Raw genomic sequence first — 72,089 nt, forward strand, 5'->3', positions numbered from 1 at the left:
TAGGGAACTAAGCAATAGGCTGGGTCTTGGGAAGAGTTATGTAAATGTCAAAATACTTTGATGGGTACATATCTGTCTGGAGGAGTAGACTGTATTTTCATGCAGACTGCCCTAGATAATGGTCACATGTGATGCTGATCCTCCATGATTAAAAGATCATAAATCCAATGAATGAAAGGGGTGGGCCAGGAACAGTCAGGCTGGGGAGGATATGATACTAATAATGACGGACGTCCCCCAGTCAGGAGACAAGTTGGGGTCTGTCTGGCTTGTTGCTTCTTCTAATGCACATTGAAAAAAATGAGAGTAGGAAATGTCTATCCAGTAGAATTTCTTCAGTACAGGAGAGCTGGCTGCTGGTAAGGTTGGCATTGACTTTGAATGAAGCATAATACAATCTCAAACATTTTAATAAAATCTGTTGCTCCAAGATTGAGATTTTTAAGTGGACATAAAAAAATAACCAGCTAAAAAAAATATATTTTTAATCCAAGTTAAATTATTGTTTTGCTTTTTACAGGTCAAACCATGGCATTGAAGGTCATGAATAAAAAGAGAACCAGTCAGCTGTCTTTTCTCCAGGAGTTCAGCATTTCATACTTACTTTCTCCTCATCCCAATATCATCGGATGTCATGGCATCGCCTTCACCACCATCAAATACTTTGTCTTTGCCCAGGAACTGGGCCCTGCTGGTGATCTGTTCTCCATGAATTTACCACATGTAAGTACATTAAGGTTTCGGTATGCCATTTTTTTCTAGTTTTGATAAAGAAGTGTTAAAACTAATATTTAAAATGTTCCATTACTTTGTCTTAATGATGGTGAAAAGTTATGGCCAAACATATACTTTAACTGATTCTGAATTTCTCTTTATATTCTACCAAACTGTATTTTTAACATCTATTTTGTATTTTGATCTTTTTTTTTTAGGTGGGAATTCCAGAAGACGTAATCAAGAGGTGTTCTGTACAGATCTCCAATGCTCTTGAATTCATGTCCGAGAAAGGACTTGTTCATATGGATTTGAAGCCAGAAAACATTTTGGTGTTTGACCAGGACTGCCAAATCATCAAGATCACAGACTTTGGCCTTTCTAAGGTCAAAGGGACAGTGATAACCTCCGGGTGTGGCAGCAAATCTTACATGGCCCCAGAATTGTGTGACATAAACATCTCAGATGGACTGGTTGTAGATGGCAGCCTGGATGTGTGGTCGTTTGGTGTCAACATCTACTCCTTTATTACAGGGGAGTTTCCATGGCAGGTGGCCACCCTTGATGATGAAGGATATAAATGTTTTGTTGACTGGCAGAACAATTTTCATATAGACAATCCTCCTGAAGCATGGAGAAAGATTCCCACTGGGATACGAAGGATGTTTATCGATCTTTTGGCCATTGACTCTATGAAAAGAAGTAAAGCTACAGAAATTCTGAAATATGTGAGTGAAAGATGGAAGGAAGATTCTCCAGATGCAGCCACAGGACGAGAAGATGAGGATCCCATGAAAAGCAGTTCTGTGCAATATGAGGAATCCATGACTTCCGACCTGAACACCTCACAGGGTAGTGTTTCCATCACATCCTTGTATTACATTTTAAACACAGACTCTTCTGGATCTCAGTCTGAGATGACACCAGAACCACAGAAGGACATCATGGAAGAGCCACTTATCATATTTGATGATGAATTTTCATTACATGTTGGTGCAGAGGTAGACATTGAATGAACACAAATTGGTGAGTTTTGGTGCATCAGAAAGAAGATCACATATGACCAACTTTCTCAGGTATGTGGCTTTCTCAATGTTTTATGGTCATGTCACACTAGAAGTTTATTACTTTTTGTAACGAGGTATGCCAATGATGGAACGTCTGTTAGCAACTTTCAGAGTGGTGGGAATAAGCCTCGTAGTTAGGAAAATGAAATAGAAACATGAATCAAAGAGGCTGATAGAAAGGGTCTTCTAGCTAACAATGGTAATAGCAGGACTCTTGTTGGATATGATATTAGCAGTTTGCTGTTACAGTAAAATTGTAAAATTCCATTGGCATTGCCAAGTCCAATTATAACATGTTTAGAGCAATAACAGGAACCTGAGTAATTCAGTTTTTATCAATATAGAGCAGTCAAACCAGTGAAGGACGGTTGCTTATTGGTTGGTGTAGGTCTCTATCTATATGTATTTTCTCTTATTAACTGGATTTGTCTATTCTGGGGTTATTTTGTAATTTGTACAACCACAACCTGTGATATAACCTCTTGACGGAACACTTTAAACCCTTTTGTAACCTTTTTAATGAAACCACAACCTGTGACCTTATATATTTTTTTTTTCAATTAACAGTTTTTATTGATTTTTTTACATGACAACAAAAATATCCGGCGGGGGACAACGTATAATGTCCAAAATCAATTATTGACAAAGACACTTAGCTTAAAGATTTGCATAAGTCACAGTGACCAAATCAACTACATAAAACAGTGGTTTAACCCCTTCAATACCAGGCTTCTATACACACCTCAATACCGGGCCTATTCTGGCACTTCTCTCCTACATGTACAAATCATCATTCTTTTGCTAGAAAATTATGCCGAACCCCCAAACATTATATATGTTTATTTTAGCAGACACCCTAGGGAATAAAACGACGGTCATTGCAACATTTTATCTTGCACGGTATTTGAGCAATAATTTTTCAAACGGCTTTTTTTTGGAAAAAAATTGTTTCATGAAATAAAAAATAAAAAAACAGTAAAGTTAGCCCAATTTTTTTGTAAAATATGAAAGCTTATGTTACATCGAGTAAATAGATACCTAACATGTCACGCTTTAAAATTGCGCACACTCATGGAATTGCGACAAACTTTGGTACTTAAAAATCTCCATAGGCAACGCTTTGAAATTTTTTACAGGTTACCAGTTTAGATTTACAGAGGAGATCTAGTGCTAGAATTCTTTCTGGCACTTTAACGCATGCGGCAATACCTCACATATGTGGTTTAAACGGCGTTTACATATGTCGGCGGGACTTACGTGTGCGTTCGCTACCGGGGACAGGGGCATTTAAATATTTTTTTTTTTTTATTGTTTTTTTTTTTTTTACTTATTTATTTATGTTTTAACACTTTTTGTTATCACTCTTATTCCTATTACAAGGTTTGTAAACATCCCTTGTAATAGGAAATGTGTGTAACAGGTCCTCTTTATGGAGAGATGCGGGGTCAATAAGACCCTGCATCTCTCCTCCAGGCTGGAAAGCATGAGATCGGTGAAAAAAATTCACTGATCTCATGATCAGTGTTGCTCACTAGCCGCAGTCGCGGCTTTGTTTACTTACGGGTACCCCTGCATGAAGTCATCACATCGCGCCCGGGTCCTCCGACAGTCATAGAGATGACTGGTGACCATCTGGTCACCAGTCATCTCTATGCTTCCTGCCTGCGCCACACGATTCCTTCTCCGGGCCCCCGATGGCACGGGAGAGCCCGGAGAAGCACTGGATGGCGGCGGGAGGGGGAGATGTCCTCTCCAGCCGCTTATAAGAACGATCAAGCAGCGGAACCGCCGCTATGATCATTCTTATGGTGCGCAGGATCGTCAGGTGAATACATGGATATCTGAATGATGCCTCTAGCTGCAGGCATCATTCAGATATCCCCCGGCAAAGCCCAGGACGTCATATGACGTCCACCCAGGATGGGAGATCCCATCTGTGGACGTCATATGACGATAGGCCAGTATTGAAGTGGTTAAAAAAAAAGTATATCACCCGGTCTAGTTGTGTAAATGCACGCAATTGGTCACTGTTCCCAACCGGGCCGATTAAAATTCAGCCGGGCGCAGGGACAGCATCTAAGGCACCATATGATGACCTTATGATTTATTACCATTTCATATATAAATATATCATTTATTACTGCAGGATTCTCGGTTATTCTAAAGAAAAATAGACCTTCAGAACTGACCACATGCAGTTTATTATTATAAATTCAATTTTTTTATGATTTAATTTATGATAATCATTTCTCTATTTTGTTGTAACAATATTTCTTTACATTTATTAGATGACAAGTCTGGACTATCCCCGGTGGATGAACAAGACCCCTGCCTGGTACATGGGGGATGTAACTTGTACATATATGAGTAGTTACTCCTCCTGTGCACTGGGTGGGGCTCTTGAATTTTCTTCATATGGAAAAATACCCGCTGACCCTGCCAGATATCCAGTGAGCTCCTAAATTACTTTTTGAACTGACAACACTGCCTGTGCTGCACCGAAATCCCATGCAGTGTTGTCAGCCAGGTTTAGAAGTATTCGTATTGAAGGAGGTATATACAGTACATCAGGCATGTCCAAAGTCAGGCCCGGGGGCCAAATGCGGCCCACCTGTTGATTTTATATGGCCCCCCTGGGGATTTGGATATATATATTGTTTGTGGCCCCCAGGGCCACAAAAGATATATACTGTATTTACTGTTATATACTGTTCTGTCTATCATAGGAGGCAGGACTTTGTATTAAAGAGGCCACAGGGTAAACAAGACATTCTCCTGTTTGTAATCTGTTGGCACTCATCCCACACAATCCCTCTGCCCTCCGAGGCTGCAGATGGGCATTGTTCAGGCTGCACTGATGGCAATGGTAAGGCTGCATTTATGGCACATGTGAGGCTGCATTTATGGCACATGTGACTCTGCATTGGTTGTAATGGTGAGGTTGCAATGGTAAGGCTGCATTGGTTGCAATGGTAAGGCTGCATTCATGGCAATTGTAAGGGTGCATTCATGGCAATGGTGAGGCTGCATTCAAGGCAATGGTAAGCCTGTGCGTGTTATACGCCGATAAATACGGTATATCCAAATAACACGCCCAAGCTCATCCTTAGTCCTAAGCAGCGCTCTGGGATTCGTTGGGGCCACAAATAAAATATATACAGTATATCCAAATAACACGCCCAAGCTCATCTCTTCACCACACACAGCCACAAAGGCAAGAGAATTCTTGTTGGGCCGTGTATTAGTGCTCAGACTAACACACTTAGGCAGAATTTTAATGGTTCAAAGAATGTCAGGCAAAATATTCGGCCCTCACGCATGTTCACTTAATCAAATCTGGCCCTCTTTGAAAAAAGTTTGGACACCCCTGCAGTACATGTATTTCTACACCTTTGTCAAATTAATTGGGCTCATCGTTGAGGGAAATTGCAACTTCCAGGCAACTCCTGCTTGGAGCAAACCCACCAGAGTTGTATAGCATAGCCAGATACAGAGCATCTTCAGGTTTTCTTTAAATTGAACGTTTTCCATTCATTATATGAATTTCTCTGAGAGTTTGTCACCCACAGAGCAGGAAAATAATACTTGATAATACCGCATTTCTATGCTGATTTTTTTTGTTGTAATTCTTTTATTTAAAATGTCCTAAAATATATATAAAATCAAATTTACGTAACACAAATTCCAAAAAGTAACAAATACATTTTAATGCAGTATCATCAACACAAAATATATATGTAATATTAAAAGCAATACTACTACTAATAATAATCACACAGCACCACTATCCCTACCCCACAAAACTTTTTTCCCTAGATATATACAACTGCACTCTCCCTCCACCAATGTCCCTCCACTGTTGCAATACACTCACCCTAGAATGAAAAGAAAAAACTAATTAGTGACACACAGCAAAATTAAATACTATATTTATATGCTAATTAAAGCAATACCCATAATGCACTCCTCCTATACCCCCTTATCCCTTTAAAAAAAAAAAAGGATGTCCATCCTACTTCCAGAAAACGTAATATTTTATCGTAGAAAACCCACCACTACCAATCCTCAACCATAAAAATGTTGACTTATTTCATGCCTTCCTCATTTCCCCAAACACACATTTCAAAAAGACACAAACCACACACTCCTAAACCAAAGTCATAACACAGAGAATCCTGTCTCCTAGTGCTGCTGGACCTCAGTGCAGCCTTCGACACGGTAGACCACAACATATTGCTCACACGACTCCAAGAAGTAGCAGGAGTCTCTGACGCGGCCCTACCGTGGTTCGCATCTTTCCTAGAAAATCGCACTCAGACCGTGAAACTTGGAGGTTTTACATGAGAAACACGGACCATTACATGCGGAGTCCCGCAAGGATCGCCCCTCTTACCTGTACTCTTCAACATCTACATCCACTCGCTCCTCAAAATCATCAGCAAACAGGACCTGCGCTATCACTCCTATGCGGACGACACGCAGCTTTACCGTCGAATCACCAACAAAAAAGACCAATTTCATGAACTTGAAAAGTGCCTTACACTGATCGACAATTGGATGACTGAAAGCTCCCTCAAACTCAACGGATCCAAAACAGAACTACTCACCCTTCACGCAAATAGGAAATCCATTTCTAGGACCACAGGGACACCACCCACCATCCTCGGACAAACTATCGCGCCAAGCAATAAAGCCAAAAGTCTCTGAGTCACCTTTGACTCTGACATGACGCTGGATGCACAAATAGGATCAGTCGTCAGCGGTTCTCATCATCTGCTCCGCATGCTACGTAGACTCATCCCCTTCATCCCGGAAGAGGACACGGCAGTAGTGGTGGGAACGATCATCAACTCACGACTCGACTACGCAAATTCCCTCTATTTAGGACTACCAAAATACCAGATGTCACGGCTACAAGTCATCCAGAACACGGCAGCCAGACTGGTAACAGGTAAAAAGCCGTGGGAATCAGTCTCCCCGGTCTTGAGGTCCCTCCACTGGCTGCCCGTACAGGATCGGGTGACATTCAAGACACTCTGCCTCACCCACAAATGTATACAGGGGAACGCTCCCCAATACTTAAGCGAGAAAAACCCTACGTCACCAAGCGCTTTCTCCGGTCAACCAACCAAAACCTTCTCCAAATTCCGCTACAAATCGAAGGGAGAATGTAGATTTTCGGTCCAAGGACCACGGATCTGGAATGCTCTACCCACTACCATCCGCTTGGAGGAAAACCATCAGGCCTTTAGGAAAAAAAATAAAGACCCACCTCTTCTGAAGGACCGGTACGACTCTGGAGAAAAAGCGCCTTGAGGCGATTAAGTTCGCATTTGTTGCGCTATACAAGTTACTCACTCACGATCGGTTTTGACCGATTAAAATGGTCCATCAGACCGTTGTCCTCTGGTTAACCTATCGTGTGTACGAGGCCTTACTCTTACCTGAGGTCCCTCTCTGTCCAGTGATGTCCACAATTGTCTCAGCCAACCAAGAGTCTCCTGCCTGATTGGCAGGGACACAGTAGCGACACCATTGGTTACCATTGCTGTCAATGAAAGTCAGCTAGCCAATCAGGGGAGAGAGTGAGAACAGGGCTGGGTCAGGGCTCCGTGTCTGAATGGACACAGGGAGCTGTTACTCTGTTAGCTCGGGTGCTCAAATAGCAAACTGCTTGCTGTGTGGGCACTGAACAGGAGGGAGGGGCTGGGAGCACAGAAGAGGGACCCAAGAAGAGGAGGATCTGGGATGCTCTGTGCAAATTCACTGCAGCAGACCAGGTAAGTATAACATGTTTGTTATTTTTTTATCAACAAAAACAATTAGCCTTTACAATCACTTTAATCCCATAGAAATATGTCTAGGGAGCTGAAGGTTCGAGTTACCAAACCTCAGCCTTGAAACCTTAATGACTTGGAGAATATCTGCAAAGAGGAGCGGGACAAAATCCCTCCTGAGATGTGTGCAAGGCTGGGGGCCAACTACAAGAAAAGTCTGACCTCAGGGATTGCCAACAAGGGTTTTGCCACCAAGTACCAACTCATGTTTTGGGAAGGGGATCAAATATTATATTATATTATTTCACTCATTAAAATGCAAATCAATTTATAACTTTTTTAAAATGTGCTTTTCTAAATATTTTTGTTGTTGTTCTGTCTCTTACTGGTAAAATAAACCGACCATTAAAATTATTTTGTATAGGATTTTGTATCTTCAATTGCATATTGTGTATTTTTGTATCCACGACCATGTGTAATTTTCTATGTATTTTTTCCTAATAAATTAAAATGATATGCTTCTACTTTATTGTCTTTTTGGTAGTGCCTTTAAAAATCCCACCCCTAGGGGCTCTATCTCCATTAAAATTATAGGCTGATCATTTCTTTGTCAGCGACAAATGTAGAAAATCAGCAGGGGGTCAAATACTGTTCCCTAACTGTACCTCCCCCAAGGACAAATGTTCCAAACTCTCCACCCTCCTACACCCCTCCCTTGGATATACCACACCCCCAGAACAAATGTTCCAAACTCTCCACCCTCCTACACCCTTTCCTTGGATATACCACACCTCCAGAACAAATGTTCCAAACTCTCCACCCTCCTACACCCCTCCCTTGGATATACCACACCTCCAGAACAAATGTTCCAAACTCTCCACCCTCCTACACCCCTCCCTTGGATATACCACACCCCCATAACAAATGTTCCAAACTCTCCACCCTCCTACACCCCTCCCTTGGATATACCACACCCCCATAACAAATGTTCCAAACTCTCCACCCTCCTACACCCCTCCCTTGGATATACCACACCTCCAGAACAAATGTTCCAAACTCTCCACCCTCCTACACCACTCCCTTGGATATACCACACCTCCAGAACAAATGTTCCAAACTCTCCACCCTCCCACACCCTTCCCTTGGATATACCACACCCCCAGAACAAATGTTCCAAACTCTCAACCCTCCTACACCCCTCCCTTGGATATACCACACCTCCAGAACAAATGTTCCAAACTCTCCACCCTCCTACACCCCTCCCTTGGATATACCACACCCCCAGAACAAATGTTCCAAACTCTCCACCCTCCTACACCCCTCCCTTGGATATACCACACCCCCAGAACAAATGTTCCAAACTCTCCACCCTCCTACACCCCTCCCTTGGATATACCACACCTCCAGAACAAATGTTCCAAATCTCCACCCTTCTACACCCTTCCCTTGGATATACCACACCTCCAGAACAAATGTTCCAAACTCTCCACCCTCCTACACCCCTCCCTTGGATATACCACACCTCCAGAACAAAAGTTCTAAACTCTCCACCCTCCTACACCCCTCCCTTGGATATACCACACCTCCAGAACAAGAGTTCTAAACTCTCCACCCTCCTACACCCCTCCATTGGATATACTACACCTCCAGAACAAATGTTCCAAACTCCCCACCCTCCTACACCCTTCCCTTGGATATACCACACCTCCAGAACAAATGTTCCAAACTTTCCACCCTCCTACACCCCTCCCTTGTATTTACCACACCTCCAGAACAAATGTTCCAAATCTCTACCCTCCTACACCTGTGGGGACGCTCATTGTTTAGTGTTAGGACCACAGATTACAGGGTGCCTTGGCGCGGCTCTGTGGCTCACGCATGCGTTTGCAAATGCGTGCGGACCGAACCCCTGTTTTTAACGCATACTGTAGACAGGTTAATTGGTTTTCTGAAAGCTGGTCGGTAAGTAGGCTTGGTTTTTCCCTGGGCATTCCCCAGGTTTTTGTTGTTGTCTCCTACACCCCTCCCTTGGATATACCACACCTCCAGAACAAATGTTCCAAATCTCCACCCTCCTACACCCCTCCCTTGGATATACCACACCTCCAGAACAAATGTTCCAAACTCTCCACCCTCCTGCACCCCTCCCTTGGATATACCACACCTCCAGAACAAATGTTCCAAACTCTCCACCCTCCTACACCCTTCCCTTGGATATACCACACCTCCAGAACAAATGTTCCAAACTCTCCACCCTCCTGCACCCCTCCCTTGGATATACCACACCTCCAGAACAAATGTTCCAAACTCTCCACCCTCACCAAATCTTACTGCCAATTCAAAATGTCTTTATTGTATACATCCCTCCATACTTTCTTACTCTTCACCTCGTATCAACTCCAACCCCTCCCTTCCCTATAACTCCCCCATCACTTTCCAATGTTCACACCACACCTTTAGTTATTTCATACAATTTGTATCTCCTCAAACACCTCTCAATCCTCATACTAACACACAACACACTGAAACATCCTGCAGGAAAGACATTAAATAAATATAATAAAATGGGCCAGGTGACGGTCTTAATAATCCACATCACCCCCAATGTTAAGGTCTTCAATAACAAGAAATGTACCCATGTACCTCCTCATAGCTCTCTTCCACATCTCTCCAATCATTAAAAAAACTTACATCCACTCATTGCCATATTTAATGCAAACCCACCTAGAGAACAAAAAATATTGATTGACAACTTTGCTCTCCTCAAACCATCGATACTCTAAACACCATCATCACATCATCCATATAGCCGGCCATGCTTAGATTCCTCCCACCACCCCCAGGCACTTCTACCCCTCTCACCAAACTATCCTTCACATACATCCACAACGGTAGTTCAGTCACAAGGCCTTTGAGAAAATCCACAAGGACGCAACACGTCAGGTGGGAGGAGGTGGTGACATAATCACATCGGTCAAGCTGGGGGGACATATCAAGTCTGTGGTCTAGTAACTCCTGTGAACTGGAGTGTCCTGCTTACATGCAAAAATACCTTTTTATTTATGTGAGTGCATTTGGAGAAGTTTGATTTTAATGTAATAAATAGTCACTAAGCACTATGGAGTCTCTCTGTGTTTCCTTATGAGCATATGACCTGAACCTTGACTGTGAAGCAGATTGTAGGAGATTGTGATACAATGCTGTTCATGACATCTTTGTAGTACTAAGGTCCAAGGAGGTGAGAGGACATCTGGTTGCGCACCTGTCACATTTCCACGTACCTTATGAATGAGCCCGTTAATGCAGAGGAAGGCCTTCCTTACATATCTGACTTGTGGCCCCTGATAGAGTAGACAGGGGAACTGAGAGTACAGAATGGTATGAGTGCCTGGCAGGTAGTTAGACAGGAGGGTTGCTTTGAAGTTCCTGATGCCACAGGAATGAGGACTGGTGGGATGAGATGTCAGCACAGCAGGCAGTAGAGGAGCTGGGTCAGCACAGCAGGCAGTAGAAGAGCTGGGTCAGCACAGCAGGCAATGCACAACGGATCAGTTATGAGAGATTTGCAGCACAGATTGGCACAGGCACATACAGGTTAGAGAAACCGGACAGGTGCAGCGGTAGAGGCAGATTGGGTACAATCTTGGTTGGCAACAGCTGGACAGCGAGGTAACAAGTAGAGCAGGCAGGATCAAAGTCAGGGACAAGCCGTGTTCATGTACAGGCAGCAGGCAGGAATAGTCAAAGTCAATCCGGATCAGAACACAGGAGCAGGATCTCAAAGCAGGGTACAGGTAGCAGGCGTCACAGGAAGCTACCGATCAGACAGCATTGACTCTGTTTCCAAGCCCAATTTAAATAGGACATCTGGTGCCAAAACCCATGCATGTGCATGCGCACTGGCGCTCGCAGACATGCACCATCAGCAATATTCCTTCTGTAAGGCATTTAATGACAGCACCTGGTTGGAAACAATGCGCATTTGGAAAATTAGAGGGGGAAAGAGTGTAACTAGAAATGGATGAGGAGGAGAGAGAATTGAGATGGAGCAGTATGAGAAAGAATGAGAGGGAAGATAGAGGAGGTGAAGTAGTGATAATGGGGATGAAGTAGAAATAGTGAGAATGAAGATGGTGGAGGAAGAGTGATAATGGAGATGAAGTAGAAAACGTTCGAATGGAGATGGTGGAGGAGGAGTGATAATAGGGATGAAGTAGAAATGGTGAGACTAGAGATGGTGGATGAGGAGTGAGAATGGAGACGTTGGACGGAAAATGGGGATTGATGAGGAGCAAGAATGGAAATGGAGGAGTGGAACTGGAGATTAAGCAGTAGGAGAAGTGAGAATGGAGATGAAAAAGAAGGATTGGGAATAGAGATAGGGGAGGAGGACACGGGGGTGGAGTGGATGAGGACTGTAACAAAATGTCCCACACTCCGCTTGAGTGCTTTCGTCATATACCGTTTTCCCCAGTCTGAATATAGATTTCCAACCGTTAAAAACCACAAAATAAGACAATACTTGTTTGGTTGCTGAACATGGACTCTTTATTAGAACAAGAATACAGTCTTATATACAGTTGAAGAGGAGCCCCCCTCCTGTTCATATTACTCTAACAATACACCTGTAACCAGAAACCAAATTAACATGAGCTAGTTATCTAATCATTTACCCAGACTTGGTGACTCAGAGATATGATCTTTCAGGGTAGACTTGCCATCTCCTCACTCACAACTTACAATACACATAAGTATAAACACATCCCCCAATAGTTTGCTAGGAGACAAAGGTGTGTTAATGAGCACAATAAACTATTGGGTGAAAGACCCAGGCTTTCCAGATCTCATTAATCAGCATTCCACTGTCCACTGAGTCCTAAGCTGGCAGAGACCATCATGGCCTCCTTAATAATGTCCTTTTGCATTACATAGCAGAATATCTTTTTTAAATTCTTGTAGCTCCCTCAAATGCCAGGGCCCATAGTTGGTAGGCAAGAGGCTAGCATTCAGTGCCCTCCAAAAGCCTCTGTCCCAGGTGAGTCTATCACATTTCTTCCCCATCAAACGTTGACTAACAAGGTTGCAGAACTCCACCTGGTCTGGATATGCGTTAGTCTGGCAAAATGAACTCACATAGTCAGTCTGCATGATCTCCATTCTTGTCTGCAAGGAATAATTTTCATCAGTTGGTGTGGGGCACAGGTCATTGACTCTCTGTCCGGCTGCCAGTGCTTCAGCCTGGTGGTTTTTAACATTCCAGGGCTCGGTCTTCTGCTGGGCAGAGGGGCCAATCACCCCAGATTCCAGAAACTGTAGAGACACTGTAGGTGCTAGGCAGAGGCGAGCGGCGCTCTGCCCTGTTACCACTGATACAGCTGGGTGTAGAAGCTTTACTACATCAGCTTGTCGCTGGAGAGAGGGGCCAACTGCCCCAGCTCCCTGGAACTCCACAGTTGCCAGTGCTGGGCAGAGGTTGTTAGCACTCTGCCCTGTTGCAAGGGCACTTCTGATGGGGTCTCCACATCATCCTCCTTGGCTAGCTGTTGGGGCTGGTATTCTCCATTCCCAAACTGTGTAGCTGCCAATGGGGAGGTGAGCCCTCATCTGGCTGCTGGGACGACATGTCTCTGGTACTGTCTCCCAGGTGCATGGATCTTTGCTGGGGAGGAAAGACTGCTTCCTCCACCCTGGCCGACTGTTTGGGAGGGATTAAGAACACCTCCTCTACCTTCTCCCCTGTATCTTGATCTGCTGCTGGGAAATGACTGCCACCTTTTCACACTGAGCCTCCAAAACTGCCCCAGATGTGGGGCAGAGGTCTTGTACCCTCTGTCCGGTGGCCAGTGCTTCAGCTGGGGAAGTTCTTTGTAACTCCACAGATGCTGCTGTTGGTGCTGGGCAGAGCTCCGTGATGTTCTGCCCTGATGCTAGCTCTTTTGCTGAAGGCTCACTTGGTTGTTCTTCCTCAGCAGAAACATCAATTAAATCACAAGTCTCTGGAATTGCTGAAAATCCAGGGCACGGGTTGACTGCACTTGGGGCCAGTGCCAACACTTTGGCAGGTAAATCATAATCTATAACATCCTCTGATGAACGGTCAATTAAATTCATTGGTAAATAAAGGGAACTCCCGCGCTGTCTAGCAACCTAGTCTAGGGGGCACTGCTGCAAAACACCTGTGAATCTAATTCAAACAAAACATGTACTCATAAAGAATAAAGGGGTGGTGTCTACACTGTGGAGGGGCTGGGAAGGTGCAAGGAATGTAACACAACCAGTAAACAAATATGTAAAACCAATGAGTGATAAGTGATCAAGTGCACTAACAGTCACACCTGGGAAGCAGGTGTGAAATAAAATAGTAACCAGTGAATCCAAAATATATGAAACACATATAATAAATAAAAAATGTACCAAACAGTGCACATGGTAAAGCATAAATACACAGTAGTATAAGTCCAATAAACAAATAGTCCAGCAGAAGTGGCGGTAAGATGAATAAAGTTCATATGTGTAAATGACTCCCACCACTAAAAGTAATAATAAACCACACACGGTGCTGCAGGGCTCTTCAGTGATACACCTCTGTGTCTGTGTAAGAGAACTATTAGAGCTGTCCCCGCAAATTCGGGGGAGAGTGCCCGCGCATCCCTTGGTGCCAGCCAGCTTATTTAAAGGGTGCACTGACCCCAGCCTAGTGCTGATGGATCTCAGCGGTTCCAGTCCCTGTATCCTGTGCCTGTTTCTGTGCTCCAGATCCCAGTTACTGAAGCTGGGCTTCCTTGACCTTGCTATTGGACTCGCTTTACCTCTGACTCTCGGTTCCTGATCTCGGCTTCCCATGTGACCCTGTTTTCTGCCTGATGACTTTGTGCCTTGCTGCCCGCTCGTTGCTGAACCCGGCTTTCCATGTAACCACGCTCCTGTCTCCTGTTTGGCTCCGCTCAACTTCCCGGGTACCTGTGACTTTGTCCCTGCAACCTGCTGAGACTTTGTCCCTGCAACCTGCTGCGACTTCCTGCCTTTCAAGATTTGCATCACCTGCTGCGGGCTTCCAGAGTTACATCTGCGGGCACTCGTGTCTCCCCTGGTCCTTGGTTTCTCCTGTCTCCACTCTCAGCAGGACCAGGGCCAGAGATTCAAGAGAGGCTGAGCTTGTCACTTCAGACTTCACCCAGGTACGTGACAGTCTGCAAGCAGCTCAACTCACTGCTGTTAGACAAACAGCAAACACAGACCACAGAGTGTAGATGGAAATGGTGTTTTCCACGGTATGGCAGTCTCCTTTATGTTGCTGTAGTCCTCTCAGTGGCAGATAAGGCCATACATAATGATGTAAAGACAGGGAGAGCAATCATAGCATACCTCAGACGGGGGAACCACATAGGGGCAGACGTCACTCACACGGTATTGCACTCACTTGTTATGAAGGGAGCATGGGCAAAACTCCACGAACACCGAGTTCATAAGCCCTCAGTGTGTATATGGCTCTGTATAAGTCCCCTTCTGTTACCAGGTCATCAGTAGGATGAGTACTCAGTGGGTTATATGAGGGATAAAAAGGGAGGCATACATGGCATAATCCTGTTTAAAAGAGGTTTATTTAAACCAAAAAACAAATAATAACTCACATTTGGCAGAAAAAACTGGTGTACTGAATCCACGAGCGCCGAGCTCGTCTTCCTACTGTCAGGATGTAGGTATACCTAATCCTCCAATCCCGACACGTATCGTCACGTCATGTGATTTCATCAGGGGATGCATTAGGTAAAGTGTATAAGCTTAAATAGTCTGCATAATTGAACGTTCGTCGGCTATTTTGCTGGAGCCCATTTAATACACAAGCCATCCACCATTTTGCCTACGTCCCAGACTATTATCTATGGGATGGGGCATAATGCAGGGCATAGTGTGCTCAACAGGAACGTATATATTCTAGTGGCCGACAACACTAATAATAAGTGCGGGCCTGAGGCAAAAAAAATTGTTGACACCGTTCTACACATCGGCCAGCCGCCATTTTGCCTTGGTCACAGGCTGGTAAGCGAGTGAGACATGTTGCAGTAATAAGTGCAGGCAATATTAGCGGAGAACAACAGTCCTATATTTTTTAGCCACTTCTTTTTTGCTTTATGTCACCTGTATTGTTTTACTCAGTCCCACCATTGTGTAGAACTGTTTTAACTCTGCTTTTATTAATAGTAATTATGTATTTATCATTTTATTAATGTTCTCCAGTTAAGGCAGTACAGCCTGGCTTTTTAATTTAAGTCCACCTAGGCCTAGGCTCTTAGCAATTTTGATCTCCAGCTCCCCTCTTATGCAAGCCGGCTTTATGTTGTTGGCATCTATACCGTTTTTCTCTGCTAATACCATCCCAGCAGGACCTGATCTGATACTGGTCCTCTGTTCTGTATCTGCATCTCTCGCAACCTCCTTTCGCATTCCTCTTCAATGGTAGCTGGTCTCTGCACATCTCCTCCTCTCCTGCTATGCAGACCTTGGATCCAGGTGAAGGTTTGGATGTCCCAGACTGCAGGAAGCATTTCACTGCTTGCCACCAATGTAAAAAACTGTCCCACACTCCGATTGAGTGCTTTCGTCATATACCGCTTCTTCCCAGTCTGAATATAAATATCAGATATTAAAACTGCTAACAACCACAAAACAAGACAATACTCGTTTAGTTGCTGAACATGGACTCTTTATTAGAAAAAGAATACAGTCTTATATACAGATGAGGTTTACCCCCTCCTGCTCATATTACTCTAACAATATATATATATATATATATATATATATATATATATATATATATAAATGACCCTAAGAAAATAAAATAAAGCTAAACATTAAAAAAAATATATTAAAAATATAACGCCCAACTCAAAAACACCAAACCAAAATAAAACATTTTTTTTTTTTTTGGCTTAATGAAAGAGAAAAAGTAACTTGCATACTATTAACAAAATGCTAAAAACACCCAAAAAAATAAAAAGCAGGACTAAAAAGAACTGTGGGGTCTTTTTATATTGCAGTGAATACAACCAGGCTTATACTCTACTCTCCATAGCCAGAGATACTGCAATACACTGTAAACATATCATTCAAAAAGTATATGCAGAATACAATATAGTAATACACATAACACTGAATACTGTTTATAGCACCATACTGAAAGCACACAACATTAAGGGCCCTTTCACATGGAGCGGATCCGTATTGATCCGTCCTGTGTGTGTCCGTCGGCTCAGTGGGGATCCTCCGTAAATCCCCGCTGAGCTGTCGGCGGACAGGGCGGTCCCCGCACACTGTGCAGAGACCGCCCTGTCTTTGCTCTGCACTCCCCTATGGGGAATCGGATGAATATGGACCGTGTGTCCGTATTCATCCGATCCGTTCCGCCAGACGGAAGAAAAATAGGGTTTTCTTCCGTCTGAAAAAGCGGAACTTTGCGGAGGCGGATCGTTACGGACGTTAGCGGATGCATCATTCGCTAACATCTGCAATCCCATAGGGATACATTACAAGTAAACGAAAACGAACTTGTAATAAACGATCCGTTCGTCCGCCCGTGTGAAAGGGCCCTAACTGGTCTTTTCCATTAACAAATGTCAGTTGTCCTTCACCCACACTAAATTTACCAACACTGACAAAAGGGTGCTGTGAAATCAGCCTTTTATAGTGTGTGGGCTGAAACTTTACTGAGACCCAACATTTCGCACCTGACTAGAGGTCAAGTGTTTGAACATTGCCTGAGCCAAGGATAACTCAAGCATTGGGGGGACATTTGGTGGGAGGAGTTCCAACTAAACATCCTTAAAGTTCAGATCTTCTCTAAACAGTCAAACAATGTTTACAGTTTGAACTTATGCTCGGACCTAACGTTTGGCTCTACCATACCTATCATGTAGAGTTTTGTCCACACTATGCTTTTTTGTTCCTGAAGCATATCATTTCCATGGCCATCTTACATTTTTATCATGATTTGATCCATAATTTAAAAAAATTATGTGTATAAACAATCATGTGAACAAAAAAATCCATAGATGTCTAAGATGTCTACGTTCTTACATTCAGCTAGGACACACGTCTTGTACAATTTCCCAGAGTGCATTTGTCAAGTCTGTCTCTTGATTATCAGCTGATCAAAAGGACTTATGCAATTTCCACCTCAGCTCCTATAGTAAGTGTAGTAGCGGCACTTGCGGTAGCTCTGGAATGGACATCATTTCCTTTGTATGACATTTGTATTACAGTACTCCTTGTATGGTTTTCTGAAAGTATTTCTGCTTTCCATGGCACATGAAGATATTTTAGAATGTCCATTGCTGAGCACCTCTCAGAAGCATTGAGGGCCAAAAGATCCCAAAACATTTGCCTGGCTTCAAGAGAGAACTTCTTCCACTTTTCTGATGCTAAAGTCACATCTTTTCTGACTTGCCACCACGCAAAGTCTCTGTACATTGGGTCACGTCTCTCTGCTCCTTTCCAAGGGAATGATCCAGTCAAAGCTGCGTAAATCGTGACACCAAAGGCCCAGATATCAATGCTCGGGCGTAGAAGCAACTGATCTCCTTTTTTCAGGCTACACAGTTCCGGAGCCCTATACGGTGTGAAGCGGGATATAGATGGTACTTCAGTACCCTGGAGCCTTGTCAGTCCAAAATCTGCCACTTTGATAATATTACATTCAAAGTCCATTAGCAGAATATTGTCCGGCTTGATGTCACGGTGGACCATCCCTTTGCTGTGCATGTATTCCAAAGCACTGGCTATCTGAGGAACAAATCGCTTCACTGTATCATCACTTAAACCAACCTACGAACAAAAGAATATAGGACAAAATTAGCCACTAGACACCAACATGGCAAAATATAGACACCAACATTGAAAACATGTAATAAAAAAAGACTATATTATGCATCATACAGGGACATAAAATATTTGCTAAAAACACTTGAAAGGATGCTTAAAGGAAACCTGTTGATATACAAATATGAGAGTCACCATGGATGGTGCTAGATCCAGGACCACCATTCTTCACCTTGCTTCACAGCTGAGAAAGTTACATACCTAAAATCAAACCTAATACTCAAATGATACACAATCCCACCAACTGAATGTAATGAGTGGGGAGTCCTTAAACCTCTACTTTAAACACTTTAAAGAGATTAAAGAAAGGAAATAAATATTTTCTTAATTTAAAGATTATTATTGTTTTCATACAAACTTACATTTGGTTTTATTAGGGAATAAAGAGTTCCAGCTGTCGCCACCTCCTGAACAAACGCGTAGCCTCTACTTGTGTGAAAGGCAACTTCATGGGTCCTAATGATGTTGGGATGGCCGCTGAGGGTGATAGACATCCCATATTCCACCAGAAAGTTGTCCATTTGAACCTTCACCTTGCTAAGCAGCTTCACAGCCACCAACTGACCTGCCAAACAGAGAGAGAGAGAGAAAAGAGAATTAGTAACATAAACAAATGCAGAAGCTTGCTAAAAGCCTATTGAAGTGTACAAAAAACCTGAATAAATCTACAGCAGTGACTCATTGAGATGAAAATCATCTCACCAAAACTGGAAATGAGGGGGGCTTTAAGAACTTACTTTGAAAGGTACTTGGAAGCAAATTAAAAGATTGCTGCTTAAAGCAAGGTTAATGCTTTGTAAATGCTTCCTGTACACAATGCTCAGGATAATATTCACAAGCTTAAGTTAAACAATTTGTGTGTACACGTGGCTTCAAAGTTGTCCTAATGATTGTCTACAAATGAGCAATTCTATTGATTCTTGGACCTCGAAAGTCAGACTCTGCATTTGTTCCAGAACAAATATACAAGTCTCTTCTAACAGAAAAAAACTCTACCTACTGGCAATTTGACATTTTTTATTGTTCCGCTAGTTCCATAGAAATGGTTTTGGTGGCTCTGAAATGATTCAGAAGCACAACTAATACTAAGAAAGTATTTTCCTTACATGAATTAAGTTATAATGTTTACCTGAACCCCGAGGTTTGGCAAGGAGGACCTTTCCATATGAACCCGTCCCAAGTTCTTGGATGGTGTCAAAGTGTTCGGAAAATTCCATCATCTTCAGGTTTTCGGAGGTCTGGGTGATGAGTTGAAGGACATGCCTTGCGGTGTTCTTGGTCACCTCCTGGATATTAGAAGCCATTCTGGAATCATGACAAAAACAAAATTACAGGTTAGTTTCTCTTGACCTTGTAATTATGATAACAAACAGCATTAGACATCCCTCTGAATATTAGACAGCATCTATGGTCAGGATTTTACAAGCATCTGTATCCCAGTTGGGGAGATATCATGTTCTGTGTCATCTCCAGTGATGGATACATATGACAGTTAAAAGCTGACAGAGATTACAAACCAAGAAATGTTGTTTTTTTTTAAGCTGAATCTCTAAAATACAGCACTTGTAGAGAGCGGCTGGTCAAAAAAATCAACATTCTAATTAATAGAGGTGCAAATGTCCCTGGTATTGTAACAATAAGGCATAAGAGAAATTAAATAACACTTCTGTGTAAATTAAAAACAAATTGTAATGGTGGAATTTGGAACCCAAACTACTATTAAAAAATGTACTTAAAAAAAAGTGGATTGTGCTTTCACACCCAACTGTTGGATGGTGGAAAGTAACAAATAACCTAAGACTTCACAGTTTAATTTTACTTTATAGATATATTATGACAGACCATCTCCATGTATGAGGTTGGTTATATTAAAAATAAATTAAGTATTGCAAGACGGATTTCCAATCTGTGTATGGATCTCTACTCTGACCATAAATGGCAAGAGAAATACAATAAAAAAATCGAAATTTAAAGAACATTAAAGAGTTTGTCTATTTAACTCACTGATTAGTTATCTGTTACAGAGAGTAGACAACAGGTCCTAAAAGAAAGATCCTAATCTTTTTTAGGAAACTATAATGTTTTAAATGACTAACCTGAGAAAATGAAGGTGCAGATGGGATCTCACTGGGTCTTCACTAGTGGAATCTTTGTAGACTTCCCAACGTGTTAATTCTTCTTGAAATAGTTGCGGGATGAAGTAGTCAATGGAAATATAAACTCACTTTTGCTTCAAGTAAAATCTAATTTAAGTGTGGACTGGATATACAGTATGTGGGGTATATATGTGGGAAGGGGAGTGGCTTTTGCTAATTGATGGGAGAACGTGATTGGCCAACACACAGGAGCTGCTCATTAACATATGACTGGAGACTTTGGAAAGAGATCTAGAAGGGTGGAGCAGGTAGGTCCATATCAATGGGGTTTGTGCATTCTGTTTTGTTTTGTGAAGGGTTGAAATCTGAGCCTGAAAATAAGTAATCTGAAGGATTTTAATAAATATTATGTAATGAAAAATTATATGTAATGAAATATTAAAAAAAAATCAAGCAACTTCATTCCAAATATTCTAAATTATAAAGTCAAATATGTTGGCACGCTTTAACCATGTACATTCTATTTTTAGGATCATGTATAAAACATCTGTATAAGTGAACTCATACATTCTTCCAGATATAGATCATAAATACAGTATACAATCTTAAGCGACTATAAAAAGGAGAAAACCAATATCAATTGATATAAAGGTTTAAACTCTTCTTTGTGAATGGTCCCTGAATCTGAAGTCATTCTTTAAACAACAAAGATTCCCGATCACCAAAAGTTTCACAAATGCTTTGCAGACTTTTGATCACATTGGGGGGAGGGGGATTATTTTAACTGAAGAGGTAATAAATCCCTTCACATGGGTAAAATCCAAAGTTTTTTGGGGGTAAAGGTAGGGAGGTAGCCTCACCAGTGTACCCCATGTTGCCAGATATTATTGACCCAATGTGGAGGAAATGCAGGAAATTCCCAGCTACTCTGCATTAGGTTGGATAATATAACATGACTGAGAATGACCTTGTATAAAAATAATAGATCGCTGGATTTCCATATTCAGGTCATTTTACTGTACCCAAAAATGTTGTTGTGGATGGACTTCCACTTGAGTTTCTGATCCTATTACCACTGATTATACAATATATTCATCACAACCCCTATATCTGCTTATGAAAGTAAGGTTATTAATTGGGGGGGTTCAAAGCTGATCCAAATTATTAGCAGTGATTCCCACCACAGCAATACAATTTACTTAAAATGGGTATCTTGTTTTTTTTTGGGGGTGTATTATAAAACTCTACAGGGATAATGTACCACATGGGATGATAGACTGAACAGGAAACGTTGTTTGTTTGTTTTATTTTCCTAATTGTCTGTTTGTTTTATTAATAAGGTGAGAAAATATATTTTTTGTTGGTTGGAATATTTTTTTTTTCTTTAAAAAGCCTTGTTTTCTTGTATTTGCATTGTATTAGTATGAAATTAAAGCTAAAACTAGACTAAGAATTTATGGTAATTTACACACTTTTTGTTTCCTTATTTTTTTTAAATGTAACATTATATAAGATATGTAATGTGAAGTTAGTTGTAGATAAATTATAGTTGTACTTGTTTTTCTGTGCAATGTAAAAACTTTCTTGCGCATAAAGCTGTGTATGGTCAATGGACCAGAGTATGGAGTATTTTGCATTTCTTCTGGCATACCCATGGGTATTTGTCTAAAGTTGAAATATTCATAGGTGATCCCCTCTACTATTGTTTGATTGTTTACTATAATTACTGAATCCTGTCACCATTGTTCTCAGCTCCCCCTCTGTGTATTGTTTGTTGGGTGTAGGCTGAAACCATTCAGGGTAGATCTTATTGTTGTGGTAAATCTCTATGCTTCCTCACCTTGGGTGTACTGAATATTCCAGTCTCAGACAATTGGCTTAATCAAATTATATATATATATATATATATATATATATATATATATATATATATATATATATATATATTTTGTGTTATTTATTTTTCTTATAACTTTTTTTCTTGCATTATCTCAACTTGATAGTTTAACTCGGAAAAGCATGAAGATAATTACTTGAAGACCGTGTGTAAACCATCTGCTAGAAATAGCTGTCATGTATAGTATGGAAAGCGTTATAATTCATACTCTTAAGCATAAGAGCAAGCAATTTATATGTGAAGCTAAATTTAAAGATACGTTATACTCCAGGGCAGCTTGCTAATTTTTTTCCCCTAATTCCTCCCCTAAATGCTGGAGATTATGCAGTTTCTCAGGTGACCTGGTTCATATTTGGTGGAGTTGCCCTAAACGTTAGGACTGTTGGACAGCTGTTTTCCTGTTGATTACTACTCTAATGCCGCATACACACGATCAATCCATCTGATGAGAACGGACCGATGGACCATTTTAATTGGTTAACCGATGAAGCTGACTGATGGTCCGTCGCGACTACACACCATCAGTTAAAAAAACGATCGTGTCAGAACGCGGTGACGTAAAACACAACGACGTGCTGAAAAAAAACAAGTTCAATGCTTCCAAGCATACGTCGACTTGATTCTGAGCATGCATGGTATTTTAACCCGATGGTCGTGCCTACTAACGATTGGTTTTGACCTATCGGTTAGGAATCCATTGGTTAAATTTAAAGAAAGTTGGCTTTTTTTTAACGGATGGTTAAATAACCTATGGGGCCCACACACTATCGGTTTTGGCCGATGAAAGCGGTCCATCAGACCGTTGTCCTCTGTTTAACCTATCGTGTGCACGAGTCCTTACTGCTTCTGTAAAGCCCTGTACACACGGGCTGAATATCGGGGGGGGGGGGGGTATTGGGCAGTTTAATAGAAACCGTCCAACATTCGGCCCGCGTGTACGACAACTAACCCAGTTTTATTGCATAGTATTCACCAGCAGTAGATTTGAAAGATATTTGCTTTTGAAGGCACAAGCTACAGATATGACATCCTTGTTTCAATACTTGGTTTGTCGTTTTCCCAGAACATCATGTAAGTATGATATTTTCCATTATATGATATACACATGGATTGTTCTAGGTCAGAGACTCACCAAGTAGTGAAGAAATGATCAGGATGTTAATAAGGAAATAAGCCCAGACATGGCAGCTCCAATATTCCTATCCTGACAGGTAATTTTAATCCTCCTGCAAACTATTTTATGCTGATGATGTTTTATTCAATTTTTTCTTCAAAAGGTCCCTTTCAAACTAAATTAATTGGTGTACAATGTTACTAGAAGGCATAAAAACATAATAGTATAAAAAACCCACAAGAACCTACAGCCAATGTTACATTGTTTTTTCTCAATAAATTATCTGGTTAGTTCTCCCTCTTGTAATTAGTGATTTAGTCTACAATCAGGTAAACAAAAAATATATTATAAAACAAAACAATATTTCCCATTTTATAGTTAATATGGAGGAAAGTTTCATTTTAAAATTCAGCAAAGTTTTAAAGCATTTGGGGTTTCAGCATGTTTAATCCAATCACCTATTCTCTAGAAAACCTGTTTATATGCAAATCAGCCAGAACAATGCAGGTTATTTACACATCATTTACATGAGAAGTCAGCCAATGGAAATCCTTCGTTCTCTGCCTTCCCCGCCCATCTCCCTTATAAAAAGGAGACCTCTCCCTCCTCTGATCAGTTACTTCCAGAGATCCCGGTACACTCATCTATTACAGCCTTGCTGGAGATTTGGTGACGTTGTCTGGTGTTGATCTGCAGAGGAACTTAATACTTTGAGAAACAAATCCAACTTCATCACCCCTGAATCCTCTCCACATTAAGGTAAGGTCACTTTCATCTAACCAATCAATGTATCTTTATTATTGAGCATTTTGATAATAATACTGCAGAGGTTTGAGGTGTATGTAATAAATATATAAAACCTTAATATTCAAAACTGACAAAAGGGGCAATGAGTGGAGCTTAGACAAGATAATATGTAATAGAATGTATACAGAGGACAGGATAGACATTGGAGGCTTGCCATGATCAGTCTGATGAAAAAGTTGTTAACAATATATTATAAGAAATAAAAGTTGAGACAGTAATTTGTGTGATGTAATACCAAAGGAAATATATGATTGGGTATGTTTTTATCTAAAACTCCTATTACAAGTATAATCCAATCTGTACAAAAATCTTCTGATGGCCTTTATCATGGCCTCTGATGTCTTGTACTGGTCACAAAAAGTGAGACAACCATTTTATATATTTTACATGATAGTTATTATTAAAATTACACTTCTTATCTGGCTGAGCTCTGTGTTCATCCTCCTGATTTTATGTAACAAAACTAGAAAGTCGGCATAGCTGGTCGGCAAAAAGAAAGCAGAGTATCTCTTGTAGGTCATCCCTTTGGTATGTTTGGTCTTTTCATGGCAGTGTCTGCCAGAAATATAAGATTCACCAAAATTCTTCTGGCAGAAGATACACCTTTCCACCTGCTGGCCAAAGTTTATTACATTTCTTTCCTGAAGGGCACTTGGGGGAGAAATTACTCGTTTGATCCCCCCATACAGTCCCTACACATGACTGAACTGGTAATTATTGGATATATTCTTTATTGCATTCCTTTGTCGCTTTAATATATATACAATTTTGAATTTATGTCCTATCTTCAGTAATGTTTGGTGCCGTTTGACGGTCACTCACCCTAGGTCGTGCCTTCTTTGCCCCCCTTGGTCAGTTAGATGCTTTGTTGCTCATGCTGTTAACATTTACCTTGATACGTTGCCTACTAGCAACACTAAATAAAAATTGAAATAAAATTTGATATTTTTGATACATTTTTGTCGACTAATTTAGTCCTTACTCCACAACCAATCTCCCACGCATAAAATCCCATTGGGGAAACACACCCCTTCGGGGGTACAGAAACCGGCTTATTGGATATATCCAGTCACCTATTTATTGCTATAAGTCTTGGCTTTTCCATTTGATTTTGCACTTGACCAAGTTTTACATTTGTTTGATAATTGTCTTGTATATGAATCGCTGTATTTCCATATTCAGGTCCTTTTAACTGTACTCCATACATTTCTGTTGCTCTGTTAAAGATTTCACTTTTATGACTGAACCTTATTCCTGAGTCACATTGATTAAGATGTGGAGCTTTATTGAGCATTTCATATGTATAGGTATATTAAATTCTAGTAATAGTATTCATATTTGACAAATTTCTAAAGTTTTTCATTAAAAAATAAATGTCTTCTTAATGTAACAAGTTTTCTGTTTTTGCTCTCCAGGACACTATGGCCTCCGTTGCTGATGATGTAAAAGGACTTCTGGACAGAATGGTCTCCTTCTATTCCCAAAGACTAGTGAATGTAGACTTAGAGGAACACTTCTTCAATGTGAAGGAACTTGGAGAAGGAGGCTATGGAAAAGTATTATTGGCAAACGCCAAGACAACAGGTCAGTGAATTATTCTAACCAACATTTCAATATAAATATTGTCTATGATCATTTATGTATATGTATGTTAAAGTGATCTGTAAGTAATAGACTTTATATTTATTACATCTCTATAAGTATAAACTGTTCAAAATATGAATTCATGTTGGTAGAATTATTTAGGTAACTAAGCAATAGTCTGGGTCTTGGGAAGAGTTATGTAAATATCAAAATACTATGATGGGTACATATCTGTCTGGAGGAGTAGACTGTATTTGCATGCAGACTGTCCTAGATAATGGTCACATGTGATGCTGATCCTCCATGATTAAAAGATTATAAATCCAATGAATGAAAGGGGTGGGCTAGGAACAGTCAGGCTGGGGAGGATATGATACTAATAATGACGGACGTTCCCCAGCCAGGAAACAAGATGGGGTCTGTCTGGTTTGTTGCTTCTTCTAATGCACATTGAAAAAAATGAGAGTAGGAAATCTCAGTCCAGTAGAATTTCTTCAGTACAGGAGAGATGATTTCTGGAAAGGTTGGCATTGGCTTTAAATGAAGCATAATACATTCTCAAACATTTTAATAAGATCTGTTGCTCCAAGATTGAGATTTTCAAGTGGACATAAAAAAATAACCAGCTAAAAATATTATATTTTTATTCCAAGTTAAATTATTGTTTTGTTTTTTACAGGTCAAACCATGGCATTGAAGGTCATGAATAAAAAGAGAACCAGTCAGCTGTCTTTTCTCCAGGAGTTTAGCATTTCATACTTACTTTCTCCTCATCCCAATATCATCGGATGTCATGGCATCGCCTTCACCACCATCAAATACTTTGTCTTTGCCCAGGAACTGGCCCCTGCTGGTGATCTGTTCTCCATGAATTTACCACATGTAAGTACATTAAGTTTTCGGGATGCCCTTTTTTTTTTAGTTTTGATAAAGAAGTGTTAAAACTAATATTTAAAATGTTCCATTACTTTGTCTTAATGATGGTGAAAAGTTATGGCCATACATATACTATAACTGATTCTGAATTTCTCTTTATATTCTACCAAACTGTATTTTTAACATCTATTTTGTATTTTGATCTTTTTTTTCTAGGTGGGAATTCCAGAAGACGTAATCAAGAGGTGTTCTGTACAGATCTCCAATGCTCTTGAATTCATGTCCGAGAAAGGACTTGTTCATATGGATTTGAAGCCAGAAAACATTTTGGTGTTTGACAAGGACTGCCACTCCATCAAGATCACAGACTTTGGCCTTGCTAAGGTCAGAGGGACAGTGATAACCTCCGGGTGTGGCAGCAAATCTTACATGGCCCCAGAATTGTGTGACATAACCATCTCAGATGGACTGGTTGTAGATGGCAGCCTGGATGTGTGGTCGTTTGGTGTCAACATCTACTCCTTTATTACAGGGGAGTTTCCATGGCAGGTGGCCACCCTTGATGATGAAGGATATAAATGTTTTGTTGACTGGCAGAACAATTTTCATATGGACAATCCTCCTGAAGCATGGAGAAAGATTCCCACTGGGATACGAAGGATGTTTATCGATCTTTTGGCCATTGACTCTATGAAAAGAAGTAAAGCTACAGAAATTCTGAAATATGTGAGTGAAAGATGGAAGGAAGATTCTCCAGATGCAGCCACAGGACAAGAAGATGAGGATCCCATTAAAAGCAGCTCTGTGCAATATGAGGAATCCATGACTTCCGACCTGAACACCTCACAGGGCAGTGTTTCCATCACATCCTTGTATTACATTTTAAACACAGACTCTTCTGGATCTCAGTCTGAGATGACTCCAGAACCACAGAAGGACAACATGGAAGAGCCACTTATCATATTTGATGATGAATTTTCATTACATGTTGGTGCAGAGGTAGACATTGAATGAACACAAATTGGTGAGTGTTGGTGCATCAGAAAGAAGATCACATATGACCAACTTTCTCAGGTATGTGGCTTTCTCAATGTTTTATGGTCATGTCGCAGTAGACATTCATTACTTTTTGTAATGAGGTATGCCAATGATGGAACGTCTGTTAGCGACTTTCAGAGTGGTGGGGATAAGCCTCGTAGTTAGGAAAATTAAATAGAAACCTGAATCAAAGAGGCTGATAGAAAGGGTCTTCTAGCTAACAATGGTAATAGAAGGACTCTTGTTGGATATGATATTACCAGTTTGCTGTTAAAAATGTTAAATTGCATTGGCATTGCCAAGACCAATTATAACATGTTTAGAGCAGTAACAGGAATCTGAGTAATTCAGTTTTTATCAATATAGAACAGTCAAACCAGTGAAGGACGGTTGCTTATTGGTTGGTGTAGGTCTCTATCTATATGTATTTTCTCCTATTAACTAGATTTGTCTATTCTGGGGTTATTATGTAATTTGCACAACCACAACCTGTGATATAACGTCTTGACGGAAACTTTTAAAGCCTTTTGTAACCTTTTTAATGAAACCACAACCTGTGACCTTATAATTTATTTTTTTCTATTAACAGTTTTTATAGATTTTTTTACATGACAAAAAAAGATGAGTTATCAGGCGGGGGACAACGTATAATGTCCAAAATCAATTAGTAACAAAGACACTTAGCTTAAAGATTTGCATAAGTCACAGTGGCCAAATCAACTACATAAAACAGTGGTTTAACCACTTCAATACCGGGCTTTTATACCCACCTCAATACCGGGCCTATTCTGGCACTTCTCTCCTACATGTACAAATCATCATTCTTTTGCTAGAAAATTACGCCGAACCCCCAAACATTATATATATTTTTTTAGCAGACACCCTAGGGAATAAAACGACGGTCATTGAAACATTTTATCTTGCACGGTATTTGCGCAATAATTTTTCAAACGCCTTTTTTTTGGAATAAAATTGTTTCATGAATTAAAAAAAATAACAAAACAGTAAAGTTAGCACCATTTTTTTTGTAAAATATGAAAGATTATGTTACACCGAGTAAATAGATAAATGGGGTAAGGATCTCGCGCCAATAAAATAAATGTATCAAAAATGAGAAAGCTGCTACCCAAAAAATTCAAAGAATAAATGCAAATGTGAAAAGTGGACAGGGGGCGCTAGTGGGACTAAAACATATGTGAAAATCCAAAAAAACACAATAGCAATATACAATCACAATTGAGTAAATTTTGCAATAAATGCCTGATTGAAAAAGTGCAATAGTGCAAGGATAATAGGATCTCATCCATATACTGAGTACATAGAGAAACAGTGAACGTAAAGAAAAAACAAAATGTCCATAAACTGAATAGCAAGTGTTCTACCAGACCCAAAGTAAAAATTCATACCCCTAAAAAACCCAGGACTCCATCCCAATCCAAAAGTTCATATCAATCAGGAGGTGGGAGTGCTTCACATGGGGGCCACTACCCACCACCATCTAATGACTATTACCCTACCCCCTACATGATTCCTACCCACGAGGCGGTACGTGGATCACGCACAGCATCTTCCTGTCCAGCTGGCTTCTCAGTCTTACGAGGTGGAGCGCACGCTGTAAACCTCCCCAGCGCGGACATCGCTCTCTATTCGATCGATTTGAACGATCCTTTCTGACCACAAGCTCAAAGCCTCAGTGCCGGGACGCGGGCACTACCCAAGTAAGCCTCCATTCGGCACTGTGTTGTTTTTAACTTTTTAAATAAAACGTTATTATGCCATGGCGGTATCTCTCTGTTCTTATACCCCTATGACGCTCTAACCAGCTGACCCACAGGAACTCCAGGTGTCTATACTTTGTCCATGGTGACAACGAGCTCAATTTGACCTCTTTTTAGCGAAAAAGGTCAACTTCCTGCGGTAAGGGGCCATCCTTTATATGCACTATTGGGTGATTTAGATCGGTGAAGGTGGAAACCTGCTTGCATCTTATCACATGCACAGTGATAAACAAGGAACATATGAACACTTGCTATTCAGTTTATGGACATTTTGGTTTTTCTTTACGTTCACTGTTTCTCTATGTACTCAGTATATGGATGAGATCCTATCATCCTTGCACTATTGCACTTTTTCAATCAGGCATTTATTGCACAATTACTCAATTGTGATTGTATATTGCTATTGTGTTTTTTTGGATTTTCACATATGTTTTAGTCCCACTAGCGCCCCCTGTCCAAGTAAATAGATACCTAACATGTCACGCTTTAAAATTGCGCACACTCGTGGAATTGCGCCAAACTTCGGTACTTAAAAATCTCCATCGGCAACGCTTTGAAATTTTTTACAAGTTACCAGTTTAGATTTACAGAGGAGATCTAGTGCTAGGCATGATGATTGTTGGTGGCACGCTAACGCATGCGGCAATACCTCACGGTGTTTACATATGTCAGCAGGACTTACGTGTGCGTTCGCTTCTGCGCGCGAGCTACCGGGGACAGGGGCGTTTTAATTTTTTTTTTTATTGTTTTATTTTTTTTTTTACTTATTTATTTAAAACTTTTAAAACTTTTTTTTTTCTTTTTTTTTTTTTTATCACTCTTATTCCTATTACAAGGAATGTAAACATCCCTTGTAATAGGAAATGTGTGTGACAGGTCCTCTTTTCCAGCCTCCTCCAGGCTGGAGAGCATGAGATCGGTGAAAAAAATTCACCGATCTCATGATCTGTGTTGCTCACTAGCTGCAATCGCGGCTTTGTTTACTTAAGGGTACCCGGGCGTGAGGTCATCACATCGCACCCGGGTCCTCTGACGGTCATAGAGATGACTGGTGACCATCTGGTCACCAGTCATCTCTATGCTTCCTGCCTGCGCCGGACAATTTCTTCTCCGGGCCCCCGATGGCATGGGAGTGCCCGGAGAAGCACCGGATGGCGGCGGGAGGGGGGTTGTCCCCTCCCGCCGCCTATAAGAACGATCAAGTGGCGGAACCGCCGCTATGATTGTTCTTATGGTGCGCAGGATCGCCGGCTGAAGACATGGATATCTGAATGATGCCTCTAGCTGCAGGCATCATCTAGATATCCCCTGGGAAAGCCCGGGACGTCATATGACGTCCACCCAGGATGGGAGATCCCATCTGTGGACGTCATATGACGATAGACCGGTATTGAAGTGGTTAAAAAAAAAAGAAAAAGCATATCACCCGGTCTAGCTGTGTAAATGTACGCGATTGGTCACTGTTCCCAACCGGGCCAATTAAAATTCAGCCGGGCGCAGGGACAGCATCTAAGGCACCATATGATGACCTTATGATTTATTACCATTTCATATATAAATATATCATTTATTACTACAGGATTCTCGGTTATTCTAAAGAAAAATAGACCTTCAGAACTGACCACATGCAGTTTATTATTCTAAATTCAATTTTTTATGATTTAATTTAATTTATGATAATCATTTCTCTATTTGGTTGTAACAATATTTCTTTACATTTATTAGATGACAAGTCTGGACTCTCCCCGGTGGATGAACAAGACCCCTGCCTGGTACATGGGGGATGTAACTTGTACATATATGAGTAGTTACTCCTCCTGTGCACTGGGTGGGGCTCTTGAATTTTCTTCATATGGAAAAATACCCGCTGATCCTGCCAGATATCCAGTGAGCTCCTAAATTACTTTTTGAACTGACAACGCTACCTGTGCTGCACCGAAATCCCAAGCAGTGTTGTCAGTCAGGTTTAGAAGTATTAGTATTGAAAGAGGTATATACAGTACATGTATTTCTACACCTTTGTCAAATTAATTGGGTTTCATCGTTGAGGGAAATTGCAACTTCCAGGCAACTCCTGCTTGGAGCAAACCCACCAAAGTTGTATAGCATAGCCAGATACAGAGCATCTTCAGGTTTTTTTAAATTGAACGTTTTCCACTCATTATGGGCCAGATTCACAAATGAGATACGACGGCGTTTCTCCTGATACTCCGTCGTATCTCTGTTTCTATCTATGCGACTGATTCATAGAATCAGTTACGCATAGATATCCCTAAGATCCGACAGGTGTAATTGTTTTACACTGTCGGATCTTAGGATGCAGTACCGCGGCCACCGCTGGGGGGAGTTTGCATCGTAAACCAGCGTCGGGTATGCAAATTAGGAGTTACGGCGGATCCACGACGGTTTTTCGCGTTCGCTACGTCGCCACTAGTCTAGTTTCCCGTCGCAAAGTTACACTTTTTTTTGGTGCCTTAACTTTAGTCAGCAAGTGTATTGCTGTCTAAAGTATGGCTGTCGTTCCCGCGTCGAAATTTAAAAATCAACGTCGTTTGTGTAAGCCATCCGGGAATATGGAATTACGCTACGTGCGTCGCCGTTCAAAAAAATGACGTCACGGCGCGCAAAGCACGGCGGGAGTTCGGAAACAGAGCATGCGCGGTAGGTCCGGCGCGGGAGCGCACCTAATTTAAATGGCACATGCCCATTTAAATTGGCCCGCCTTACGCCGGAGGCCGCCGGCGTAGGTTTTCATCGCAAGTGCTTGGTGAATCAGGCACTTGCGATGAAAAATTGCGGCGGTGTAACGTATCTAGGATACGTTACGCCGCCGCGATTCTACGTGAATCTGGCCCTATGTGAATATCTCTGAGAGTTTGTCACCCACAGAGCAGGAAAATAATACTTGATAATTCCAGATTTCTATGCTGATTTTTTTGCTGTAATTATTTTATTTAAAATGTCCTAAAATATATAAAAAATCTAATTTACGTAACACAAATTCCAAAAGTAACAAATACATTTCATGCAGCAACATCAACACAAAATATATATGTAATACTAATAATAAAAGCAATACTACTACTACTACTAATAATAATAATAATAATAATCACACAGCACCACTATCCCTACCCCACAAAACTTTTTTCCCTAGATATACACAACTGCACTCTCCCTCCACCAATGTCCCTCCACCATTGCAATTCACTCACCCTAGAATGAAAAGAAAAAACTAATTAGTGACACACAGCAAAATTAAATACTATGGGCTAGATTCAGCAAGAATTTACTCCGGCGTATCTATAGATACGCCGCGTAAATTCAAAGCTGCGCCGGCGTATCTTCTTTCTGTATTCAGAAAGCAAGATACGCCAAAATTAGGCTAAGATCCGACTGGCGTAATTCTCTTACGCCGTCGTATTTTAGGGTGCATATTTACGCTGGCCGCTAGGTGGCGCTTCTGTCGTTCTCGGCGTAGAATACGCAAATGACCTAGATACGCCGATTCACAAACGTAGGTGCGCCCGGCAGAGTTTTTTACGTCGTTTGCGTAAGGCTTTTTCCGGCATAACGTTGCTCCTGCTTCTATGAGGCGTACGCAATGTTAAGTATGGACGTCAAATTTTGAATTTTTTACGTTGTTTGCGTAAGTCGTTCGCGAATAGGGCTGGACGTAATTTACGTTCACGTCGAAAGCAACGATGATTTGCGGTGGAATTTCGAGCATGCGCACTGGGATTCTTTCACGAATGGCGCATGCGTCGTTCGTAAAAAACGTAAAATACACGGGGTCAACAATAATTTAAATAAAACACGCTAACATCATCCACATTTGAATTAGGCAGGCTTACGCCGGCCCACATATGCTACGCCGCCGTAACTTAGGGCGCAAGTTCTTTATGAATACGGAACTTGCGCCCTAATTTACGGCGGCGTAACGTATCGGAGATACGTTACGCCCGCACTAAATTACGCAGGGCTATCTGAATCTAGCCCTGTATTTATATGCTAATTAAAGCAATACCCATAATGCACTCCTCCTACCTCCTTATCCCTTTTTTAAAAAAAGAATGTCCATCCTACTTTCAGAAAACGTAATATTTTCGAAAACCCACCACTACCAATCCTCAACCATAAAAATGTTGACTTATTTCATGCCTTCCTCATTTCCTCGTTTTGACACCCCTCCCTTGGATATACCACACCCCCAGAACAAATGTTCCAAATCTCCACCCTCCTACACCCCTCCCTTGGATATACCACACCCCCAGAACAAATGTTCCAAACTCTCCACCCTCCTACACCCCTCCCTTGGATATACCACACCTCCAGAACAAATGTTCCAAACTCTCCACCCTCCTACACCCCTCCCTTGGATATACCACACCCCCAGAACAAATGTTCCAAACTCTCCACCCTCCTACACCCCTCCCTTGGATATACCACACCCCCAGAACAAATGTTCCAAATCTCCACCCTCCTACACCCCTCCCTTGGATATACCACACCTCCGGAACAAATGTTTCAAACTCTCCACCCTCCTACACCCCTCCCTTGGATATACCACATCCCCAGAACAAATGTTCCAAACTCTCCACCCTCCTACACCCCTCCCTTGGATATACCACACCTCCAGAACAAATGTTCCAAACTCTCCACCCTCCTACACCCCTCCCTTGGATATACCACACCCCCAGAACAAATGTTCCAAACTCTCCACCCTCCTACACCCCTCCCTTGTATATACCACACCTCCAGAACAAATGTTCCAAACTCTCCACCCTCCTACACCCCTCCCTTGGATATACCACACCCCCAGAACAAATGTCCCAAACTCTCCACCCTCCTACACCCCTTCCTTGGATATACCACACCTCTAGAACAAATGTTCCAAACTCTCCACCCTCCTACATCCCTCCCTTGGATATACCACACCTCCAGAACAAATGTTCCAAACTCTCCACCCTCCTACACCCCTCCCTTGGATATACCACCCCCCAGAACAAATGTTCCAAACTCTCCACCCTCATCAAATCTTACTGCCAATTCAAAATGTGTTTATTGTATACATCCCTCCATACTTTCTTACTCTTCACCTCATATCATCTCCAACCCCTTCCTTCCCTATAACTCCCCCATCACTTTCCAACGTTCACACCACACCTTTAGTTATTTCATACAATTTGTATCTCCTCAAACACCTCTCAATCCTCAGACTAACACACGGCACACTGAAACATCCTGCAGGAAAGACATTAAATAAATATAATAAAATGGGCCAGGTGACAGTCTTAATAATCCACATCACCCCCAATGTTAAGGTCTTCAATAACAAGAAATGTACCCATGTACCTCCTCATAGCTCTCTTCCACATCTCTCCAATCATTAAAAAAACTTACATCCACTCTTTGCCATATTTAATGCAAACCCACCTAGAGAACAAAAAAGATTGATTGACAACTTTGCTCTCCTCAAACCATCTATACTCTAAACACCATCATCACATCATCCATATAGCCGGCCATGCTTAGATTCCTCCCACCACTCCCAGGCACTTCTACCCCTCTCACCAAAGTATCCTTCACATACATCCACAACGGTAGTTCAGTCACAAGGCCTTTGAGAAAATCCAGAAGGACGTAACACGTCAGGTGGGAGGAGGTGGTGACATAATCACATCGGTCAAGCTGGGGGACAGATCAAGTCTGTGGTCTGGTAACTCCTGTGGACTGGAGTGTCCTGCTTACATGCATAAATACTTTTTTATTTATGTAAGTGCATTTGGAGAAGTTTTATTTTAATGTAATAAATAGCCAGTAAGCACTATGATGTCTCTCTGTGTTTCCTTATGAGCATATGACCTGGAGCTTGTCTGTGAAGCAGATTGTAGGAGATTGTGATACAATGCTGTTCATGACATCTTTGTAATACTGAGGTCCAAGGAGGTGAGCGGACATCTGGTTGCGCACCTGTCACATTTTCACGTACCTTATGAATGAGCCCTGTAATGCAGAGGAAGGCCTCCCTTACATATCTGACTTGTGGCCCCTGATAGAGTAGACAGGGGACCTGAGAGTACAGAATGGTATGAGTGCCTGGCAGGTAGGTAGACAGGAGGGTTGCTTTGAAGTTCCTGATGCCACAGGAATGAGGACTGGTGGGATGAGCACAGCAGGCAGTAGAGGAGCTGGTTCAGCACAGCAGGCGGTAGAGGAGCTGGGTCAGCACAGTAGGTGGTAGAGGAGCTGGTTCAGCACAGCAGGCAGTAGAGGGGCTGGGTCAGCACAGCAGGCAATGCACAGCGGATCAGTCCTGAGAGATTTGCAGCATAGATTGGCACAGGCACATACAGGTTAGAGAAACCGGACAGGTGCAGCGGCAGAGGCAGATCGGGTACAAGCTTGGTTGGCAACAGATGGACAGCGAGGTAACAAGTAGAGCAGGTAGGAATTCATGTACAGGCAGCAGGCAGGAATAGTCAAAGTCAAGCCGGATCAGAACACAGGAGCAGGATCTCAAAGCAGGGTACAGGTAGCAGGCGTCACAGGAAGCTACCGATCAGACAGCATTGACTCTGTTTCCAAGCCCAGTTTATTAGGACATCTGGTGCCAAAACACATGCGTGTGCATGCGCACTGGTGCTCGCAGACATGCACCAGCAGCAATATTCCTTCTGTAATGACAGCACCTGGTTGGAAACAATGCGCATTTGGAAAATTAGAGGGGGAAAGAGTGTAACTAGAAATAGATGAGGAGGAGAGAGAATTGAGATGGAGCAGTATGAGAAAGAATGAGAATGAAGATAGAGGAGGCAAAGTAGTGATAATGGGGATGAAGTAGAAATAGTGAGAACGAAGATGGTGGAGGAGGAGTGATAATGGAGATGAAGTAGAAAACGTGCGAATGGAGATAGAGGAGGAGGAGTGATAATGGAGATGAAGTAGAAAACGTGCGAATGGAGATGGTGGATGAGGAGTGATAATAGGGATGAAGTAGAAATGGTGAGAATAGAGATGGTGGATGAGGAGTGAGAATGGAGACGTTGGACAGAAAATGGAGATTGATGAGGAGCAAGAATGGAGATGGAGGAGTGGGACTGGAGATTAAGCAGTAGGAGAAGAGAGAATGGAGATGAAAAAGAAGGATTGGGAATAGAGATAGGGGAGGAGGACACGGGGGTGTTGGATGAGGAGTGTAACAAAATGTCCCACACTCCGCTTGAGTGCTTTCGTCATATATCGCTTCCTCCCAGTCTGAATATAGATATCAGATATTCCAACCGTTAAAAACCACAAAATAAGACAATACTTGTTTGGTTGCTGAACATGGACTCTTTATTAGAACAAGAATACAGTCTTATATACAGTTGAAGAGGAGCCCCCCCCCTCCTGCTCATATTACTCTAACAATACACCTGCAACCAGAAACCTAATTAACATGAGCTAGTTATCTAATCATTTACCCAGACTTGGTGACTCAGAGATATGACCTTTCAGGGTAGACTTTCCATCTCCTCCATCACAACTTACAATACACATAAGTATAAACACATCCCCCAATAGTTTGCTAGGAGACAAAGGTGTGTTAATGAGTACAATAAACTATTGGGTGAAAGACCCAGGCTTTCCCGATCTCATTAATCAGCATTCCTTTCACATACATCTGCTAACTGAGTCCCAAGCTGGCAGAGACCATTATGGCCTCCTTTCTTATGTCCTTTTGCATTACATAATAGAATATCTTCCTAAATGCTTCAGTAGGTTCACCATTCAGTCTTCTTTGAAGTTCTCCAAACCCTGCTTGAACATAACCCATGGCAGCTTAACTTATCCTTAACCTGCCTGGCGGTATTCCCGAGTCTGACTCGGGGTTAGATTTTCATGCTGCGAGCGGTAACCCCGAGTCAGACTCGGGCTTGCCTCGCTGGATGCACAGGGAGTGTTTACTTACCTTGTCCCTGGATCCAGCGATGCCACCGCGCTGTGTGAGCGACCGGGACCTCGCTCGATTCACACAGCGTCCTCCTGTGCAGCCGATCTCTGTTCCCTGCGACGTTACGACGCACGGGAGCGGAGAACGGCGCCAAATTCAAAAACGTAAACAAACACATTACATACAGTATACTGTAATCTTATAGATTACAGTACTGTATGTAAAAAATACACACCCCCCTTGTCCCTAGTGGTCTGCCCAGTGCCCTACATGTACTTTTATATAATAAAAACTTTTCTTTCTGCCTGCAAACTGGAGATTGTCCATAGCAACCAAAAGTGTCCCTTTATGTCAAAAATAGTTTTAGAGCAGCTAAAAAACAGTGATAATAAATTATAATCACTTGCAGAATTGTGCGATAGCGATTTGTGGGGAAATTCGTCATAAAAATTACAGCAACAATTCTGCAACTGAGCAAATTTCAGTGATTTTGATTTGATTACATTATTGAATATTTTTTATTATAATTACATTATCATTTGTTATAATTATTTATAATTATTTATTATATTATAATTTATAATTTTGTTTTTAAAAAAATGTCATACCCGGGATGCCTATTAGAATCTTGTTTGGTCAGATTTAAGTGAGTTATTTCTAAAAATTACAGACCTACAGTATAAAACGCCAAATTCCCTTGCAAATAATGGTACCGCTTTCAGCACCTTTTTTCTGAAAGAATCATACCGCCAGGGAGGTTAATGCTGCTGTTGTCCCCAAATATATATATATATATATATATAAATGACCCTAAGAAAATAAAATAAAGCTAAACATTTTTAAAAAAATATTAAAAATATAAGGCCCAACTCAAAAACACCAAACCAAGATAAAACATTTTTTTTTGGCTTAATGAAAGAGAAAAAGTGACTATACTATTTTTTTTTTACAAAATTCTTTTATTATTTTTTTCCAAACAATACAATAAATACGACATAAAATCAACATATAAACTAACAACATAAATGGTCTCAATGGGTACCCCTTACACTAAAAAAGATAAAAAAGATAAAGGAGATAAAGGAGGAGACATCTTCAGCCAGTACTACTTTTGGAATGTTCCTTCCCATTTTGCCTCCAGGTCTAATTTTGCCTCCAGGTCACACCATTAACAAAATGCTAAAAAACACCCGAAAAAATAAAAAAGGAGGACTAAAAAGAACTGTAGGGTCTTTTTATATTGCAGTGAATACAACCAGGCTTATACTGCACTCTCCATAGCCAGAGATACTGCAAACATATCATTAGAAAAGTATATGCAGAATACAATATAGTAATACACATTACACTGAATACTGTTTATAGCACCATACTGAAAGCACATAACACTAACTGGTCTTCCCCTTTAACCACTTGCCGACCGCGCACCGCCGAAATACGTCCACAAGGTGGCTCTCCTAGGCGAGACCACGTAAATGGACGTCCTGCCTATTAGCCGCCACTAGGGGCGCACGCGCGCCGCCGGAGGCGCGCGCGCGCGCCCCCCGCTCGCCCCCGACTCCCGTGCGTGTGCCCGGCGGGCGCGATCGCCGCCGGGCACACGCGATCGCTCGGTACAGAGCGGGGAACGGGAGCTGTGTGTGTAAACACACAGCTCTCGTTCCTGTCAGCAGGGGAAATGCTGATTTTCTGTTCATACAATGTATGAACAGAAAATCAGTGTTTCCCCTAGTGAGGCCACCCCCCCCCCCCACAGTAAGAACACACCCAGGCATACTTAACCCCTTCCCCGCCCCCTAGTGTTAACCCCTTCACTGCCAGTGGCATTTTTATAGTAATCTAATGCATTTTTATAGCACTGATCGCTATAAAAATGCCAATGGTCCCAAAAATGTGTCAAAAATGTCCGAAGTGTCCGCCATAATGTCGCAATACCGAAAAAAAAATCGCTGATCGCCGCCATTACTAGTAAAAAAAATATTAATAAAAATGCCATAAAAATACCCCCTATTTTGTAAACGCTATAACTTTTGCGCAAACCAATCAATAAACGCTTATTGCGATTTTTTTTTACGAAAAATATGTAGAAGAATACGTATCGGCCTAAACTGAGGAAAAAAAATGTTTTTCTATATATTTTTGGGGGATATTTATTACAGCAAAAAGTAAAAAATATTCATTTTTTTCAAAATTGTCGTTCTATTTTTGTTTATAGCGCAAAAAATAAAAAACGCAGAGGTGATCAAATACCACCAAAAGAAAGCTCTATTTGTGGGAAAAAAAGGACGCCAATTTTGTTTGGGAGCCACGTCGCACGACCGCGCAATTGTCTGTTAAAGCGACGCAGTCCCGAATCGCAAAAAGTACTCTGGTCTTTGGGCAGCAATATGGTCCGGGGGGTAAGTGGTTAACAAATGTCAGTTGTCCTTCACCCACACTAAATTCACCAACACTGACAAAAGGGTGCTATGAAATCAGTCTTTTCTAGTGTGTGGGCTGAAACTTTACTGAGACCCAACATTTCGCACCTGACTAGAGGTCAAGTATATGAACATTGCCTGAGCCAAGGATAACTCAAGCAATGCATTGGGGGACATTTGGTGGGAGGAGTTCCAACTAAACATTCTTAAAGTTCAGATCTTCTCTAAACAGTCAAACAGTGTTTACAGTTTGAACTTATGCTCGGACCTAACGTTTGGCTCTACCATACCTATCATGTAGAGTATTGTCCACACTATGCTTTTTTGTTCCAGAAGCATATCATTTCCAGGGCCATCTTACATTTTTATCATGATTTGATCCATAATTTTAAAAAATAATGTGTATAAACAATCACGTGAACAAAAAAATACATAGATGTCTAAGATGTCTACGTTCTTACATTCAGCTAGGACACAAGTCTTGTACAATTCCCCAGAGTGCATATATCACGTCTGTCACTTGATTATCAGCTGATCAAAAGGACCTATGCAATTTCCACCTCAGCTCCTATAGCAAGTGTAGTAGTGGCACTTGCTGTAGCTCTGGAATGGACATCATTTCCTTCGTATGACATTTGTATTACAGTACTCCTTGTATGGTTTTCTGAAAGTATTTCTGCTTTCCATGGCACATGAAGATATTTTAGAATGTCCATGGCTGAGCACCTCTCAGAAGCATTGAGGGCCAAAAGTTCCCAGAACATTTGCCTGGCTTCAAGAGAGAACTTCTTCCACTTTTCTGATGCTAAGGTCACATCTTTTCTGACTTGCCACCACGCAAAGTCTCTGTACATTGGGTCACGTCTCTCTGCTCCTTTCCAAGGGAATGATCCAGTCAAAGCTGCGTAAATTGTGACACCAAAGGACCAGGTATCAATGCTCGGGTGTAGAAGCAACTGATCACCTTTTTTCAGGCTACACAGTTCGGGAGCCCTATACGGTGTGAAGCGGGATATAGATGGTACCTCAGTACCCTGGAGCCTTGTCAGTCCAAAATCTGCCACTTTGATAATATTACATTCAAAGTCCATTAGCAGAATATTGTCTGGCTTGATGTCACGGTGGACCATCCCTTTGCTGTGCATGTATTCCAAAGCACTGGCTATCTGAGGAACAAATCGCTTCACTGTATCATCATTTAAACCAACCTATGAACAAAAGAATATAAGACAAAATTAGCCACTAGACACTAACATGGCAAAATATAGACGCCAACATTGAAAAAAATTAATAAAAAAAGACTATATTATGCATCATACAGGGACATAAAATATTTGCTAAATACACTTGAAAGGATGCTTAAAGGAAACCTGTTGATATACAAATATGAGAGTCACCATGGATAGTGCAAGATCCAGGACCACCATTTTTCACCTTGCTTCACAGCTGAGAAAGTTACATACCTAAAATCAAACCTAATAATCAACCAATACACAATCCCACCAACTGAATGTAATGAGTGGTGAGTCCTTAAACCTCTACTTTAAATACTTTAAAGAAATTAAAGACAGGAAATAAATATTTTCTTAATTTAAAGATTATTATTGTTTTCATACAAACTTACATTTGGTTTTATTAGGGAATAAAGAGTTCCAGCTGTCGCCACCTCCTGAACAAACGCGTAGCCTCTACTTGTGTGAAAGGCAACTTCATGGGTCCTAATGATGTTGGAATGGCCGCTAAGGCTGATAGACATCCCATATTCCACCAGAAAGTTGTCCATTTGAACCTTCACCTTGCTAAGCAGCTTCACGGCCACTAACTGACCTGCCAAACAGAGAGAGAGAGAAAAGAGAATTCGTAACATAAACCAAATACAGAAGCTTGCTAAAAGCCCATTGGAGTGTGCCAGAAGCCTGAATAAATCTACAGCAGTGACTCATTAAGATGAAAAATCATCCCACCAAAACTGGAAATGAGGGGGGCTTTAAGAACTTACTTTGAAAGGTACTTGGAAGCAAATTAAAAGAATGCTGCTTAAAGCAAGGTTAATGCTTTGTAAATGCTTCCTGTACACAATGCTCAGAATAATGGGCCAGATCCACAAAAACCTGACGTAACTTAAAAAATCCAATTTAAGTTACACTGGCTTAAAGTTTCTACCTAAGTGCCTGATCCACAAAGCACTTATCTAGAAAATTCAGGCTGTGTAACTAAAATTCCGCCGGCGCAAGGCGTTCCTATTCAAATGGGGCGAGTCCCATTTAAATGAGGCGCGCTCCCGCGCCGGCCGTACTGCGCATGCGCGTCGGCCGTACTGCGCATGCGCGAAGTTACGTTACGCCGAGTTTTGAGGATCGCGACGGCTTAAAGTTGCGTCGGGGAAAAAAAAAATGACAGCGGCATGCATTCCTGAGGGAGAACTCCATGCCAATTTTCAAAGAAAAAATCGGCATGGGTTCCCCCCCCAGGAGCATACCAGGTCCTTAGGTCTGGCATGGGTTGTAAGGAGACCCCCCCACGCCGAAAAATTGACGTAGGGGGTCCCCCTACAATCCATACCAGACCCGTATCCAAAGCACGCTACCCGGCCGGCCAGGAAGGGAGTGGGGACGAGCGAGCGCCCCCCCCCCCTCCTGAGCCGTGCCAGGCCGCGTGCCCTCAACATGGGGGGGTTGGGTGCTCTGGGGCAGGGGGGCGCACTGCGGGCCCCCCCACCCCAGAGCACCCTGTCCCCATGTTGATGAGGACAGGACCTCTTCCCGACAACCCTTGCCATTGGTTGTCGGGGTCTGCGGGCGGAGGCTTATCGGAATCTGGGAGTCCCCTTTAATAAGGGGGCCCCCAGATACCGGCCCCCACCCTAAGTGAATGGATATGGGGTACATCGTACCCCTATCCATTCACCTGGAGGCAAAAAGTAAAAGTTAATAAACACACAACACAAGGCTTTTTAAAATAGTTTATTATTCTGCTCCGGACGCCCCCCCTGTCTTCGTTATTAGCTCAATTACCAGGGGGGGCTTCTTCTTCCGCTCTCCGGGGGTCTTCTTCCACTCTCCGGGGGTCTTCCGCTCTCCGGGGGGGCTTCTCCGGACTCCGGGGGGGCTTCTCCGGACTCCGGGGGGCTTCTTCCATCTTCTCCCCTCTTCCGCTCTTGACTCGGCGAACCCCGGTTCTTCTGCAGCTCTCCGGTGCCTTCTTCTTCAGCGCTGGCTGCCTGCTATGTTTGTGTGTTAGCTCAATTTCAAACAGGCAGCCGGCGCGGTCTTCTGTGGCGTCAGGGTCTTCTGGTCTTCTGTTCTTCCGATGTTGTCTCGTCGCCGGTTGTCGCTGTAATGATGGAAGCGCGCCTTGCATCCCATTTATATAGGCATCACCGTCCCATCATGCTCCGGCAGGTACCCACGTGGTGGGTGCCTACCCACGTGCACCCACCACGTGGGTACCTACCGGAGCATGATGGGACGGTGATGCCTATATAAATGGGATGCAAGGCGCGCTTCCATCATTACAGCGACAACAGGCGACGAGACAACATCGGAAGAACAGAAGACCAGAAGACCCTGACGCCACAGAAGACCGCGCCGGCTGCCTGTTTGAAATCGAGCTAACACACAAACATAGCAGGCAGCCAGCGCTGAAGAAGAAGGCACCGGAGAGCTGCAGAAGAACCGGGGTTCGCCGAGTCAAGAGCGGAAGAGGGGAGAAGATGGAAGAAGCCCCCCGGAGTCCGGAGAAGCCCCCCCGGAGTCCGGAGAAGCCCCCCCGGAGAGCGGAAGACCCCCGGAGAGTGGAAGAAGACCCCCGGAGAGCGGAAGAAGAAGCCCCCCCTGGTAATTGAGCTAATAACGAAGACAGGGGGGGCATCCGGAGCAGAATAATAAAATATTTTAAAAAGCCTTGTGTTGTGTGTTTATTAACTTTTACTTTTTGCCTCCAGGTGAATGGATAGGGGTACGATGTACCCCATATCCATTCACTTAGGGTGGGGGGCCGGTATCTGGGGGCCCCCTTATTAAAGGGGACTCCCAGATTCCAATAAGCCTCCGCCCGCAGACCCCGACAACCAACGGCAAGGGTTGTCGGGAAGAGGTCCTGTCCTCATCAACATGGGGACAGGGTGCTCTGGGGTGGGGGGGCCCGCAGTGCGCCCCCCTGCCCCAGAGCACCCAACCCCCCCATGTTGAGGGCACGCGGCCTGGCACGGCTCAGGAGGGGGGGGGGGCGCTCGCTCGTCCCCACTCCCTTCTTGGCCGGCCGGGTAGCGTGCTTTGGATACGGGTCTGGTATGGATTGTAGGGGGACCCCCTACGTCAATTTTTCGGCGTAGGGGGGGTCCCCTTACAACCCATACCAGACCTAAGGGCCTGGTATGCTCCTGGGGGGGAACCCATGCCGGTTTTGTTTTTTACAAATTGCCGTGGAGTTCTCCCTCGGGAAAGCATACCAAATGCCGTCGCTGCAATGGGCCTTTACAAGGTGTGACTAACTTTACACTTTGTAAAACGAGCCCTAATTTTACACTTGCAAAATAACACTTACGGCGCAAAAAAGAAGCTAGAAAGCTTTGTGGATCGCCTTAAGTGCTAATTTGCATACTAGCAACGGCATTTCGACTCGAAATGCCCCCAGCGGCGGATGCGGTACTGCATCCTAAAATTAGGCAGTGTAAATCAATTACACATGCCGGATCTTCTGTGTAACTTTGGAAAAAGCCTTTTGAGGATCGTTTCCAAAGTTACACACAGACTGAACAGCACTTAAGTCGGAGTATCTCTTTTGAGGATCTGGCCCAATATTCACATGCTTAGGTTAAACAATTTGTGTGTACACGTGGCTTCAAAGTTGACCTAATGATTGTCTACAAATTAGCAATTCTATTGATTATTGGATCTCGGATGTCAGACTTTGCATTTGTTCCAGAACAAATATACAACTCTCTTCTAACAGAAAATAACTCTACCTACTGGCAATTTGACATTTTTTATTGTTCCGCTAGTTCAATAGAAATGGTTTTGGTGGCTTTGAAATGATTCAGAAGCACAACTAATACTAAGAAAATATTTTCCTTACATGAATTAAGTTATAATGTTTACCTGAATCCCGATGTTTGGCAAGGAGGACCTTTCCATAGGAACCCATCCCAAGTTCTTGGATGGGGTCAAAGTGTTCTGATACCTCCATCATCTTCAGGTTTTTGGAGGTCTGGGTGATGAGTTGAAGGACATCCCTTGCAGTGTTCTTGGTCACCTCCTGGATATTAGAAGTCATTCTGGAATCATGACAAAAACAAAATTACAGGTTAGTTTCTCTTGACATAATTATGATAACAAACAGCATTAGACATCCCTCTGAATATTGCCCACCATCTATGGTCAGGATTTTACAAGCATATGTATCCCAATTGGGGAGATATCATGTTCTGTGTCATCTCCAGTGATGGATACATATGACAGTTAAAAGCTGACAGAGATTACAAACCATGAAATGTTTTTTTTTGGTTGAAGCTGAATCTCTAAACTACAGCACTTGTAGAGAGCGGCTGGTCAAAAATATCAACATTCTAATTAATAGAGGTGCAAATGTCCCTGGTATTGTAACAATAACGCATAAGAGAAATTAAATAACACTTCTACGTAAATTAAAAACAAATTGTAATGGTGGAATTTGGAACCCAAACTACTATTAAAAAACGTACTTAAAAAAAGTGGATTGTGCTTTCACACCCAACTGTTGGATGGTGGAAAGTAACAAATAACCTAAGACTTCACAGTTTAATTTTACTTTATAGATATATGATGACAGAACATCTCCATGCATGAGGTTGGTTATATTAATAAAAAAAAAAGTATTGCAAGACGGATTTCCAATCTCTGTATGGATCTCTACTCTGACCATAAATGACAAGAGAAATAAAATAAAAAATCTAAATTTAAAGAACATTAAAGAGTTTGTCTATTTAACTCACTGCTTAGTTATCTGTTACAAAGAGTAGACAACAGGTCCTAAAAGAAAGATCCTAATATTTTTTTAGGAAACTATAATGTTTTAAATGACTAACCTGAGAAAATGAAGGTACAGATGGGATCTCACTGGGTCTTCACTAGTGGAATCTTTGTAGACTTCCCAACGTGTTAATTCTTCTTGAAATAGTTGTGGGATGAAGTAGTCAATGGAAATATAAACTCACTTTTGCTTCAAGTAAAATCTAATTTAAGTGTGGACTGCATATACTGTATGTGGGGTATATATGTGGAAAGGGGAGTGGCTTTTGCTAATTGATGGGAGAACCTGATTGGCCAACACAGAGGAGCTGCTCATTAACATATGACTGGAGACCTTCGAAAGAGATCTGGAAGGGTGGAGCAGGTAGGTCCATATCAATGGGGTTTGTGTTTTCTGTTTTGTTTTGTGAAGGGTTGAAACCTGAGCCTGAAAATAAGTAATCTGAAGGATTTTAATAAATATTATGTAATGAAAAATTATATGTAATGAAAAATTATATGTAATGAAATATAAAAAAAAAAAAATCAAGCAATTTCATTCCAAATATTCTAAATTCTAAAGTCAAATATGTTGGCACGCTTTAACCATGTACATTCTATTTTTTAGGATCATGTATAAAACATCTGTATAAGTGAACTCATACATTCTTCCAGATATAGATCATAAATACAGTATACAATCTTAAGCAACTATAAAAAGGAGAAAACCAATATCAATTGATATAAAGGTTTAAACTCTTCTTTGTGAATGGGCCCCCGAATCTGAAGTCATTCTTTAAACAACAAAGATTCCCGATCACCAAAAGTTTCACAAATGCTTTGCAGACTTTTGTGTTGATCACATTGGGGGGGGGGGATTATTTTAACTGAGGAGGTAACAAATCCCTTCACATGAGTAAAATCCAAAGTTTTTGGGGGTAAAGGTAAGGAGGTGGCCTCACCAGTGTACCTCATGTTGCCAGATATTATTGAACAAGACATAGGGAACTATAGACCCAATGTGGAGGAAATGCAGGAAATTCCCAGCTACTCTGCATTAGGTTGGATAATATAACAGGACAGAGAATGACCTTGTATAAAAATAATAGATTGCTGGATTTCCATATTCAGGTCATTTTACTGTACCCAAAAATGTTGTTGTGGATGGACTTTCACTTAAGTGTCTAATCCTATTACCACTGGTTATACAATATCTTCCTCACAACCCCTATATCTGCTTATGAAAGTAAGGTTATTAATTGGGGGGGTTCAAAGCTGATCCAAATTATTAGCAGTGATTCCCACCACAGCAATACAATTTACTTAAAATGGGTATCTTGGTTTTTCATTTTGAGGGTGTATTATAAAACTCTACAGGGATAATGTACCACATGGGATGATAGACTGAACAGGAAACATGTTTTGTTTGTTTTATTTTCCTAATTGTCTGTTTGTTTTATTAATAAGGTGAGTAAATATATTTTTTGTTGGTTGGAATATTTTTTTTTTTTTTAAAAAGCCTTGTTTTTTTGTATTTGCATTGTATTAGTATGAAATTAAAGCTAAAACTAGCCTAAGGATTTATGGTAATTTACACACTTTTAGTATACTTATTTTTTTTAAATGTAACTTTATAGAAGATATGTAATGTGAAGTTAGTTGTAGATAAATTATAGTTGTACTTGTTTTTCTGTGCAATGTAAAAACTTTCTTGTGCATAAAGCTGTGTATGTGTCAATGGACCAGAGTATGGAGTATTTTGCATTTCTTCTGGCATACCCATGGGTATTTGTCTAAAGTTGAAATATTCATAGGTGATCCCCTCTACTATTGTTTAATTGTTTACTGTAATTACTGAATCCTGTCACCATTGTTCTCAGCTCCCCCTCTGTGTATTGTTTGTTGGGTGTAGGCTGAAACCATTCAGGGTAGATCTTATTGTTGTGGTAAATCTCTATGCTTCAACACCTTGGGGCAGATCCACGTAGAATTGCATGGGCGAAGCGTATGGGAGATACACTACGCCGCTGCAACTTACCTTTTGATGCTTCGAATCCAGAAAGAATTTGCGTAGTGTATCTCTCGTGGCGTAACGGCGCCTAATTCAAATCGGCGAGTAGGCGGGCGTGTTTCATTTAAATTAAGCGCGTCCCCGCGCCGAACGAACTGCGCATGCGCCATCCCTAAATTTCCCGCTGTGCATTGCGCTAAATGACGTCACAAGGACGTCATTGGTTTTGACCTGGACGTAAATTACGTCCATCCCTATTTCACGAACGACTTACGCAAAAAAAAAAAAATAATAATTATACGCGGGAACGACGGCCATACTTAACATTGAGTACGCCACGAAATAGCAGCTTTAACTATACGCCGAAAAAAGCTGACTAGAGACGACGTAAAGGAATGCGCCGGCCGCTCGTACGTTTGTGGATCGTCAGAAATAGCTAATTTGCATACTCGACGCGGAAAACGAAAGGAACGCCACCCAGCGGACGCCGAATAATTGCATCTTAGATCCAAAGGCGTACGAAGACGTACACCTGTCGGATCTAACCCAGATGCCGTCGTATCTTGTTTTGAGGATTCAAAACAACGATGCGACGCAGGAAATTCGAAAGTACGCCGGCGTATCAGTAGATACGCCGGCGTACTCTCTCTGTGGATCTGCCCCCTTGGGTGTACTTGGGTGTATTGGCTTAATCAAATTATAATTTTTGATTTCACTTGTGTTATTTATTTTTCTTGTAACTTATTTTCTTGCATAATTTCAACTTGATAGTGTAACTCTGAAAAGTATGAAGGTAATTACTTGAAGACCGTGTGTACCATCTGCTAGAAATGGCTGCCATGTATAGTATGGAAAGCGTTATAGCTCATACTCTTAAGCATAAGAGCAATTCATTTGTATGTGAAGCTAAATTTAAAGATACATAATACCCCAGGGCAACTTGCTAAAAAAATCCTAATTCCTCCCCTAAATGCTGGAGATTATGTAGTTTCTCAGGTGATCTGGTTCATAATTGGTGGAGTTGCTCGAAACGTTAGCACTTTTGGACAGCTGTTTTTCTGTTGATCACTACTCTAACTGCTTCTGCAAAACCCTGTACACACGGGCCGAATATCTGTCAGTTCAATATATATATATATATATATATATATATATATATATATATATATTGACATCAAAATTAACGTGCTACAGTACAGCTAATCCAGCTGGCAAAGTAGGGTAATAAAACGTGACAGTGCTAGTATCATACAGATCATTTCTTCACTACTTGGTGAGTCTCTGACCTAGAACAATCCATGTGTATATCATATAATGGAAAATATCATACTGACATGATGTTCTGGGTGAATGACAAACCAAGTATTGAGACAAGGATGTCATATCTTCTGTAGATTGTGTCTTCAAAAGCAAATACTTTTCATAACTGCTGCTGGTGAATTCTGTACAATAAAACTGGGTTAGTTGCCGTACACACGGGCCGAATGTTGGCCGATTTCTATTGAACTGACAGATATTCGGCCCGTGTGTACATGGCTTTACAGAAGCAGTTAGAGTAGTGATCAACAGAAAAACAACTGTCCAAAACTCCTAACGTTTCGAGCAACTCCACCAAATATAGTTACATAGGGCCAGATTCACGAAGAATCGCGGCGGCGTAACTTATCCTAAATAAGTTACACCGCCGCAATTTTTCATCGCAAGTGCCTGATTCACCAAGCACTTGCGATGAAAGCCTATGGCCGCGGCCTCCGGCGCAAGGCGGGCCAATTCAAATGGGCGTGTGCCATTTAAATTAGGCGCACTCCCGCGCCGGACCTACTGCGCATGCTCCGTTTCCGAACTCCCGCCGTGCTTCCAAAAAGAAGGTACAGCGCTGATGTGAATGAAATAAGTTATGAATGGACAAAATAAATTATGAAAAATAATAATTGGTGACTAAATGAACAAAACAAATTGATGTTGTGATGAAAAAGTTCATAAAAATATCCAAAGGTGAAAAGGTGAATATACTGATCCTTCACCAATCGAGGATTGAATATAAGTGATGGAATAACAAATATAAATCAGTGAAAAAAGAGTCCAATGGTAAAAACAAACAAGATTCTTAATCTTCCACCAAAAGAAAACACCCGTGTGATGGTATTCCAATCTGCTTACCAGATTCACTGACCGTGATTGCGGTCAGATAAAGCCCAGAGATCTTTTAGAGTCCTCTCAAGTGGACTATATAACAGCAGGTTACACAGATCGAATCGTCTACTGCTCCAAAACTCCAGATAAAATAAGGATGCGCTCATATATTCAAAGAGAAGAAACGAGAAATAGCTCCATAGTGAAGTACTGTATGTAAGGATGGTTTATTAAGGGAATAATAGCACTTACAATTCAGACGGTATAGACAGGCTTGTCACAAATCCCAGCGCATACAGCGCGAACTGACAATCGAATCCTGGTGGCTGTGTTCAGTGTGTATAGCTCTCTCCGTACGAGCGATGACAAGGTACGCTTTAGGCCACTCCTACGTACGTTTCGTCGTAAGACGTCATCGGGGATGGACCAATAGCGCGCCGGCCAACGCTAGAGCACTATATAGTGTCCGGCCGCCATTTTGATTGTGGGCGAACGCTAAGGGCAAGCGGAAATAGCTGTATACACACTAAGAAAGAACTGATGGAGAATCGAATCAAGATGCAGATGACTGCCATCTTGTGGAGAAATAGGAGAAGAGTCTTACCACACACTGAAACACAGCATTAGGAAACGAATGGGACATAGTGTACAAAATATATAAGTTAAATAGACAAATAAAAGTCCATTTATACAAAAGCATAAAAAAGCCTGAATATCTTAATATAACAGTATAAAATCTATAATAATATCTTTAATTGAATAAAATTGATTAAAACATTTATGTATATATCTCACATATTAAAATATATAAAGTATTAAAAAATATTATAAAAATACGGTAGAAAATGGAGAAGCTATGTATTGCTGAGAAAACAATTTATGTCCCACTCTACGTTCAACCCGAAGGGGACAAAACTTTTCATATTAAAAATCCATTGAGTTTCAGATTTGGATATAGAACGTACTTTGTTTGTACCTCTCCAGGGAGCATTGAGTTTTTCGATAGGAAGAAATAGAGTTCCTGCAATCTGTTTATTATGGTATTTAGCATAATGCTTGGACAGATTGTGTTTGGAAAACCCTCGCCCTACATTTCCAACATGTTCTTCCAATCTGACATGTAATGCCCGTTTTGTACGTCCTATATATTGTTTAGAACAGGGGCATTGTACAAGATAGACTACATGATCACTGGTGCAAGTGATGAATGAGTCTATATTATATGTCCTTTTAGTCTGAGTGGACTGGAAAGACAAGAGCTTACGTCCGCGGAAAGAATTTATTTTACAAATATTGCACTTTCTGCAAGGATAGAAACCTTTCATATCTTGGAAAAACCCTATTGTGTTTGGCGGGTCAATTACTATCGGGGCAACTTTTAAACGCAATGGCGGTGCTTCTCTAAAAATGACAACTGGTTGATCCGGAATAACTGCCCCCAAAATACGATCATTTTTTAAAATCTTCCAATGTTTCTTTAAGATTTTTTTAACAGAAAAGTGCTGATTAGAGTAACCAGTAATCATGGCGTAACTAAATTTTGGGTCTATATTGTTTCTTGGAGCTTTTTTAGTGCCGAGTAACTGATTTCTATCAATTGTCCCCACTTGTTGGATAATATCGTCAATAGTGGCCTGATCATAACCTTTTTCCAAAAACGTAGTTTTTAAGATATCAGCCTGTTGAAAATAATCATCTGATGATGTGCAATTTCGCCTAATCCTTTGAAGTTGGCCCTTTGGTATGGCCTTAAGCCATTGGGCATGATGGCAACTATTCAGAGGAATATAGGCATTGCGATCTGTCGGTTTGAAATGGGTTGTGGTTTTAACAGCTCCGTCATGAACCAAAATATTTAAGTCTAAGAAATGAATCTCAGAGTTGCTGGCCTCATACGTTAAAATTATGCCCTTATTATTCCCATTCAGTCTGGCAAAAAAACTTTCCAATGAAGGGAGATCTCCTTCCCAAATTATCAAAACATCATCGATATATCTTTTCCACAACCTCAGCTCGTTGGGGGGATTGATGTCTATTAAATCCCTCTCCCAAAAAGCTAAGAAAAGGTTCGCTAGGCTCGGGGCAAATTTAGCCCCCATAGCCACGCCATGCTTTGCGCGCCGTGACGTAATTTTTTTGAACGGCGACGCGCATAGCGTACTTCCGTATTCCCGGACGGCTTGCGCAAACGACGTTGATTTTTAAATTTTGACGCGGGAACGACGGCCATACTTTAGACAGCAATGACTAAAGTTAAGGCACCAAAAAAAAAGTGGAACTTAGCGACGGGAAACTATACTAGCGGCGACGTAGCGAACGCGAAAAACCGTTGTGGATCAGCCGTAACTCCTAATTTGCATACCCGATGCTGGTTTACGACGCGAACTCCCCCCAGCGGCGGCCGCGGAACTGCATCCTAAGATCCGACAGTGTAAAACAATTACAACTGTCGGATCTTAGGGATATCTATGCATAACTGATTCTATGAATCAGCCGCATAGATAGAAACAGGGATACAACGGCGTATCAGCAGATACGCCTGCGTATCCCTTTTGTGAATCTGGCCCATAGTTAGTCAGGTTAAAAAAAGACACAGTGGGGCAGATTAACATAGATCTGCACCCGCACAGCATATCAGAGATACGCTACGCCGCCGTACCTTACCAGGCGTTCTTTCAAATCCTCAAAGATTTTGCGCCGTAAGTTACGGCGGCGTAGTGTATTTCTGGCGGCGGAATTCAAATCGGCGATTAGGGGGCGTGTTTCATTTAAATGAAGCGCTTCCCCGCACCGAATGAACTGCGCATGCTCCGTTTCGAAATTTCCCGCCGTGCATTGCGTGAAATGACGTCGCAAGGAACGTCATTTTTTAAACTTAGACGTGACTTACGTCCATCCCGATTCACGGATGACTTACGCAAAAAAAAGAAAAAATTCAAATTTCGACGCGGGAACGACGGCCATACTTAACATGGCAAATCTAACTATACGCCGCAAAAAAACAGCTTTAACTATACGCCGGAAAAAGCCGACTAGAGACGACGTAAGAGAATGGGACGGCCGCGCGTACGTTCGTGGATCGTCGGAAATAGCTAATTTGCATACCCGACGCGGAAAACGACGCAAACTCCACCCAGCGGACGCCGAAGTATTGCATCTGCGATCCGAAGGGGTACAAAGCCGTACGCCTATCGGATCTAACCCAGATGCCGTCGTATCTTGGTTTGAGGATTCGAACTAAAGATACGACTCGGGAAATTTGAAAGTACGCCGGCGTATCAGTAGATACGCCGGCGTACTCTCACTGTGGATCTGGCCTACAAAGTCCATCCAGTTCAACCATAAAAAATATTGACCAGGTCACCTGAGAAACTACATAATCTCCAGCATTTAGGGGAGGAATTAGGATTTTTTAGCAAGTTGCCCTGGGGTATAATGTATCTTTAAATTTAACTTCACATACAAATGAATTTCTCATATGCTTTAGCCCCCATTCACACCTAGGCGTATATACGCCTGTAGTGCGACACCACTGCAGCCCCGAGACGCTGGAGGGATGATTTAACATGCACCTCTATGGAGATAGTTCACATCTCCACGCCGAACGCCGTACGCCTGCCACCTGAAAAAAAGTCCCGGACCTTTTTTTCAGGCGGCTTTCGGCGTTCGGCATAGGAGATGTGAACCATCTCCATAGAGGGGTTGAGGCTGCATTCACAATCGCGGCGTTTTGTCGCCGCAAATCGCGGTACAAAACGCTGCAATTTGTCGCCGCAATTCGCGGGACAAAACGCCGCGATTTTGTATGCCTAGGTGTGAATGCAGCCTAAGAGTATGAGCTATAACGCTTTCCATACTATACATGGCAGCCATTTCTAGCAGGTGGTACACACGGTCTTCAAGTAATTATCTTCATACTTTTCAGAGTTACACTATCAAGTTAGAGATAATGCAAGAAAATAAGTTATATGAAAAATAAATAACACAAAGAAAATCAAAAATTATAATTTGATTAAGCCAATTGTCTGAGACTGGAATATTCAGTACACCCAAGGTGAGGAAGCATAGAGATTTACCACAACAATAAGATCTACCCTGAATGGTTTCAGCCTACACCCAACAAACAATACACAGAGGGGGAGCTGAGAACAATGGTGACAGGATTCAGTAATTACAGTAAACAATCAAACAATAGTAGAAGGGATCACCTATGAATATTTCAACTTTAGACAAATACCCATGGGTATGCCAGAAGAAATGCAAAATACTCCATACTTTGGTCCATTGGCCATACACAGCTTTATGCGCAAGAACGTTTTTACATTGCACAGAAAAACAAGTACAACTATCATTTATCTACAACTAACTTCACATTACATATCTTCTATAAAGTTACATAAAAAAAAAAAAGAAAGTATACCAAAAGTGTGTAAATTACCATAAACCCTTAGGCTAGTTTTAGCTTTAATTTCATACTAATACAATGCAAATACAAAAAAAAATGGCTTTTTTTTTAAAAAAAAAAAGCGAAATATTCCAACCAACAGAAAATATATTTTCTCACCTTATTAATAAAACAAACAGACAATTAGGAAAATAAAACAAACAAAACATGTTTCCTGTTCAGTCTATCATCCCATGTGGTACATTATCCCTGTAAATTTTTATAATACACCCCCCCAAAAAAAAAACAAGATACCCATTTCAAGTAAATTGGATTGCTGTGGTGGGAATCACTGCTAATAATTTGGTAACCTTACTTTCATAAGCAAATATAGGGGTTGTGATTAAGATATTGGGCCAGATCCACGTAGCGCGGCGCTTTGTTACGTCCGGCGTAGCGTATCTCAGATACACTACGCCGCCGTAACTTACAGCGTATTTCCCGTATCCACAAATAATTTGCGCCGTAAGTTACGGCGGCGTAGTGTAAATGTGTCGGTGTAAGGGCGCACAATTCAAATGGCTAAGTTGTGGGCGTGTTTTATGCTAATACATCTTGACCCAACGTAAATTATTTTTTTTCTGAACGGCGCATGCGTGCGTCCGTGGGGGTATCCCAGTGTGCATGCTCCAAATTAACCCGCAACAAGCCAATGCTTTCGACGTGAACGTCATTCTACGCAAATTCTACGCAAAGCGTAGAACGTTTTACGCAAACGACGTACACAATGGAAAATTCGACGCTGGCCCGATGTCCATACTTAACATTGGCTACGCCTCATATAGCAGGGGTAAAGTTACGCCGAAAAAAGCCTTACGGAAACTACGTAAAAAAATGTGCCGTCCAGACGTACGTTTGTGGATTGGCATATCTAGCTAATTTGCATAATCGCCCTGGAAATAGATGGAAGCGCCACCTGGCGGCCAGCGTAAATATGCACCTTAGATCCGACGGCGTACTAAGACGTACGCCAGTCAGATCTAGCACAGCTTCAGGCGTATCTTGTTTTGTGGATACAAAACAAAGATACGCCGGAGCAAACTAGAAGTTACGCGGCGTATCAATAGATACGCCAGTGTAACTGCTTCGTGGATCTAGCCCATTGTATAACCAGTGGTAATAGGATCAGAAACATAAGTGGAAATTCATCCACAACAACATTTTTGGGTACAGTAAAATGACCTGAATATGGAAATCCAGCAATCTATTATTTTTATACAAGGTCATTCTCAGTCATGTTATATTATCCAACCTAATGCAGAGTAGCTGGGAATTTCCTGCATTTCCTCCACATTGGGTCTATAGTTCCATATGCCTTGTTCAATACGATCTGGCATCATGGGGTACACTGGTGAGGCCACCTCCTTACCTTTACCCCCCAAAAAACTTGGGATTTTAATCATGTGCAGGGATTTATTACCTCTTCAGTTGTCGGGAATTGTTGTTTAAAGAATAACTTCAGATTCAGGGCCCATTCACAAAGAAAAGTTTCAACCTTTATGTCAATTGATATTGGTTTTCCCCTTTTTTCTAGTCGTTCGGATAAATAAAATTTTATGTTACATTTAAGATTGTATACTGTATTTATGATCTATATCTGGAAGAATGTATGTGTTCAATTATACAGATGTTTTATACATGATCTTAAAATGATATACATGGTTAAAGCGTGCCAACATATTTGACTTTAGAATTGAGAATATGTGGAATGTAGTGGTTTTTATTTTTTTAATTTTTCATTACATAATATTTTTCATTACATAATATTTATTAAATCAGATTATTTATTTCAGGCTCAGGTTTCAACCCTCCACAAAACAAAACAGAATACACAAACCCCATTGATATGTACCTACCTGCTCCACCCTTCTAGATCTCTTTCCAAAGTCTCCAGTCATATGTTAATGAGCAGCTCCTCTGTGTTGTTCAATCAGGTTCTCCCATCAATTAGCAAAAGCCATTCCCCTTCCCACATAAATACCCCACATACTGTATATACAGTCCACACTTACCTTAAATTTTACTTGAAGCAAGAGTGAGTTTATATTTCCAGTGACTACTTCATCCCGCAACTATTTCAAGAAGAATTAACACGTTGGGAAGTCTACAAAGATTCCACTAGTGAAGACCCAGTGAGATCCCATCTGCACCTTCATTTTCTCAGGTTAGTCATTTAAAACATTTATAGTTTCCTAAAAAAAATATTAGGATCTTTCTTTTAGGACCTGTTGTCTACTCTTTGTAACAGATAACGAAGCAGTGAGTTAAATAGACAAACTCTTTAATGTTATTTACATTTAGATTTTTTTTTTATTTCTCTTGCCATTTATGGTCAGAGTAGAGATCCATACACAGATTGTAAATCTATCTTGCAATACTTCATTTATTTTTAATATAACCAACCTCATGCATGGAGATCTTCTGTCTTTATATGTCTATGAAGTAAAATTAAACTGTGAAGTCTTAGGTCATTTGTTACTTTCCACCATCCAACAGTTGGGTGTGAAAGCACAATCCACTTTTTTTAAGTACGTTTTTTTAATAGTAGTTTGGGTTCCAAATTCCACCATTCCAATTTGTTTTTAATTTACGTAGAAGTGTTATTTAATTTCTCTTATGCCTTATTGTTACAATACCAGTGACATTTGCACCTCTGTTAATTAGAATGTTGATATTTTTGACCAGCCGCTCTCTACAAGTGCTGTAGTTTAGAGATCAGCTTCAACCAAAAAAAACATTTCTTGGTTTGTAATCTCTGTCATCTTTTAACTGTCATATGTATCCATCACTGGAGACGACACAGAACATGATATCTCCCCAACTGGGATACATATGCTTGTAAAATCCTGACCATAGATGAAGGCCAATATTCAGAGAGATGTTTATTGCTGTTTGTTATCATAATTACAATGTCAAGAGAAACTAATCTGTATTTTCTTTTTTCTTAGTGATTCCAGAATGACTTCTAATATCCAGGAGGTGACCAAGAACACCGCAAAGCAAGTCCTTCAACTCATCACCCAGACCTCCGAAAGCCTAAAGATGATGGAGGTATCAGAACACTTTGACCCCATCGAAGAACTTGGGACGGGTTCATATGGAAAGGTCCTCCTTGCCAAACATCGGGGTTCAGGTAAATATTATAACTTAATTCATGTAAAGAAAGTACTTTCTTAGTATTAGTTGTGCTTCCAAATCATATCAGAGCCACCAAAATCAATTCTATGGAACTAGCAGAACACAGTTTTAAAAAAATGCCAAATTGCCAACAGCTACATTTTTTTTTCTGGTAGAAAAGACTTGTGTCTTTGTGCTGAAAAAAAAAACATACAGAGTCTGACATCTCAGACCCAAGACTCAATAGAATTGCTCATCTGTAGACAATCCGTAGGACAACTTTGAAGCCACGTGTACACACAAATTGTTTAACTTTAGCTTGTGAATATTATCCTGAGCATTGTGTACAGGAAGCATTTACAAAACATTAACCTTGCTTTAAGCGGCATTCTTTTAAGTTGCTTCCAAGTACCTTTCAAAGTAAGTTCTTAAAGCCCCCCTCATTTCCAGTTTTTGTGGGATAATTATGCATCTTAATAAATCGCTGCTGTAGATTTAATCAGGCTTCTTGCACACTCCAATGGGCTTTTAGCAAGCTTCAGCATTTGGTTCATGTTACTAATTCTCTTTCTCTCTCTCTGTTTGGCAGGCCAGTTTGTGGCCGTGAAGCTGCTTAGCAAGGAGAAGGTTCCAATGGACAACTTCATGGTTGAATATGGGGTGTCCATCAACCTCAGCAGTCATCCCAACATCATCAGGACACATGAAGTTGCCTTTCATACAAGCAAAGACTATGTGTTTGTCCAGGAGGCGGCAATGGCTGGAACTCTTTTTTCCCTAGTAAAGCCAAAAGTAAGTTTGTATGAAAAATGAATAATCTTTAGGTTAAGAAACGGTCTTTGATTTCTTTAAAGTATTTCTAAGGTTTAAGGACTCCCCACTCATTACAGTCAGTTGGTGGGATTGTGTATCATTTGATTTATAGGCTTGATTTTAGGTATGTAATTTTCTCAGCTGTGAAGCAAGGTTGAGAACGATGGTCCTGGATCTTTTACCATCAATGGTGACTCTCATACTTGTATAAAAACAGGTTTTCTTTAGGCACCTTTTTGAGTGTATTGAGCTAATATTTGACGTCCCTGTATAATGGATAATATAGGCTTCTTATTTGATTATATTTTTCCATGTTGGTGTCTAGTAACACATTTTTCCTGTTTTCTTTTTTTATAGGTTGGATTAAATGAAGATACAGTGAAGCGCTGCATTCCTCAGATAGCGAGTGCGTTGCAATACATGCACAGCAAAGGGGTGGTCCACCGTGACATCAAGCTGGACAATATTCTGCTAATGGACTTTGAATGTAATACTATTAAAGTGGCAGATTTTGGACTGGCAAGGCTCCAGGGAACCGAAGCACCATCCATGTCCTGGTTCATACCCTACACAGCTCCGGAACTGTGTAGCCAAAAACAAGGAGATCAGTTGCTTCTACACCCGAGCATTGATATCTGGTCCTTTGGTGTCCTGATTTATGCAGCGTTGTCTGGATCATTCCCTTGGAAAGAAGCAGAGGGTTGTGACCCAATTTACAGAGACTTTGCTTGGTGGCAAGTCAGAAAGAATGTGACCTTAGCACCAAAAAAGTGGAAGAAGTTCTCCCTTGAAGCCAGGCAAATGTTCTGGGAACTTTTGGCTCTCAATGCTTCTGAGAGGTGCTCTGCCATGGACATTCTAAAATATCTTAATGTGCCATGGAAAGCAGAAATGTTTTCAGAAAACCATACAAGGAGGACTGTAAGTGCTACCACTTCACTTGCTATAGGAGCTGAGGTGGAAATTGCATAGGTCCTTTTGATCACCTGATAATCAAGAGACAGACTTGACAAATGCACTCTGGGGAATTGTACAAGACTTGTGTCCTAGTTGAATGTAAGAACGTAGACATCTTAGAACACTGTGGATTTTTTTGTTCACGTGATTGCTTATATATATATTTTTTTTATAAATTATGGACCAAATCATGATAAAAATTTAAGATGGCCCTAGAAATTATATGCTTCAGGAACAAAAAAAATCATAGTTTTGACAAAACTCTACATGATAGGTAGGGTGGAGCCAAACATTGGATCAGAGCACAAGTTCAAAATGTAAACACTGCTGGACTGTTTAGAGAAGATCTGAACGTTAAGGATGTTTAGTTGGAACTCCATCCACCATATGTTCATATTGTATGCTGTATATATTTTTTCTAATGATACGTTTGCAGTGTATTGCAGTATCAGTGGCTATGGAGAGTGGAGTATAAGCCTGGTTGTATTCACTGCAATATAAACAGACCCCACAGTTCTTTTTAGTCCTGCTTTTTTTTTGGGGGGGGGATGGGTTAACATTTTGTTAATCCTTCATCCTCTTTCTCATTCCTTGATTTCCATTTATACTCCTCCTTCTCCATTCTCATTCCTCCACCTCCAGTTTCACTTCTCCATCTCCATGCTCATTCCACCATCTCCATTCTCACTCCTCCTTCTCTTCCATTCCCATTCCTCCACTAGGCATGTGCAATTTTTTAAGTTACGAATACGTTTTCCGTAAATTTTCGTTATTTTAGTTGATTCGTTAACATACGAATGAATGAATGGTTTAGCGCAATTAATAACGAATAACGATATTTTCAAAATAACGAATATGAAAAACAACGAAGATACGAAAGATGAAAGAAACGAAAACATAGAAACAACGAAAATACCGAACCCAAAAAAAATAATAATTACGAAAAACAAAATGAACGAAAATGCAAACTTACTAATATTCGAAGACCGAAAAGAGAACAACCGAAATGCCAAACAAAGAATAAAAAACGAAAATCAAAACTAACGAAAAATAAATTACGAATCTTCGGAAAATGGAAATGAAAACAACGAAAATACAAAATAATGTAAATTAGCTTTCATTAGTACTGAAATATTTCTGGACATTGACCAATAGCCACTGAGCGCTGTCCCTTTCCTCTGAAGAGGTTTGTTCCTTCCCCCAATGAACTTCTTTCTCATTACCTCCTGGCTCCTTGTGTCTTTTTCTGTGTTAGACTGCAGTGCATCTAATTTCTAGATTTGTATTTGTAATATCTGACATATTTTAGTTTTCTTCTACGTCAGACTTCATTCTAGACAGGGTGTGTGTGCTAACTAAGACAGTCAAGTCAATCACAGTAAAGTACGAATTACAAAATTACGACGAGTAGTGTGTCCAATAAACCTAAAATATATTCTAACAGAATTACGAATGCAATAAAATCTACAAAAGTAAGTTTTTACAATCAAAGGAAATTAGACACGAAAATACGAATGATCATAAAGCAACGAAGATATATTTCTTACGAAAATACGAATGCGGCATGATGGAAAATATTATGTAAATACGAATAGCAAAACAACGAAAATTAAACTAATGTAAAAACGAAGAAACAAATAAAATCATTTTAAAAATACGAACGCGGCAGAATACAAAATATAACGAAAATACGAATCTCGATTCAACGAAAAATAAACTAACAGAAAAAAACGGAAACGGAAAAAAGAGTGTTACGAAAATACTAAAGAGTACGAATACGATAACTAACGTCTTACAAAATTACGACTCGTTACGAATCACGATAAATGAACAGAAACGAAACAGAAATAAACGAAAATTTTTGCTGTGCACATGTCTATCCTCCACCTCCAGTTTCACTTCTCCATCTCCATTCTCACTCCTCCATCTCCATTCTCATTCTTCCTCTTCCTTCCTCACTTATTGTAACCTGTTTTTAATTGATTATTACCAACATCAGACTGATGGCCAAAGACTGAATGGCCTGTATTGTTTCAGTACTTTATACTTATGTCACATCTGTAATAGATTGAGACAATTTCAGCATACACGTGGTGAATTGTCTGACCTCTTATACTTCAGTATGTGTCTTTCAATTAGACCTTACTGGCTGACTATGGAAAATCAAGACCACTACTCCTCTACTACCTCTATTATTATGCCTCATCCTCCATTCTACTTCTCCTCCTCCATTCTACTTCTCCTCCTCCATTCTACCTTCTCCTCCTCCATTCTACCTTCTCCTCCTCCATTCTACCTTCTCCTCCTCCATTCTACCTTCTCCTCCTCTCCATTCTCATTTCTTCTCCTCCACCATCTCCATCCTCAATCCTTTTTTTTTTTAATCCATTTTTATTTATTTGTTTTTCTTATTTCATACATAAATATGCCTAATTGGCATCCATTGCATTTCAATTGTCATAAATTATACAACATTTTTACATTCCTCTTATGATCCACTATATGTCTCTATATTTTTATACCCCACCCCCCCCTCTATCCTCTGCACTCTACATAGAAAATCGATCCATCACCAGTTTTGGTGGGGCGACACTCTCATCTCTCAACCAGGAGTACCAAATCTCCTCAAATGTACCTTCTGTTTTCCTTCTTTTGTAGGCCAGGTGTTCTCTACCCAACAAGGAGTTAACATACGCAATCCATTGCTTCCCTGTGGGGACCCCCGGGGCCATCCAATAACGTGCAACACGTTTTCTTGCCAAATACAACAGTCTTGTTATCATATAGTACTTTCCTTTTGTATACTCCCCAGGGTCAATGGCCCCTAACAAGGTATACTAAGGGATCCAATGGGACTGGTACCTGTGCACTCTAGTGATATACTGTGATATTTCCTCCCAATATCTGTGAAGCTTTGGGCATCTCCAAATCAAGTGTATAAAGTCCCCCTGCTGAACCTTACACTTTGGGCACATAGGGGTGTCTGACCTCTTATACTTCAGTATGGGTCTTTCAATAAGACCTTACTGGCTGACTATGGAAAATCCAGACCACTACTCCTCTACTACCTCTAGTATTATGCCTCTCCTCCATTCTACTTCTCCTACTCCATTCTACCTTCTCCTCCTCCTCCATTCTACCTTCTCCTCCTGTCCATGCTCATTTCTTCTCCTCCACCATCTCCATCCTCAATCCTACTGTCTTCTCAGTCCTCCACCATTTTCAGTCCTCCTCCAGTCTCAGTCCTTCTCCATCAATCTCACTTCTTCTCCCTTCTACTTACTTCTAATCTTCCTTCTCCACTGTCATTTCTTCATCCTCCTCCATTACCTTTATCATTCCTCCACCTCCTCCTCCTCCCTCTTCATTCTCATTCTTCCTCCATCTCCATTCTCACTTCTCCTCTTTTCTATTTGCACACCAATTCTGTCATGGAAACTGGCTGCAGGGACCTTTTCTGTCCACATTCACCTTGTTATTTGTTTATATTACACATTTTTTTTAAAACTTTGAAGCACTGCTTTTCTGTATTTGCCCTAAAGACTATTCCTGGTTTGTTTTGTTTTGGAACTATACATGTGCGTTGAAGAGGTCTGGTCACATTGGTCTCTACACTTATGCGGAGCCAGGATCTGTCTGGGGAGGGCTCCTCCACCGATCTCCATCTGGTCTCTGCCAGCTTGGAATTCCAGTGGACAGATGTATGTGAAAGAGTCTAGGGCAGGGTTCGACAAATCTTAGGCGCCAGGTCGCCATTGCGACTAGAATTAGCGACCTGTCGCTGGGGTATCCTGTGACTCTGTGCGCCCCCACCACCGGTAATTTAGGCCGTGGCTTTGTGGCCTTCTACAGGCCTATGCTTCCTTCTGTGATCGGGCGCCATCTTGTGGTGGCCGTTGGTATGACAAGACAACCAGCAATGCTAATGGAGCTTCCCCTGTCTGTTTTCACTGCCATCTCCTTCCCTCTAATTAGAACCCCCCAAACATTATATATATTTTTTATTCTAACATTTTAGAAAATTAAAATGGCGGTTGTTGCAATACTTTCTGTCACACCTTATTTGCGCAGCGGTCTTACAAGCGCACTTTTTTGGGAAAAAATACACTTTTTTAAATTAAAAAATAAGAAACCAATAAAGTTAGCCCAATTTTTTTTATATTGTGAAAGATGAAGTTACGCCAAGTAAATTGATACCCAACATGTCACGCTTCAAAATTGCGTCCGCTCGTGGAATGGCGACAAACTTTTACCTTTTAAAATCTCCATAGGCGACGTTTAAAAAAATTCTACAGGTTGCATGTTTTGAGTTACAGAGGAGGTCTAGGACTAGAATTATTGCTCTCGCTCTACCGATCGCGGCGATACCTCACATGTGTGGTTTCAACACCGCTTTCATATGCGGGCGCTACTCACGTATGCATTCACTTCTGCATGCAAGCTCTGCAGGACAGGGGGAGTTCCTGTCTCCTAACCTTTTTAGCTGGCTCCTAGATTCCAGGCAAATTTGTCAAGCCCTGGTCTAGGGTACAGCCCGGCACAGTCTATGGTACAACACGACACACAATTCTGCACAAGAAGTTCTCTAAAGATAGTCAGGAAACTGTCTATCACATTTTGAGAGACCCTAAAATCAAAGGCTGGAAAGATTATTGCTCTAAAATGTTGGGTTACAAAAAAAAGGAAAAAAATATATATTTTTTTATTGAGTTAATTTTTTATTGTTTTGTTGTGTTATTGTTAACTGGTTTTGTTTGCTTAGCAGGAAAACTAATTAGCTGCAGCACTGATCTCTGTATCCTGACAGCAGCAGGGTGCTGCTCTCAGAATACATGTCAGTGCCTGCAGCACTGCAGGAGGAGATTTCTCCATCTGTAGTTAAAAAAAAAGGGAGGTGGATGCTTTTCATTGTATCCGACCAAGCATATATCTACAGAATGTTCAATGTATGGAATTGAATATTGATGCTGTGTCATTTTTGTATAATTTTGTGTTTTATTTGAAAAATTCAATAAAAAACCTATTGAAAAAAAAAAAAGGAGGTGTATGCCCAAGCATTAGGAGCATGGGGTGATAGCTCCTATGCTTGGGCATATACTTATACATGTATACATATACTTTCTTACGCAGAGATTTATTCATCCACATCGATCAATGTGAATGGAGGAATCTGTTATGTTCTTTTTTTTGTTCAGCCCACAGGCTGGACATGATAGGAACATTATTAGCTAGATTCAGGTAGCAGCTTATCCTTGCGGCGGCGACGAGTGTATTGTGTTTACACTACGCGCCGTAAGTTAGCGAGGCAAGTACATGATTCACAAAGTACTTGCTGCTAAGTTACGGCGGCGTATCGTAAATGCGGTGGGCGTAAGCGCGCCTAATCAAAATAGGCTGAGGGGGCGTGTTTTATGTTAATTTGGGTTGACCTGACGTGATTGCCGTTTTTTGGAACGGCGCATGCGCCGTCCGTGACATATCCCAGTGTGCATTGCGGCTAAGTACGCCGCACGGTCCTATTGGTTTTGACGTGGACGTAAATGACGTAAATCCCTTATTCATGGACGACTTACGCAACAATGAAAATTTTCAAATTTAGACGCGGGAACGACGGCCATACTTAAACATTACTATTCCAGCTATTTGATGGAATAAACTTTAGGCCTGAAAGTGCGTTACGTAAACGGCGTTATCTTTACTGCGTCGGGCAAGCGTACATTCATGAATCGGCGTATCTACTCATTTACATATCTAGGCCGACCGCAATGGAAGCGCCACCTAGCGGTCAGCCTAAAAGTACACTTTAGATACGACGGTTGTAAGACACTTACGCCGCTCGTATCTGAGCCTAATTTAAGCGTATCTGGTTACCAGAATATGCTTAAATTTGCGTCGGCGCCTGATTCAGACTTAGGCTGGCGTATCTACTGATACGCCCGCGTTAGTCTTTCTGAATCCACCTATATATGTATTCCCAACATTAGAAGAGTGGGCGGATGTGTGGCGGAAGCTTCTAATGTTGTGCATACACTTTTTCTGGCAGAGATTTCTTCATTCACATTGATCAATGTGAATGGAGGAATGTGAATGGAGGAGGCTGTTTGTTTTTGTTTTAAAAAAGATTATTGTATAGTATGTAAGTATGTCCAAAATTAGATGACTGGGTGGATGTGTGTTGTATGGTAATGTTGGGCATACCACGCAATTTTTCTGGCAGAGATTTCTTCATCACATTGATCAATGTGAATGGAGGAATTTGTTAGGCGTATGCCCAATGTTAAGAGTATGTCAAAATTCCTAATGCTTGCCATACATGTAATGTTAGAGGCCCTAAAATGCCAGGAAAGCCAAAATACCTTCCACATGACCCATTTTTGGAAAGTAGACAACCCAAGGTATTTGCTGAGTGGCTTGTTGGATCCAAAGAAGATTTTATTTTTTTCCACAAGTTTTTGAAAAAGTGCAAAAACAAAATGTATTTATTTTTTTACACAAAGTTGTCACTTTAATGAGATGTTTCTCACACATGCCACAGGTATACATGGAATTACTCCCCAAAATACATTTTGCTATTTCTCCTGAGTATGGGGATACCTCATGTGTGAGACTTTTTCTGTTGCTGCCACACCGTAGTAGACTGTTATGTTACAGACGATCAGAAATTCCGTCAACAAAACCGTGGATTTTTTTCCGACGGATGTTGGCTCAAACTTGTCTTGCATACACACGGTCGCACAAATGTTGTCGGAAATTACGAACGCCAAGAACGCGGTGACGTACAAGACGTACGACGGCACTATTAATGGGATGTTCAATACCAGTTGTGTCGGTAGAAGTTTGGATGAGAGACGATTCGCGCTTTTCTGCCTCATGCTTTTCAGTCCGTTACAGCACGACAAATGTGCTATCTCCATTACGAACGCTAGTTTTACCAGACCGAGCGCTTCCATCTCGTACTTAATTCTGCGCATGCGTGGAATTTTGTGCGTCTGAATTTTCCACACACAATCGGAATTTACGAGAACAGTTTTTGACGTTGGAAAATTTGAGAACCAGCAAATGTCCGATGGAGCCTACACACGGTCACAAAGGGACAATTTACTGTCCTCCAGACTTTAGGGGGGAGGACTGTGACCATCGGGAATACAAAATGTCCCAGCATCAGTGGGAATAAACAATCCCCCATCATTGGTGTCAGTTGGAGGAATTGTGCCCCATCGTTGGTGTCATTGGGAGGAATTCTGTCCTATCATTGGTGTCATTGGTTCCCATTGTTGGGGTTTATTGAGAGGAACAGTGCTCCATCGCTGATGTCACTGGTAGCAATTGTGCCCTTCATTGTTGTCAGGGAATAAAAAAGCAGAATGAAACAAGAAAGAAGAATGAGAATGGACATAGAGGAGGTGGAGGAGAAAGAAGAATGAGAATGGAGGAGAAGGAGGAGAAGAATAGAGATGGTGGAAGACAGAGGAGAAGAATGAGAATGGAGGAGGAGAGTAGAGATGGTGGAAGACGGAGGAGAAGAATGAGAATGGAGAAGGAGGAGGAGGATGGAGATGACAGAGGATGCAGGAGAATGAGAATGGAGGAGGAGAATGGAGATAGTGGAAGATGGAGAAGAAGAATGAGAATGGAGTAGGAGAATGGAGATGTTGGAAGACGGAGGAGAAGAATGAGAATGGAGATGGTGGAAGACAGAGCAGAAGAAGGAGAATGGAGGAGGAGGATAAGGATGGTGGAGAATGGAGGAGGAGGAGAATGGAGATGGTGCTGGATGGAGGAGGAGAATAAGAATGGAGATTGCGGAGGAGAAGGAGGAGGTGGGGAATAGAGGAGGAGAATTGAGATTGAGGAGGAGAAAGAAGAATGAGAATGGAGACTGAGAAGAAAGAAGAATGGGGATGGAGGATGAGGAGGAGAAAAAAGAATGAGGGTGGAGGAGGAAGAGAAAGAAGAATGCGGATGGGGGAAGAGGAGAAAGAATGAGAAGGAGAAAGAATAATGAGAATGGAGGAGGAGGAGAAGAATGAGATGTGGAGGAGGAGAATGAGAATGGAGGAGGATAATGGAAATAGAGGTGGAGAATGGAGAAAGGAGGAGGAGAATTGAGAAGGAGTATAATGGAGAAGGAGGAAGAGAATTAAGTAGGAGGAAGAGAATGGAGGTGGTGGAGGAGGAGGAGGAGAATGAGAATGGAGGAGAAGGAGAATGGAATTGGAGGAGGGAGAGGAAGGGGATGAGAATAGAGGAGGAGAATGGAGATGGGGAGGAGGAGAATGAGAATGGAGGAGGAGAATGAGAATGGAGGAGAATGGAAAAGGAGAATGGAGGAGGGTAATGGAGGAGGAGATTAAAGGAGGAGGAGGAGAATGAAGATGATGGAGGAGGAGGAAAATGAGAATGTAAGGGGAGAATGAGAATGGCAATAGTGAAGGAGGAGAATGAGGATGGAGGAGGAGGATGAGAATGGAGGAGAATGGAAATGGAGGAGGAGAATGGAGAGAGCAGGAGGAGCATGGAGAGAGGGGGAAGAGAATGGCGAGAGGAGAAGGAGAATGGGGAAAGGAGGATAATGGATGAGGAGGATAATTAACTAGTAGCCGACCAGCCGCCGTCATTCTACGGCGGCAGGTCGGCTCTCCTGGGCGAGAGCCCGTAGTATAACGTCGGCTCTTAGAGTGGCCACTAGGGGCGCCTGCGCGCCGCCGGAGGCGCGCGCGCCCCCCGCTCGCCCCCGACTCCCGTGCGTGTGCCCGGCGGGCGTGATCGCCGCCGGGCACCCGCAATTGCTCGTTACAGAGCGGGGAACGGGAGCTGTGTGTGTAAACACACAGCTCTCGGTCCTGTCAGGGGGGGAAATGCTGATCTTCTGTTCATACAATGTATGAGCTGAGTATCAGTGTTTCCCCTAGTGAGGCCACCCCCCCACAGTAAGAACACACCCAGGGAACATACATAACCCCTTCCCCGCCCCCTAGTGTTAACCCCTTCACTGCCAGTGGCATTTTTATAGTATTCCAATGCATTTTTATAGTACTGATCGCTATAAAAATGCCAATGGTCCCAAAAATGTGTCAAAAGTGTCCGAAGTGTCCACCATAATGTCGCAGTACCAAAAAAAAATCGCTGATCGCCGCCATTACTAGTAAAAAAAATATATTAATAAAAATGCCATAAAAATACCCCCTATTTTGTAAACGCTATAACTTTTGCGCAAACCAATCAATAAACGCTTATTGCGATTTTTTTTTATGAAAAATACGTAGAAGAATATGTATCGGCCTAAACTGAGGAAAAAAAATGTTTTTTTATATATTTTTGGGGGATATTTATTACAGCAAAAAGTAAAAAATATGATTTTTTTTCAAAATTGTCGCTCTATTTTTGTTTATAGCGCAAAAAATAAAAACAGAGGTGATCAAATACCACCAAAAGAAAGCTCTATTTGTGGGAAAAAAAGGACGCCAATTTTGTTTGGGAGCCATGTCGCACGACCGCGCAATTGTCAGTTAAAGCGACGCAGTCCCGAATAGCAAAAAGTGCTCTGGTCTTTGGGCAGCAATATGGTCCGGGGGTTAAGTGGTTAAGGAGGAAGAGAATGGAGTAGGAGAATGGAGGTGGTGGAGGATGGAGGAGGAGGAGGCGGAGAATGAGACTGGAGGAGGAGAATGAAAATGGAGGAAGAAGAGGAAGAGGGGAAGAAAATGGAGGAGAATGAGAATGAGAATAGAGGAGGGGGAGGAGAATGGAGATGGGGAAGAGGAGAATCAAAATGGAGGAGGAGGAGAATGAGAATGGAGAAGAATGGAAATGGGGGAAGAAGGGGTAAAGGGAGGGGAGGAGAAGGAGAATGAGAATAAAGGAGGAGGAGGAGAATGGAGATGGGAAGGAGGAGAATGATAATGCAGGAGGAAGAGAATGAGACTGGAGGATGAGAATTGAAATAGAGGAAGAAGAAGAAGGGAGAGGAGAATGAAGAAGAAGAAGGAGAATGAGAATGGATGAGGAAGAGGAGAATGGAGATGGGGAAGAGGAGAATGAAAATGGAGGAGAATGAGAATGGAGAAGAATGGAAATTGAGGAAGAAGGGGTAAAGGGAGGGGAGGAGAATGGATGAGAATGGAGATGGGAAGGAGGAGAATGAGAATGCAGGAGGAGGAGAATGGAAATGGAGGAAGAAGAGGAAGGGGGAGGAGAATGGAGGACAAGGAGAATGAGAATGGAGGAGGAGAATGGAGATGGAGAAGGAGGAGAAGGAAAATGGAGGAGGAGGAGAATAGATGAGAATGGAAATGGAGGAATAAGGAGGAGGAGAATGAAGGAGGAGGAGGAGAAAAAAGGAGGTGGAGGAGGAGAAGGAGAATGAGAATGAGATTGGAGGAGGATAATAGAAATGTAGGAAGAAAAGGAAGAGGGAAGAGGAGGAGGAGAATGAAAATGGAGGAGAAAGAGAATGGAGAATGAGGAGGAGGAGAATGGAGATGGTGGAGGAGGAGAAGGAGTAGGAGGAGGAGAATGAAGAAGGAGGAGAATAAGAATGGAGGAGAAGAATATTGACAGTTGATAATGGAGAAGGAGGAAAAGGATGAGAATTGAAATTGAGGAAGAGGAAGGAGGAGGAGAATGAAAATCAGAGGGTCCTGCTCGTTAGAGCTTACAGTCTGGAAGGGAGGGTTAAGTGGAACAAAGGGTAGTAGATGTGGGGGGTGATCAGATGGACAGGATGAAAATACAGTTGTTAGATGTGGGTAGGATAGGCGTCTTTGAAGAGGAGGGTTTCAGGGATCCTCTAAAAGCTAATAGAGAAGGAGATAGATGGACAGATTGGGGTAAGGAGTTCCATAGGCTTGAAAAGGCTCTGGAAAAGTCCTGGAGACGAGCATGGGAGGAGGTGATGAGAGAGCTAGAGAGCAGGAGGTCTTGAGAAAAACGAAGAGAACGATTAGGTTGGTATTTAGAGACTAGGTCAGTGATGTAGCTGGGGGCAGAGTTGTGGATGGCTTTGTAGGTAGTTGTTAGTATTTTGAATTTATTTTGTTGGGTGAGTGTAAGCCAGTGGGGAGGGATTGACGGAGAGGAGTAGCAGGGACAGAGCGGTTGGTAAGGTGGATGAGTTTGGCAGCAGCATTCATGATGGACTGAAGGCAGGATAGAGTATGCAGAGGTAAGCCAATGAGAAGGGAGTTGCAGTAATCGAGGCGAGAGATGACTAGGGAATGAATTAAGAGCTTTGTGGTGTCATTGGTTAGAAAGGGGTGTATTTTGGAGATGTTGCGGAGGTTGAGGCGGCAAGATTTGGACAGGGATTGGACATGGGGCTTAAAGGAGAGTTCAGAGTCCTAGGACTACTCCTGGGACCTTGGCATGTGGGGGATGGGCTGATAGTTGTGCCAATTTTGACAGAGAGATCAGGGGAAGAGATACGTGGGGGAGGAAAAATTATAAGTTCGGTTTTGGATAGATTGAGTTTGAGGAAGTGGTGTGACATCCAAACTGATATATCTGATAGTAAATTAGTGATACGTGAGGAGAATGTAGAGATGGTATTGGAAGCCATGGGAGGCTATAGGCTGACCCAGGGAGAAGGTGTAGATTGAAAATAGGAGAGGTCCAAGAACAGAACCTTGGGGGACCCCAACAGAGAAAGGAAGAGGAGAGGAGGAAGTAGAATTGTAAGTAATGCTTAAGGTGCGGTTGGATAAGTAGGTAGACAACCAGCGAAGAGTACAGTCACGGAGACCAAAGGCGTGGAGTTTTATTCAGAGGAGAGGGTGGTCAACCGTATCGAAGGCGGCAGAGAGGCCCAGCTGTACAGATAAGTGTGCCTTAGTTTTGGCCGTTAGTATATCGTTTGTTAGTTTTAGGAGAGCAGTTTCTGTGGAATGTTGAGGATGAAATCCATACTGAAGGGGATCAAGAAAGCTATTATCAGCAAGGTGGACGCTCAAACTAGATGTTCAAGGAGTTCGGATAAAAAGGGGAGCAAGGAGATAGGGCGTAGGTTGTTAAGATTGGATGGGTCCAGTGAGGGCTTTTTAAGTATGGGGCTGACTAGTGCATGTTTCAAAGAGATTTAGGGAAGATGCCAAAAGAGTGGGAGAGATTGAAGATGTGGGTTAGAGAGTGTAGAATAGAGCCAGAGGGTGAACATAGCATTTGCGAGGGAACAGGATCCGGAGGGCAGGTGGTAAGATGGACATTAGCAAGTAATTTTCTGTAGCAACCTCGTCTATAGTGGTGGGGTTGAAAGAGGGAAGTAATGATTGTACCTGTGGGCATGAGGTGTGAAGCGTGGAGGGTATCTGAACAGTAGAGATCTTCTCGCGAATTGTATCAATCTTGAGCTAGATTCACGTAGGACTTACGCAGATGTATCTCGAGATACGCCGCGTAAGTCAAAATGTGTGCCGTCGTATCTGTGTGCCGTACCCACAGAACCAGATACGCCTGAAAATAGGCTTCTTCCGACCGACGTAACTTTCCGACGCCGGCGCATATTTACGCTGGACGCATCTGGCACTCCCATTGATTTCCTATTCAAATATGCAAATGAGGGAGATACGGCGATTCACGAACGTACATGCGCCCAACACTATCTACGCGTGCTGCGTGTAAGTTGTACGTCCGACCTAAAGTTATCCCTCATAA

At 41.7% G+C, this 72,089-nt stretch overlaps 5 protein-coding genes across 5 annotated transcripts in view; 3 read left to right on the top strand and 2 right to left on the bottom strand.

Moving 5' to 3' along the window:
- Positions 1-1,730, top strand: part of LOC120945312 (serine/threonine-protein kinase SBK1-like) — a 7,547-nt gene extending 5,817 nt beyond the window's left edge. Inside the window, exons 4-5 of the mRNA XM_040359406.1 lie at positions 521-723; positions 933-1,730. Coding sequence (XP_040215340.1) covers positions 521-723; positions 933-1,730 — 1,001 coding nt within the window. The remainder of the gene's footprint in view (positions 1-520; positions 724-932) is intronic.
- A 14,194-nt stretch (positions 1,731-15,924) lies between these two features.
- LOC120945350 (serine/threonine-protein kinase SBK1-like) lies at positions 15,925-19,737 on the bottom strand. Its single transcript, XM_040359465.1, has 4 exons — positions 19,563-19,737; positions 18,796-18,998; positions 17,816-18,379; positions 15,925-16,182 (listed from the first exon to the last, which is right to left on the bottom strand). Exons 1-4 carry the CDS (start codon positions 19,735-19,737, stop codon positions 15,925-15,927), a joined length of 1,200 nt encoding a protein of 399 aa, XP_040215399.1.
- A 1,058-nt stretch (positions 19,738-20,795) lies between these two features.
- Positions 20,796-27,821, top strand: LOC120945361 (serine/threonine-protein kinase SBK1-like). The gene is made up of 4 exons (XM_040359478.1): positions 20,796-20,837; positions 25,763-25,931; positions 26,611-26,813; positions 27,024-27,821. Exons 1-4 carry the CDS (start codon positions 20,796-20,798, stop codon positions 27,819-27,821), a joined length of 1,212 nt encoding a protein of 403 aa, XP_040215412.1.
- Positions 27,822-40,524: 12,703 nt separating this feature from the next.
- On the bottom strand, positions 40,525-56,452 carry LOC120945374 (serine/threonine-protein kinase SBK1-like). Its single transcript, XM_040359500.1, has 5 exons — positions 56,411-56,452; positions 45,951-45,961; positions 45,079-45,254; positions 41,604-41,806; positions 40,525-41,187 (listed from the first exon to the last, which is right to left on the bottom strand). The coding sequence occupies exons 1-5, from the start codon at positions 56,450-56,452 to the stop codon at positions 40,525-40,527; spliced, it is 1,095 nt and encodes a 364-aa protein (XP_040215434.1).
- A 1,060-nt stretch (positions 56,453-57,512) lies between these two features.
- LOC120945382 (serine/threonine-protein kinase SBK1-like) lies at positions 57,513-59,456 on the top strand. The gene is made up of 3 exons (XM_040359512.1): positions 57,513-57,687; positions 58,261-58,463; positions 58,842-59,456. Exons 1-3 carry the CDS (start codon positions 57,513-57,515, stop codon positions 59,454-59,456), a joined length of 993 nt encoding a protein of 330 aa, XP_040215446.1.
- Positions 59,457-72,089: the final 12,633 nt, after the last annotated feature.

Source organism: Rana temporaria, chromosome 1, assembly GCF_905171775.1.
Source record: "Rana temporaria chromosome 1, aRanTem1.1, whole genome shotgun sequence".
Lineage (NCBI taxonomy): Eukaryota > Metazoa > Chordata > Amphibia > Anura > Ranidae > Rana > Rana temporaria.

What these genes read in the sequence shown, in the direction of transcription:
- LOC120945382 (XM_040359512.1), top strand. Translation starts at nt 57,513, where the DNA reads ATGACTTCTAATATCCAGGAGGTGACCAAGAACACCGCAAAGCAAGTC. An exon ending in TGCCAAACATCGGGGTTCAG is followed by an intron (nt 57,688 to 58,260) that starts GTAAATATTATA and finishes TCTGTTTGGCAG; the next exon opens with GCCAGTTTGTGGCCGTGAAG. An exon ending in TTTCCCTAGTAAAGCCAAAA is followed by an intron (nt 58,464 to 58,841) that starts GTAAGTTTGTAT and finishes CTTTTTTTATAG; the next exon opens with GTTGGATTAAATGAAGATAC.
- LOC120945374 (XM_040359500.1), bottom strand. Translation starts at nt 56,452, where the DNA reads ATGACTGGAGACTTTGGAAAGAGATCTAGAAGGGTGGAGCAG. An exon ending in TGCCAAACATCGGGATTCAG is followed by an intron (nt 41,807 to 45,078) that starts GTAAACATTATA and finishes TCTGTTTGGCAG; the next exon opens with GTCAGTTAGTGGCCGTGAAG. An exon ending in ATTCCCTAATAAAACCAAAT is followed by an intron (nt 41,188 to 41,603) that starts GTAAGTTTGTAT and finishes TTTTGTTCATAG; the next exon opens with GTTGGTTTAAATGATGATAC.
- LOC120945350 (XM_040359465.1), bottom strand. Translation starts at nt 19,737, where the DNA reads ATGGCTTCTAATATCCAGGAGGTGACCAAGAACACCGCAAGGCATGTC. An exon ending in ATTCCCTAATAAAACCAAAT is followed by an intron (nt 18,380 to 18,795) that starts GTAAGTTTGTAT and finishes TTTTGTTCGTAG; the next exon opens with GTTGGTTTAAGTGATGATAC. An exon ending in AAAACCATACAAGGAGTACT is followed by an intron (nt 16,183 to 17,815) that starts GTAATACAAATG and finishes ATTTATATTCAG; the next exon opens with ACTGGGAAGAAGCGGTATAT.
- LOC120945361 (XM_040359478.1), top strand. Translation starts at nt 20,796, where the DNA reads ATGACTGGAGACTTTGGAAAGAGATCTAGAAGGGTGGAGCAG. An exon ending in GATCTAGAAGGGTGGAGCAG is followed by an intron (nt 20,838 to 25,762) that starts GTAGGTCCATAT and finishes TTTGCTCTCCAG; the next exon opens with GACACTATGGCCTCCGTTGC. An exon ending in GGCAAACGCCAAGACAACAG is followed by an intron (nt 25,932 to 26,610) that starts GTCAGTGAATTA and finishes TGTTTTTTACAG; the next exon opens with GTCAAACCATGGCATTGAAG.